General features: G+C 49.5%; 7 protein-coding genes across 7 annotated transcripts in view; all 7 read left to right on the forward strand.

Moving 5' to 3' along the window:
- The first annotated feature begins 2,517 nt into the window (after positions 1–2,517).
- On the forward strand, positions 2,518–4,200 carry LOC129526373 (proline-rich protein 20E). Its single transcript, XM_055360427.2, has 2 exons — positions 2,518–2,569; positions 3,587–4,200. Exons 1-2 carry the CDS (start codon positions 2,518–2,520, stop codon positions 4,198–4,200), a joined length of 666 nt encoding a protein of 221 aa, XP_055216402.2.
- A 4,851-nt stretch (positions 4,201–9,051) lies between these two features.
- Positions 9,052–10,734, forward strand: LOC129526372 (proline-rich protein 20E). Its single transcript, XM_055360426.2, has 2 exons — positions 9,052–9,103; positions 10,121–10,734. The coding sequence occupies exons 1-2, from the start codon at positions 9,052–9,054 to the stop codon at positions 10,732–10,734; spliced, it is 666 nt and encodes a 221-aa protein (XP_055216401.2).
- Positions 10,735–15,585: 4,851 nt separating this feature from the next.
- Positions 15,586–17,268, forward strand: LOC129526463 (proline-rich protein 20E-like). The gene is made up of 2 exons (XM_055360639.2): positions 15,586–15,637; positions 16,655–17,268. Exons 1-2 carry the CDS (start codon positions 15,586–15,588, stop codon positions 17,266–17,268), a joined length of 666 nt encoding a protein of 221 aa, XP_055216614.2.
- A 24,457-nt stretch (positions 17,269–41,725) lies between these two features.
- On the forward strand, positions 41,726–43,408 carry LOC129526371 (proline-rich protein 20E). The gene is made up of 2 exons (XM_055360425.2): positions 41,726–41,777; positions 42,795–43,408. Exons 1-2 carry the CDS (start codon positions 41,726–41,728, stop codon positions 43,406–43,408), a joined length of 666 nt encoding a protein of 221 aa, XP_055216400.2.
- An 11,387-nt stretch (positions 43,409–54,795) lies between these two features.
- Positions 54,796–56,478, forward strand: LOC134757062 (proline-rich protein 20E-like). The gene is made up of 2 exons (XM_063697655.1): positions 54,796–54,847; positions 55,865–56,478. The coding sequence occupies exons 1-2, from the start codon at positions 54,796–54,798 to the stop codon at positions 56,476–56,478; spliced, it is 666 nt and encodes a 221-aa protein (XP_063553725.1).
- A 4,856-nt stretch (positions 56,479–61,334) lies between these two features.
- Positions 61,335–63,017, forward strand: LOC134757063 (proline-rich protein 20E). Its single transcript, XM_063697656.1, has 2 exons — positions 61,335–61,386; positions 62,404–63,017. Exons 1-2 carry the CDS (start codon positions 61,335–61,337, stop codon positions 63,015–63,017), a joined length of 666 nt encoding a protein of 221 aa, XP_063553726.1.
- Positions 63,018–67,870: 4,853 nt separating this feature from the next.
- The window catches only part of LOC129526462 (proline-rich protein 20E), a 1,683-nt gene continuing 455 nt past the window's right edge, over positions 67,871–69,098 (forward strand). Inside the window, exons 1-2 of the mRNA XM_055360638.2 lie at positions 67,871–67,922; positions 68,940–69,098. The exon at positions 68,940–69,098 is cut by the window's right edge and continues 455 nt beyond it. Of these exons, the coding sequence (XP_055216613.2) occupies positions 67,871–67,922; positions 68,940–69,098 (211 nt within the window). The remainder of the gene's footprint in view (positions 67,923–68,939) is intronic.

Below are 69,098 nucleotides of genomic sequence, written 5' to 3' on the forward strand. Positions count from 1 at the left end.
ACAAAGTAATTAACTAAATAATTACTAATTAAATAGTTAAGTAAAATATTTGACAAAATAATCAGTTCAATTACTGAATAATTCATCCCCTGAAGTATTGGAGTGTAAACCAAAGTATACAATAGGTGTCCATAAGTCCATACTGATATAAATAAGTGATTGAATAAACAAACATGTGGGGAGAATGGGAAAATCCTCCACACAGGAGAACTCCGCAGAGTTTAGGTAGCTATTCCCCTGCAAGGAGATAAAGCATAACTTCCCTTTTATTTAAGTATAGGCTACAGGTAGCGACTTCCAAACAGTACAGCAGAGAAAGAGGTGGGAAAATCACTTTATGGTGGAGAAACGTAATCAACACTGCCCCAGCCAGGTGACCAGGACTAATAGCAGCAGTGATAAGCCGGCTTGATGGTGTGTACTCTAGACAGGATGGGATGGGAGTGGCACTTTCCCGCTGCAATCTTCCTTACAAAAACGTATAATTCCAGTCAGATCATAAGGAATACATCACACGAACTTCAGGAGAGGACATCCCACAATACATCTGATCAGTATGCAAAGTGTCAAGGTCATCAAAAACAAGGCAAGTGTGAGAAACCGTCGCAGCCAAGGGGAACCGTGACGAATTGTACGGTGGTACCCTGGATGGGGTCTTGGGACAGAAAAGGTATGTGAGGCGAAAACACAGCAAAACCTCACTTCAACAAAAAATACAAACCCAAAAAATAATTGGCCCGGCACGGTGGCTTGCGCCTGGGGTCCCAGCTACTCGGGAGGTTGAGCGGGAAGGATGGCTTGAGCTGAGGACTTCCAAACAAGCCTGGGCACATAGCGAAACCTCGCCTCTCCAAAAAATCCCAAAATTATCCCGATGTGGTGGCGCTCACCTGTAGTCCAGCTACTCCGGAGGCTGAGACAGCAGAATCACTTGAACTGATTCTCCTATCTCAGCCCCCCAAGTAGCCGCAGCGAGCCGAGATGGCACCACTGCACTCCAGCCTGGGCTACAGAGCGAGAACCCGTCTCTGTAAAAAAACGAGGATGCAAACCGACCAAATAACCCACTGTGGGATCCCCTCCAGTGTCCTGCTGTGTTTCCTGCTGTCTTCCTCCACCCGTGTGTGCACCCACAGCAATAAAAGCCAGTGGTGTGGGTCTCACACGCATCTCCAGCCCCATCGCCATCGCGCTCAGCTCCACTCTTTTTACAAAAGGCCACTTGACATCCTCCCCTGGCAGTTCAAAAGCTCCTTCAACCAGATGTGCGCAAGCCAAGCTCCGCCACTTCCCACTCAGAGCAGGTTCTCGGTCCACCTCCGCCTGAACGAACGGGCGGGCTACCAAGGCCGCAGTCTCTTCCTCAAGGGCTGTCCACACTGGGTCTCGCTTTCTCTTGGAAATTTCTCTCCCACCAGGGAACTTTCTCCTCCTCTACCTCCCTCGGTCTCAGTCTAACAGCACCCTGCGCCCAACCCCGAGGGCTGCAATAGCCTTCTTGCCTCTCCTGACTTATTCTGCGGACCCTGGGTTGGCGCTCCTTCACAGCCAGGCTGGTCGTTTCTGAAATGTTAACCCACTGCCGGACACCGTTCCACGGTTTTCCGCTGCCTTGGAACAAGACCAGCTCCTGCGCGGACCCTGCCTCCACGTCGCACCACCTCTGCGCCCGGACTTGGCCTCCCGTCCATTCCCAGAATGTGCCGGGCTCCCTTCCAGTCCGGGCCTCAGCACACTTTCTTCACTCCCCTTCCTCTCTCCCTGCCTCTCCCAGCCCGGTGCAGGTTGACTAATTTCAAATTTTATGTTCCAGATTTCAGCCCAGATATCCCCCCTTTGGATGCTTTCCTTGACCATGCTCAGATCTAAGCTAATCACATCTTCCTGTCAGCCGCTTTCAGGGCACCGCACCTCACTGTGCTGACACTCAAAGCTCATTATGCATTTTCTTCCTCAATGATTAGATTAATCAATCCACCATTGACGTCTAGAAATGGCGGCATCTCAGAAGGGCCCCATTTGACTGGCAGGGGACTGGCCCAATGCGCCTCGCAAGCCCAGCCAGGCCCACCCCAGCCGGCCCCCCTCTGACGACGCCTGTCCCTTACGCGACTGCCTTGCTGCCATATAAGAGGGACCGCGCTCGGCCTCCAGCAGTCGGCTTTCTGCTGGGCTCGGAGCCAGAACCTGCTGCGTGCTCCCTCCAGACTCCCTGGCTGCGGCTGGACTACCTCAGAGCTACAGCGGTGAGGTGAACCTGTGGACACCTCCAACTCCTCGGGCCTCTCTTCGTGGAAGAGTCTCTTAATTTTCAGATCTGCGGAGCCAGCTGTAGGAAGATCAGGTGTGTGTCTGGGAGTCCCGGAGGGGTGGATAGATCTTGGGTGGGTGCAGTTGGGGACAGAATCCTCATTCCCCCAGAAAGGCCACGGCCATCCCCCTGCCTTGTCACCTCTGTCTTCCTAAATCCGTTCTTTCTCCCTTGTTTTTCTCCCCAGCCCCTCCCGCAGATTGCTCATGGAGGAGCCAAGGCCTTCGAAGCGACTTCGCTCCACGGCCCCTAATCAAGGTACATCAAACGCCTGCCACTCTCTTTTTAATTTCGCTTGTTCCCCAGTTCTTCCCCAATTGTTTGAATTCAAACTCAATCAAGCATTCTCTGTTTCACCTTCTCATAGCCTGCCTCAACCTGGGCTGCTTGTTGTAAGTCAGCTCCCAGGTTCCACATCATCTGGGAAATTCCTTTCCCTCTTTCCAACTGTAATCCCATTTCCCAAATCTGAGATTTGCTGTTGTTGTCGCTGTTTTGTTCTGTTTAGTTTGTATTACTGTTTCTCCGTAGCAGAGCGAGTCCTCACGCTACATCTTGATCTATAATAAGCCAGTACTTCCACCTTGTTCTTTCCCGGAGGAGTTGGAATTTTACGGCTATTGCCACATTGTTCTCCAAAACATTTCCCTTCATACACTGAGTGTCCTAAATCTTTTAATCTTGTCTAGTTTGACAGACGCATAACAACAAAGCATCCACTGAAAGGAAATTCTTTAACATCTTGCTTGTCTGAAACATCTTCCTTCTACCCTCCCAGATTCTTTAGTGTAACTTTGGTTGGACACGAAATTTTAGGTGGGAAATTCATTTCCCTTGAAATTTCGAAGACATTTTCTCTTACGTTCTAGACTCAACTGCTGCTTTTGAGATGTCTGATTTGTGAGACATGTGGAATCCTAGCCCTTTCCATGTGACTTTTCCTTTCTCTGTCTCCCGCTCTCTAGAATCTTTTAGAATCTTCTCTTTTCCCTCAGCACTCTGAAATTTTATGGTGAAATGTCTCAGTGACAACATACCTCTAATTCTCTTATATCTCATCCTTCTTTCCATCACTTTAGATTTTTGCTTTGTTCTGTGGGAGATCTTCTCAACTTCCTTCTCCAATTTCCATGGAGAGTTTTGTTTCTTCTCTCACAATTTTAACTTCCAAAATCCCTCTTTCCTCTGAGTATTTATTTTTAAAAGTATCCTATAACTGCTTGATGGGTAAAATTCCTTCTATCTCTCTCTGCTCACGCTCTGCTTCTCTTTTAGCCTCAGGTGGGCCTCCTCCAGAGCCAGGCTGCTGTGTTGCGGACCCTGAAGACTCCGTGGAAGCAGATGGGCCCGCACAGCCAGCCCAACCCGCAAAACCCATGGCTTACGTGACACCCTTCGGATGGCAGACCCCGGCTCGCACAGAGTCACCCCGTCCTGCAGAGAGAGGCCGGCGCCGGGGAGGAAGCCGGCGGCCAGGGCGAGGCCGTGGCAGAAGGGCTGGGCCCCGCGGGGACGCTGGCCAGAGACAGGGGGCAGAACGCTTGACGGGACCGGACGTGCACATCCAACTGGACCACCATGGAGAGCCAGGCCACCAGGGGGAACCGGAAATCACGGAGACCGCAGCCTTCTCTCTTTCTGAAACTGGTCCTCTGCCTGGAACTGTGCAGGGAGGCCCTGGCCCCGACGTGGCGCAACCTGAGCTGGGGTTTCAGGAGCCGCCCACTGCTCCTGGGCCTCAGGCTGTTGCCTGGCAACCCGTGTTGACCCTCTATCCCTGCATCGGGTTTAGGGCTCTGGGTGACTCAGCTGTTTTACAAGTCATTCAAACCCCCCACGGCACCTATGTGCAAGGGGTCCCAGTGTTCCTCACCCACATTGCATATTGATCACTGTCTGCCACCCACGTTGTTCCCAGCCTCCCTTTCTTCCACCTGGACGTTCCCCCCAGCCCCAGTTCTGCTCCACTCCTCCCCCGACTGGACCTGAAGCCTGAGCTTCCCCTGAACTTAGAGTACACAACTTACAATATGCAAGCTGCTAAACCCCCTTTCTGTACAAGGCGATTGGAATGGAACTGTCATGTACAGTGAAAGTACACGTCACGTTTTTCAGCCAAGAAAAACCCAACCCAGACAACCTGGAAGAAGTGGGATGCAGCAACGATCAGGAAGCATGGAAATTAGGAAACTGTATTCTTAAGTCCAGAGAAGTACGATTCTGGAAAAAGGATTGATGACCTAGAATGAAAATTCCAGAAGACACTCATATAGACATGTGCGGCATGCGAAAATTCAGAAGGAGCTAGAAGTTACTAAAGTTCTTGTCTAGTGCCTGGAGACGATAGAGTGGCTGAATATAAGAGCAATAAAACTCTAGACTGACACATTTTTAAGTCTCAATGTAGGTACCCTTTGGGAACCACTAAGTGAATTGGAATAGAAGGTAAAATTTCAAACCGATTGAGGACAAAGGGGATCAAAGGACATTTGATGAATCAGGCAAAAGGTGTTGGGGTGGGGGGGGTTAACGGAAACAAGGAGAGTGCGTGACTCACTGGAACCGCTAAATGAGGAATCAGTAATTTGACGGCAGTGTCCTTGGCTTCCTCCTGGCTTCAATGGGAATATTTTAAATGTTTCACCATTAACCAAGTCGTTTGCTGTAACTTTCTCATAGATGTTTAAGTTGAGTTAGTTCCCATCTTTTCAGAGTTTGATAAATGTTGCGTTACGAACTGTTGTATTTTGTATTATATTAAGTGGGCTCTTATTGGCTGGTTTTCACTCCTTTGTAAACGTCCAAATAAAATACAGACAACTTTTTACATCAAAGATTTTTCTCTCGTGTTTTCAATCCTTCTAAATAAACCTTTCTCTTCAGACTTATTTTATAGAACAGCTCTTTTACTAAAATTTCACAAATCGCAAATATAAAATGTGTTTACTAAAAGCAGAAAGGAAGGTAGAGAAAGGTCTCCAGTCTCTGTTCTCCATTCACATCGCATCTTTCCCCATAGTCACACAAGTCTACACCAACAAACGCATACATTAAGAGCATCGTTTGTGGCTCGCTTTCACAAACACCTGGCGTGCCATGTGCCGGGGTCCCGCTGAAGTGACTATATAAGGTCCAGGCAGGCAACACAGGTGTGGTCAGGACCAGAGCCTCTGTGGGGTCCGTGCGTCTCCAAACTAGGAACAGGTGACTTCGTATTGAAGCATGGCATGGATCACAATGAGCACTGTGCAGTGGGAGCTGCTTCTTGGCTTGCCATTGGGGTCTGTCGTCCATAAGCCAGAAAGCCCCCTTGCAGTCATCCTACACACATGTGCCACTATCTCCTTGCTGTACATCTGTCTGGAAAGATGCACAGGTTTTACATTACGTGGGGGAGGGTCTGCTGATACGCTACTTCCAGGATATTTCTACCACCAGAATGCTTCATTAAACGTTTGTACGTGGAGTAAGACAGGGTCTCATTCAGTCATCCAGGCTGGAGTGCAGTGGTGCAATCACAGCTCACTGCAGCCTGCACCTCCTCAGCTCAGGTGACCCTCCAACATCAGGTTGCCAAGTAGCTCAGACTGCAGGCAGGCACCGAGACCCCTTGGTAATTCCTCCTGGTTTGTTGATTCATTCATTTACTTATTCATTTTGAAACAGAGTCTCACTCTTTCACCCAGGCTGGAGCGCGGTGGCTTCGGCTCACTGAGAACTCCATTCTCGGGAGTGAAGCGATTCTCATGTCTCGCCCTAATAAAAAGGGAAAAATTAGCCAGGCATGGTGGTGGGCCGCTGTAGTCCCAGCTGCTCAGGAGGCTGAGGCGGGAGAATCCTTTGAACCCAGGAGGCGGAGGTTGCAGTGAGCCCAGATTGAGCCATTGCAGTGATCCGAGATCATGCTATTGCCCTCCAGCCTGGGTGACAAGAGCAAAACTTTGTCTCATAATGGAAAAAAGAGAGAGAAAAGTCATCCCAGTAAGAAAGATCAAAGTTTGGAAGAGAAACTTCACAGAAGAATCTATGGGTTTGGTCAGTGAGCACACGCAATCCCAATAAGGATGAGAATACGCAAATAAGCGTGGAGCATCCTGTGGTGCCAGGGAGAAAGGAGCCGCCCAAAACCAAACAAAACCAAAAGCCACAGCGATGGGAGGTTGACAAAGGGACATGGAAGCCAACTAAAGGAGCTCCCGGTGGCCAAAGCTGGAAACATTGTGTAACAAAGTAATTAACTAAATAATTACTAATTAAATAGTTAAGTAAAATATTTGACAAAATAATCAGTTCAATTACTGAATAATTCATCCCCTGAAGTATTGGAGTGTAAACCAAAGTATACAATAGGTGTCCATAAGTCCATACTGATATAAATAAGTGATTGAATAAACAAACATGTGGGGAGAATGGGAAAATCCTCCACACAGGAGAACTCCGCAGAGTTTAGGTAGCTATTCCCCTGCAAGGAGATAAAGCATAACTTCCCTTTTATTTAAGTATAGGCTACAGGTAGCGACTTCCAAACAGTACAGCAGAGAAAGAGGTGGGAAAATCACTTTATGGTGGAGAAACGTAATCAACACTGCCCCAGCCAGGTGACCAGGACTAATAGCAGCAGTGATAAGCCGGCTTGATGGTGTGTACTCTAGACAGGATGGGATGGGAGTGGCACTTTCCCGCTGCAATCTTCCTTACAAAAACGTATAATTCCAGTCAGATCATAAGGAATACATCACACGAACTTCAGGAGAGGACATCCCACAATACATCTGATCAGTATGCAAAGTGTCAAGGTCATCAAAAACAAGGCAAGTGTGAGAAACCGTCGCAGCCAAGGGGAACCGTGACGAATTGTACGGTGGTACCCTGGATGGGGTCTTGGGACAGAAAAGGTATGTGAGGCGAAAACACAGCAAAACCTCACTTCAACAAAAAATACAAACCCAAAAAATAATTGGCCCGGCACGGTGGCTTGCGCCTGGGGTCCCAGCTACTCGGGAGGTTGAGCGGGAAGGATGGCTTGAGCTGAGGACTTCCAAACAAGCCTGGGCACATAGCGAAACCTCGCCTCTCCAAAAAATCCCAAAATTATCCCGATGTGGTGGCGCTCACCTGTAGTCCAGCTACTCCGGAGGCTGAGACAGCAGAATCACTTGAACTGATTCTCCTATCTCAGCCCCCCAAGTAGCCGCAGCGAGCCGAGATGGCACCACTGCACTCCAGCCTGGGCTACAGAGCGAGAACCCGTCTCTGTAAAAAAACGAGGATGCAAACCGACCAAATAACCCACTGTGGGATCCCCTCCAGTGTCCTGCTGTGTTTCCTGCTGTCTTCCTCCACCCGTGTGTGCACCCACAGCAATAAAAGCCAGTGGTGTGGGTCTCACACGCATCTCCAGCCCCATCGCCATCGCGCTCAGCTCCACTCTTTTTACAAAAGGCCACTTGACATCCTCCCCTGGCAGTTCAAAAGCTCCTTCAACCAGATGTGCGCAAGCCAAGCTCCGCCACTTCCCACTCAGAGCAGGTTCTCGGTCCACCTCCGCCTGAACGAACGGGCGGGCTACCAAGGCCGCAGTCTCTTCCTCAAGGGCTGTCCACACTGGGTCTCGCTTTCTCTTGGAAATTTCTCTCCCACCAGGGAACTTTCTCCTCCTCTACCTCCCTCGGTCTCAGTCTAACAGCACCCTGCGCCCAACCCCGAGGGCTGCAATAGCCTTCTTGCCTCTCCTGACTTATTCTGCGGACCCTGGGTTGGCGCTCCTTCACAGCCAGGCTGGTCGTTTCTGAAATGTTAACCCACTGCCGGACACCGTTCCACGGTTTTCCGCTGCCTTGGAACAAGACCAGCTCCTGCGCGGACCCTGCCTCCACGTCGCACCACCTCTGCGCCCGGACTTGGCCTCCCGTCCATTCCCAGAATGTGCCGGGCTCCCTTCCAGTCCGGGCCTCAGCACACTTTCTTCACTCCCCTTCCTCTCTCCCTGCCTCTCCCAGCCCGGTGCAGGTTGACTAATTTCAAATTTTATGTTCCAGATTTCAGCCCAGATATCCCCCCTTTGGATGCTTTCCTTGACCATGCTCAGATCTAAGCTAATCACATCTTCCTGTCAGCCGCTTTCAGGGCACCGCACCTCACTGTGCTGACACTCAAAGCTCATTATGCATTTTCTTCCTCAATGATTAGATTAATCAATCCACCATTGACGTCTAGAAATGGCGGCATCTCAGAAGGGCCCCATTTGACTGGCAGGGGACTGGCCCAATGCGCCTCGCAAGCCCAGCCAGGCCCACCCCAGCCGGCCCCCCTCTGACGACGCCTGTCCCTTACGCGACTGCCTTGCTGCCATATAAGAGGGACCGCGCTCGGCCTCCAGCAGTCGGCTTTCTGCTGGGCTCGGAGCCAGAACCTGCTGCGTGCTCCCTCCAGACTCCCTGGCTGCGACTGGACTACCTCAGAGCTACAGCGGTGAGGTGAACCTGTGGACACCTCCAACTCCTCGGGCCTCTCTTCGTCGAAGAGTCTTAATTTTCAGATCTGCGGAGCCAGCTGTAGGAAGATCAGGTGTGTGTCTGGGAGTCCCGGAGGGGTGGATAGATCTTGGGTGGGTGCAGTTGGGGACAGAATCCTCATTCCCCCAGAAAGGCCACGGCCATCCCCCTGCCTTGTCACCTCTGTCTTCCTAAATCCGTTCTTTCTCCCTTGTTTTTCTCCCCAGCCCCTCCCGCAGATTGCTCATGGAGGAGCCAAGGCCTTCGAAGCGACTTCGCTCCACGGCCCCTAATCAAGGTACATCAAACGCCTGCCACTCTCTTTTTAATTTCGCTTGTTCCCCAATTCTTCCCCAATTGTTTGAATTCAAACTCAATCAAGCATTCTCTGTTTCACCTTCTCATAGCCTGCCTCAACCTGGGCTGCTTGTTGTAAGTCAGCTCCCAGGTTCCACATCATCTGGGAAATTCCTTTCCCTCTTTCCAACTGTAATCCCATTTCCCAAATCTGAGATTTGCTGTTGTTGTCGCTGTTTTGTTCTGTTTAGTTTGTATTACTGTTTCTCCGTAGCAGAGCGAGTCCTCACGCTACATCTCGATCTATAATAAGCCAGTACTTCCACCTTGTTCTTTCCCGGAGGAGTTGGAATTTTACGGCTATTGCCACATTGTTCTCCAAAACATTTCCCTCCATACACTGAGTGTCCTAAATCTTTTAATCTTGTCTAGTTTGACAGACGCATAACAACAAAGCATCCACTGAAAGGAAATTCTTTAACATCTTGCTTGTCTGAAACATCTTCCTTCTACCCTCCCAGATTCTTTAGTGTAACTTTGGTTGGACACGAAATTTTAGGTGGGAAATTCATTTCCCTTGAAATTTCGAAGACATTTTCTCTTACGTTCTAGACTCAACTGCTGCTTTTGAGATGTCTGATTTGTGAGACATGTGGAATCCTAGCCCTTTCCATGTGACTTTTCCTTTCTCTGTCTCCCGCTCTCTAGAATCTTTTAGAATCTTCTCTTTTCCCTCAGCACTCTGAAATTTTATGGTGAAATGTCTCAGTGACAACATACCTCTAATTCTCTTATATCTCATCCTTCTTTCCATCACTTTAGATTTTTGCTTTGTTCTGTGGGAGATCTTCTCAACTTCCTTCTCCAATTTCCATGGAGAGTTTTGTTTCTTCTCTCACAATTTTAACTTCCAAAATCCCTCTTTCCTCTGAGTATTTATTTTTAAAAGTATCCTATAACTGCTTGATGGGTAAAATTCCTTCTATCTCTCTCTGCTCACGCTCTGCTTCTCTTTTAGCCTCAGGTGGGCCTCCTCCAGAGCCAGGCTGCTGTGTTGCGGACCCTGAAGACTCCGTGGAAGCAGATGGGCCCGCACAGCCAGCCCAACCCGCAAAACCCATGGCTTACGTGACACCCTTCGGATGGCAGACCCCGGCTCGCACAGAGTCACCCCGTCCTGCAGAGAGAGGCCGGCGCCGGGGAGGAAGCCGGCGGCCAGGGCGAGGCCGTGGCAGAAGGGCTGGGCCCCGCGGGGACGCTGGCCAGAGACAGGGGGCAGAACGCTTGACGGGACCGGACGTGCACATCCAACTGGACCACCATGGAGAGCCAGGCCACCAGGGGGAACCGGAAATCACGGAGACCGCAGCCTTCTCTCTTTCTGAAACTGGTCCTCTGCCTGGAACTGTGCAGGGAGGCCCTGGCCCCGACGTGGCGCAACCTGAGCTGGGGTTTCAGGAGCCGCCCACTGCTCCTGGGCCTCAGGCTGTTGCCTGGCAACCCGTGTTGACCCTCTATCCCTGCATCGGGTTTAGGGCTCTGGGTGACTCAGCTGTTTTACAAGTCATTCAAACCCCCCACGGCACCTATGTGCAAGGGGTCCCAGTGTTCCTCACCCACATTGCATATTGACCACTGTCTGCCACCCACGTTGTTCCCAGCCTCCCTTTCTTCCACCTGGACGTTCCCCCCAGCCCCAGTTCTGCTCCACTCCTCCCCCGACTGGACCTGAAGCCTGAGCTTCCCCTGAACTTAGAGTACACAACTTACAATATGCAAGCTGCTAAACCCCCTTTCTGTACAAGGCGATTGGAATGGAACTGTCATGTACAGTGAAAGTACACGTCACGTTTTTCAGCCAAGAAAAACCCAACCCAGACAACCTGGAAGAAGTGGGATGCAGCAACGATCAGGAAGCATGGAAATTAGGAAACTGTATTCTTAAGTCCAGAGAAGTACGATTCTGGAAAAAGGATTGATGACCTAGAATGAAAATTCCAGAAGACACTCATATAGACATGTGCGGCATGCGAAAATTCAGAAGGAGCTAGAAGTTACTAAAGTTCTTGTCTAGTGCCTGGAGACGATAGAGTGGCTGAATATAAGAGCAATAAAACTCTAGACTGACACATTTTTAAGTCTCAATGTAGGTACCCTTTGGGAACCACTAAGTGAATTGGAATAGAAGGTAAAATTTCAAACCGATTGAGGACAAAGGGGATCAAAGGACATTTGATGAATCAGGCAAAAGGTGTTGGGGTGGGGGGGGTTAACGGAAACAAGGAGAGTGCGTGACTCACTGGAACCGCTAAATGAGGAATCAGTAATTTGACGGCAGTGTCCTTGGCTTCCTCCTGGCTTCAATGGGAATATTTTAAATGTTTCACCATTAACCAAGTCGTTTGCTGTAACTTTCTCATAGATGTTTAAGTTGAGTTAGTTCCCATCTTTTCAGAGTTTGATAAATGTTGCGTTACGAACTGTTGTATTTTGTATTATATTAAGTGGGCTCTTATTGGCTGGTTTTCACTCCTTTGTAAACGTCCAAATAAAATACAGACAACTTTTTACATCAAAGATTTTTCTCTCGTGTTTTCAATCCTTCTAAATAAACCTTTCTCTTCAGACTTATTTTATAGAACAGCTCTTTTACTAAAATTTCACAAATCGCAAATATAAAATGTGTTTACTAAAAGCAGAAAGGAAGGTAGAGAAAGGTCTCCAGTCTCTGTTCTCCATTCACATCGCATCTTTCCCCATAGTCACACAAGTCTACACCAACAAACGCATACATTAAGAGCATCGTTTGTGGCTCGCTTTCACAAACACCTGGCGTGCCATGTGCCGGGGTCCCGCTGAAGTGACTATATAAGGTCCAGGCAGGCAACACAGGTGTGGTCAGGACCAGAGCCTCTGTGGGGTCCGTGCGTCTCCAAACTAGGAACAGGTGACTTCGTATTGAAGCATGGCATGGATCACAATGAGCACTGTGCAGTGGGAGCTGCTTCTTGGCTTGCCATTGGGGTCTGTCGTCCATAAGCCAGAAAGCCCCCTTGCAGTCATCCTACACACATGTGCCACTATCTCCTTGCTGTACATCTGTCTGGAAAGATGCACAGGTTTTACATTACGTGGGGGAGGGTCTGCTGATACGCTACTTCCAGGATATTTCTACCACCAGAATGCTTCATTAAACGTTTGTACGTGGAGTAAGACAGGGTCTCATTCAGTCATCCAGGCTGGAGTGCAGTGGTGCAATCACAGCTCACTGCAGCCTGCACCTCCTCAGCTCAGGTGACCCTCCAACATCAGGTTGCCAAGTAGCTCAGACTGCAGGCAGGCACCGAGACCCCTTGGTAATTCCTCCTGGTTTGTTGATTCATTCATTTACTTATTCATTTTGAAACAGAGTCTCACTCTTTCACCCAGGCTGGAGCGCGGTGGCTTCGGCTCACTGAGAACTCCATTCTCGGGAGTGAAGCGATTCTCATGTCTCGCCCTAATAAAAAGGGAAAAATTAGCCAGGCATGGTGGTGGGCCGCTGTAGTCCCAGCTGCTCAGGAGGCTGAGGCGGGAGAATCCTTTGAACCCAGGAGGCGGAGGTTGCAGTGAGCCCAGATTGAGCCATTGCAGTGATCCGAGATCATGCTATTGCCCTCCAGCCTGGGTGACAAGAGCAAAACTTTGTCTCATAATGGAAAAAAGAGAGAGAAAAGTCATCCCAGTAAGAAAGATCAAAGTTTGGAAGAGAAACTTCACAGAAGAATCTATGGGTTTGGTCAGTGAGCACACGCAATCCCAATAAGGATGAGAATACGCAAATAAGCGTGGAGCATCCTGTGGTGCCAGGGAGAAAGGAGCCGCCCAAAACCAAACAAAACCAAAAGCCACAGCGATGGGAGGTTGACAAAGGGACATGGAAGCCAACTAAAGGAGCTCCCGGTGGCCAAAGCTGGAAACATTGTGTAACAAAGTAATTAACTAAATAATTACTAATTAAATAGTTAAGTAAAATATTTGACAAAATAATCAGTTCAATTACTGAATAATTCATCCCCTGAAGTATTGGAGTGTAAACCAAAGTATACAATAGGTGTCCATAAGTCCATACTGATATAAATAAGTGATTGAATAAACAAACATGTGGGGAGAATGGGAAAATCCTCCACACAGGAGAACTCCGCAGAGTTTAGGTAGCTATTCCCCTGCAAGGAGATAAAGCATAACTTCCCTTTTATTTAAGTATAGGCTACAGGTAGCGACTTCCAAACAGTACAGCAGAGAAAGAGGTGGGAAAATCACTTTATGGTGGAGAAACGTAATCAACACTGCCCCAGCCAGGTGACCAGGACTAATAGCAGCAGTGATAAGCCGGCTTGATGGTGTGTACTCTAGACAGGATGGGATGGGAGTGGCACTTTCCCGCTGCAATCTTCCTTACAAAAACGTATAATTCCAGTCAGATCATAAGGAATACATCACACGAACTTCAGGAGAGGACATCCCACAATACATCTGATCAGTATGCAAAGTGTCAAGGTCATCAAAAACAAGGCAAGTGTGAGAAACCGTCGCAGCCAAGGGGAACCGTGACGAATTGTACGGTGGTACCCTGGATGGGGTCTTGGGACAGAAAAGGTATGTGAGGCGAAAACACAGCAAAACCTCACTTCAACAAAAAATACAAACCCAAAAAATAATTGGCCCGGCACGGTGGCTTGCGCCTGGGGTCCCAGCTACTCGGGAGGTTGAGCGGGAAGGATGGCTTGAGCTGAGGACTTCCAAACAAGCCTGGGCACATAGCGAAACCTCGCCTCTCCAAAAAATCCCAAAATTATCCCGATGTGGTGGCGCTCACCTGTAGTCCAGCTACTCCGGAGGCTGAGACAGCAGAATCACTTGAACTGATTCTCCTATCTCAGCCCCCCAAGTAGCCGCAGCGAGCCGAGATGGCACCACTGCACTCCAGCCTGGGCTACAGAGCGAGAACCCGTCTCTGTAAAAAAACGAGGATGCAAACCGACCAAATAACCCACTGTGGGATCCCCTCCAGTGTCCTGCTGTGTTTCCTGCTGTCTTCCTCCACCCGTGTGTGCACCCACAGCAATAAAAGCCAGTGGTGTGGGTCTCACACGCATCTCCAGCCCCATCGCCATCGCGCTCAGCTCCACTCTTTTTACAAAAGGCCACTTGACATCCTCCCCTGGCAGTTCAAAAGCTCCTTCAACCAGATGTGCGCAAGCCAAGCTCCGCCACTTCCCACTCAGAGCAGGTTCTCGGTCCACCTCCGCCTGAACGAACGGGCGGGCTACCAAGGCCGCAGTCTCTTCCTCAAGGGCTGTCCACACTGGGTCTCGCTTTCTCTTGGAAATTTCTCTCCCACCAGGGAACTTTCTCCTCCTCTACCTCCCTCGGTCTCAGTCTAACAGCACCCTGCGCCCAACCCCGAGGGCTGCAATAGCCTTCTTGCCTCTCCTGACTTATTCTGCGGACCCTGGGTTGGCGCTCCTTCACAGCCAGGCTGGTCGTTTCTGAAATGTTAACCCACTGCCGGACACCGTTCCACGGTTTTCCGCTGCCTTGGAACAAGACCAGCTCCTGCGCGGACCCTGCCTCCACGTCGCACCACCTCTGCGCCCGGACTTGGCCTCCCGTCCATTCCCAGAATGTGCCGGGCTCCCTTCCAGTCCGGGCCTCAGCACACTTTCTTCACTCCCCTTCCTCTCTCCCTGCCTCTCCCAGCCCGGTGCAGGTTGACTAATTTCAAATTTTATGTTCCAGATTTCAGCCCAGATATCCCCCCTTTGGATGCTTTCCTTGACCATGCTCAGATCTAAGCTAATCACATCTTCCTGTCAGCCGCTTTCAGGGCACCGCACCTCACTGTGCTGACACTCAAAGCTCATTATGCATTTTCTTCCTCAATGATTAGATTAATCAATCCACCATTGACGTCTAGAAATGGCGGCATCTCAGAAGGGCCCCATTTGACTGGCAGGGGACTGGCCCAATGCGCCTCGCAAGCCCAGCCAGGCCCACCCCAGCCGGCCCCCCTCTGACGACGCCTGTCCCTTACGCGACTGCCTTGCTGCCATATAAGAGGGACCGCGCTCGGCCTCCAGCAGTCGGCTTTCTGCTGGGCTCGGAGCCAGAACCTGCTGCGTGCTCCCTCCAGACTCCCTGGCTGCGACTGGACTACCTCAGAGCTACAGCGGTGAGGTGAACCTGTGGACACCTCCAACTCCTCGGGCCTCTCTTCGTCGAAGAGTCTTAATTTTCAGATCTGCGGAGCCAGCTGTAGGAAGATCAGGTGTGTGTCTGGGAGTCCCGGAGGGGTGGATAGATCTTGGGTGGGTGCAGTTGGGGACAGAATCCTCATTCCCCCAGAAAGGCCACGGCCATCCCCCTGCCTTGTCACCTCTGTCTTCCTAAATCCGTTCTTTCTCCCTTGTTTTTCTCCCCAGCCCCTCCCGCAGATTGCTCATGGAGGAGCCAAGGCCTTCGAAGCGACTTCGCTCCACGGCCCCTAATCAAGGTACATCAAACGCCTGCCACTCTCTTTTTAATTTCGCTTGTTCCCCAATTCTTCCCCAATTGTTTGAATTCAAACTCAATCAAGCATTCTCTGTTTCACCTTCTCATAGCCTGCCTCAACCTGGGCTGCTTGTTGTAAGTCAGCTCCCAGGTTCCACATCATCTGGGAAATTCCTTTCCCTCTTTCCAACTGTAATCCCATTTCCCAAATCTGAGATTTGCTGTTGTTGTCGCTGTTTTGTTCTGTTTAGTTTGTATTACTGTTTCTCCGTAGCAGAGCGAGTCCTCACGCTACATCTCGATCTATAATAAGCCAGTACTTCCACCTTGTTCTTTCCCGGAGGAGTTGGAATTTTACGGCTATTGCCACATTGTTCTCCAAAACATTTCCCTCCATACACTGAGTGTCCTAAATCTTTTAATCTTGTCTAGTTTGACAGACGCATAACAACAAAGCATCCACTGAAAGGAAATTCTTTAACATCTTGCTTGTCTGAAACATCTTCCTTCTACCCTCCCAGATTCTTTAGTGTAACTTTGGTTGGACACGAAATTTTAGGTGGGAAATTCATTTCCCTTGAAATTTCGAAGACATTTTCTCTTACGTTCTAGACTCAACTGCTGCTTTTGAGATGTCTGATTTGTGAGACATGTGGAATCCTAGCCCTTTCCATGTGACTTTTCCTTTCTCTGTCTCCCGCTCTCTAGAATCTTTTAGAATCTTCTCTTTTCCCTCAGCACTCTGAAATTTTATGGTGAAATGTCTCAGTGACAACATACCTCTAATTCTCTTATATCTCATCCTTCTTTCCATCACTTTAGATTTTTGCTTTGTTCTGTGGGAGATCTTCTCAACTTCCTTCTCCAATTTCCATGGAGAGTTTTGTTTCTTCTCTCACAATTTTAACTTCCAAAATCCCTCTTTCCTCTGAGTATTTATTTTTAAAAGTATCCTATAACTGCTTGATGGGTAAAATTCCTTCTATCTCTCTCTGCTCACGCTCTGCTTCTCTTTTAGCCTCAGGTGGGCCTCCTCCAGAGCCAGGCTGCTGTGTTGCGGACCCTGAAGACTCCGTGGAAGCAGATGGGCCCGCACAGCCAGCCCAACCCGCAAAACCCATGGCTTACGTGACACCCTTCGGATGGCAGACCCCGGCTCGCACAGAGTCACCCCGTCCTGCAGAGAGAGGCCGGCGCCGGGGAGGAAGCCGGCGGCCAGGGCGAGGCCGTGGCAGAAGGGCTGGGCCCCGCGGGGACGCTGGCCAGAGACAGGGGGCAGAACGCTTGACGGGACCGGACGTGCACATCCAACTGGACCACCATGGAGAGCCAGGCCACCAGGGGGAACCGGAAATCACGGAGACCGCAGCCTTCTCTCTTTCTGAAACTGGTCCTCTGCCTGGAACTGTGCAGGGAGGCCCTGGCCCCGACGTGGCGCAACCTGAGCTGGGGTTTCAGGAGCCGCCCACTGCTCCTGGGCCTCAGGCTGTTGCCTGGCAACCCGTGTTGACCCTCTATCCCTGCATCGGGTTTAGGGCTCTGGGTGACTCAGCTGTTTTACAAGTCATTCAAACCCCCCACGGCACCTATGTGCAAGGGGTCCCAGTGTTCCTCACCCACATTGCATATTGACCACTGTCTGCCACCCACGTTGTTCCCAGCCTCCCTTTCTTCCACCTGGACGTTCCCCCCAGCCCCAGTTCTGCTCCACTCCTCCCCCGACTGGACCTGAAGCCTGAGCTTCCCCTGAACTTAGAGTACACAACTTACAATATGCAAGCTGCTAAACCCCCTTTCTGTACAAGGCGATTGGAATGGAACTGTCATGTACAGTGAAAGTACACGTCACGTTTTTCAGCCAAGAAAAACCCAACCCAGACAACCTGGAAGAAGTGGGATGCAGCAACGATCAGGAAGCATGGAAATTAGGAAACTGTATTCTTAAGTCCAGAGAAGTACGATTCTGGAAAAAGGATTGATGACCTAGAATGAAAATTCCAGAAGACACTCATATAGACATGTGCGGCATGCGAAAATTCAGAAGGAGCTAGAAGTTACTAAAGTTCTTGTCTAGTGCCTGGAGACGATAGAGTGGCTGAATATAAGAGCAATAAAACTCTAGACTGACACATTTTTAAGTCTCAATGTAGGTACCCTTTGGGAACCACTAAGTGAATTGGAATAGAAGGTAAAATTTCAAACCGATTGAGGACAAAGGGGATCAAAGGACATTTGATGAATCAGGCAAAAGGTGTTGGGGTGGGGGGGGTTAACGGAAACAAGGAGAGTGCGTGACTCACTGGAACCGCTAAATGAGGAATCAGTAATTTGACGGCAGTGTCCTTGGCTTCCTCCTGGCTTCAATGGGAATATTTTAAATGTTTCACCATTAACCAAGTCGTTTGCTGTAACTTTCTCATAGATGTTTAAGTTGAGTTAGTTCCCATCTTTTCAGAGTTTGATAAATGTTGCGTTACGAACTGTTGTATTTTGTATTATATTAAGTGGGCTCTTATTGGCTGGTTTTCACTCCTTTGTAAACGTCCAAATAAAATACAGACAACTTTTTACATCAAAGATTTTTCTCTCGTGTTTTCAATCCTTCTAAATAAACCTTTCTCTTCAGACTTATTTTATAGAACAGCTCTTTTACTAAAATTTCACAAATCGCAAATATAAAATGTGTTTACTAAAAGCAGAAAGGAAGGTAGAGAAAGGTCTCCAGTCTCTGTTCTCCATTCACATCGCATCTTTCCCCATAGTCACACAAGTCTACACCAACAAACGCATACATTAAGAGCATCATTTGTGGCTCGCTTTCACAAACACCTGGCGTGCCATGTGCCGGGGTCCCGCTGAAGTGACTATATAAGGTCCAGGCAGGCAACACAGGTGTGGTCAGGACCAGAGCCTCTGTGGGGTCCGTGCGTCTCCAAACTAGGAACAGGTGACTTCGTATTGAAGCATGGCATGGATCACAATGAGCACTGTGCAGTGGGAGCTGCTTCTTGGCTTGCCATTGGGGTCTGTCGTCCATAAGCCAGAAAGCCCCCTTGCAGTCATCCTACACACATGTGCCACTATCTCCTTGCTGTACATCTGTCTGGAAAGATGCACAGGTTTTACATTACGTGGGGGAGGGTCTGCTGATACGCTACTTCCAGGATATTTCTACCACCAGAATGCTTCATTAAACGTTTGTACGTGGAGTAAGACAGGGTCTCATTCAGTCATCCAGGCTGGAGTGCAGTGGTGCAATCACAGCTCACTGCAGCCTGCACCTCCTCAGCTCAGGTGACCCTCCAACATCAGGTTGCCAAGTAGCTCAGACTGCAGGCAGGCACCGAGACCCCTTGGTAATTCCTCCTGGTTTGTTGATTCATTCATTTACTTATTCATTTTGAAACAGAGTCTCACTCTTTCACCCAGGCTGGAGCGCGGTGGCTTCGGCTCACTGAGAACTCCATTCTCGGGAGTGAAGCGATTCTCATGTCTCGCCCTAATAAAAAGGGAAAAATTAGCCAGGCATGGTGGTGGGCCGCTGTAGTCCCAGCTGCTCAGGAGGCTGAGGCGGGAGAATCCTTTGAACCCAGGAGGCGGAGGTTGCAGTGAGCCCAGATTGAGCCATTGCAGTGATCCGAGATCATGCTATTGCCCTCCAGCCTGGGTGACAAGAGCAAAACTTTGTCTCATAATGGAAAAAAGAGAGAGAAAAGTCATCCCAGTAAGAAAGATCAAAGTTTGGAAGAGAAACTTCACAGAAGAATCTATGGGTTTGGTCAGTGAGCACACGCAATCCCAATAAGGATGAGAATACGCAAATAAGCGTGGAGCATCCTGTGGTGCCAGGGAGAAAGGAGCCGCCCAAAACCAAACAAAACCAAAAGCCACAGCGATGGGAGGTTGACAAAGGGACATGGAAGCCAACTAAAGGAGCTCCCGGTGGCCAAAGCTGGAAACATTGTGTAACAAAGTAATTAACTAAATAATTACTAATTAAATAGTTAAGTAAAATATTTGACAAAATAATCAGTTCAATTATTGAATAATTCATCCCCTGAAGTATTGGAGTGTAAACCAAAGTATACAATAGGTGTCCATAAGTCCATACTGATATAAATAAGTGATTAAATAAACAAACATGTGGGGAGAATGGGAAAATCCTCCACACAGGAGAACTCCGCAGAGTTTAGGTAGCTATTCCCCTGCAAGGAGATAAAGCATAACTTCCCTTTTATTTAAGTATAGGCTACAGGTAGCGACTTCCAAACAGTACAGTAGAGAAAGAGGTGGGAAAATCACTTTATGGTGGAGAAACGTAATCAACACTGCCCCAGCCAGGTGACCAGGACTAATAGCAGCAGTGATAAGCCGGCTTGATGGTGTGTACTCTAGACAGGATGGGATGGGAGTGGCACTTTCCCGCTGCAATCTTCCTTACAAAAACGTATAATTCCAGTCAGATCATAAGGAATACATCACACGAACTTCAGGAGAGGACATCCCACAATACATCTGATCAGTATGCAAAGTGTCAAGGTCATCAAAAACAAGGCAAGTGTGAGAAACCGTCGCAGCCAAGGGGAACCGTGACGAATTGTACGGTGGTACCCTGGATGGGGTCTTGGGACAGAAAAGGTATGTGAGGCGAAAACACAGCAAAACCTCACTTCAACAAAAAATACAAACCCAAAAAATAATTGGCCCGGCACGGTGGCTTGCGCCTGGGGTCCCAGCTACTCGGGAGGTTGAGCGGGAAGGATGGCTTGAGCTGAGGACTTCCAAACAAGCCTGGGCACATAGCGAAACCTCGCCTCTCCAAAAAATCCCAAAATTATCCCGATGTGGTGGCGCTCACCTGTAGTCCAGCTACTCCGGAGGCTGAGACAGCAGAATCACTTGAACTGATTCTCCTATCTCAGCCCCCCAAGTAGCCGCAGCGAGCCGAGATGGCACCACTGCACTCCAGCCTGGGCTACAGAGCGAGAACCCGTCTCTGTAAAAAAACGAGGATGCAAACCGACCAAATAACCCACTGTGGGATCCCCTCCAGTGTCCTGCTGTGTTTCCTGCTGTCTTCCTCCACCCGTGTGTGCACCCACAGCAATAAAAGCCAGTGGTGTGGGTCTCACACGCATCTCCAGCCCCATCGCCATCGCGCTCAGCTCCACTCTTTTTACAAAAGGCCACTTGACATCCTCCCCTGGCAGTTCAAAAGCTCCTTCAACCAGATGTGCGCAAGCCAAGCTCCGCCACTTCCCACTCAGAGCAGGTTCTCGGTCCACCTCCGCCTGAACGAACGGGCGGGCTACCAAGGCCGCAGTCTCTTCCTCAAGGGCTGTCCACACTGGGTCTCGCTTTCTCTTGGAAATTTCTCTCCCACCAGGGAACTTTCTCCTCCTCTACCTCCCTCGGTCTCAGTCTAACAGCACCCTGCGCCCAACCCCGAGGGCTGCAATAGCCTTCTTGCCTCTCCTGACTTATTCTGCGGACCCTGGGTTGGCGCTCCTTCACAGCCAGGCTGGTCGTTTCTGAAATGTTAACCCACTGCCGGACACCGTTCCACGGTTTTCCGCTGCCTTGGAACAAGACCAGCTCCTGCGCGGACCCTGCCTCCACGTCGCACCACCTCTGCGCCCGGACTTGGCCTCCCGTCCATTCCCAGAATGTGCCGGGCTCCCTTCCAGTCCGGGCCTCAGCACACTTTCTTCACTCCCCTTCCTCTCTCCCTGCCTCTCCCAGCCCGGTGCAGGTTGACTAATTTCAAATTTTATGTTCCAGATTTCAGCCCAGATATCCCCCCTTTGGATGCTTTCCTTGACCATGCTCAGATCTAAGCTAATCACATCTTCCTGTCAGCCGCTTTCAGGGCACCGCACCTCACTGTGCTGACACTCAAAGCTCATTATGCATTTTCTTCCTCAATGATTAGATTAATCAATCCACCACTGACGTCTAGAAATGGCGGCATCTCAGAAGGGCCCCATTTGACTGGCAGGGGACTGGCCCAATGCGCCTCGCAAGCCCAGCCAGGCCCACCCCAGCCGGCCCCCCTCTGACGACGCCTGTCCCTTACGCGACTGCCTTGCTGCCATATAAGAGGGACCGCGCTCGGCCTCCAGCAGTCGGCTTTCTGCTGGGCTCGGAGCCAGAACCTGCTGCGTGCTCCCTCCAGACTCCCTGGCTGCGGCTGGACTACCTCAGAGCTACAGCGGTGAGGTGAACCTGTGGACACCTCCAACTCCTCGGGCCTCTCTTCGTCGAAGAGTCTCTTAATTTTCAGATCTCCGGAGCCAGCTGTAGGAAGATCAGGTGTGTGTCTGGGAGTCCCGGAGGGGTGGATAGATCTTGGGTGGGTGCAGTTGGGGACAGAATCCTCATTCCCCCAGAAAGGCCACGGCCATCCCCCTGCCTTGTCACCTCTGTCTTCCTAAATCCGTTCTTTCTCCCTTGTTTTTCTCCCCAGCCCCTCCCGCAGATTGCTCATGGAGGAGCCAAGGCCTTCGAAGCGACTTCGCTCCACGGCCCCTAATCAAGGTACATCAAACGCCTGCCACTCTCTTTTTAATTTCGCTTGTTCCCCAATTCTTCCCCAATTGTTTGAATTCAAACTCAATCAAGCATTCTCTGTTTCACCTTCTCATAGCCTGCCTCAACCTGGGCTGCTTGTTGTAAGTCAGCTCCCAGGTTCCACATCATCTGGGAAATTCCTTTCCCTCTTTCCAACTGTAATCCCATTTCCCAAATCTGAGATTTGCTGTTGTTGTCGCTGTTTTGTTCTGTTTAGTTTGTATTACTGTTTCTCCGTAGCAGAGCGAGTCCTCACGCTACATCTTGATCTATAATAAGCCAGTACTTCCACCTTGTTCTTTCCCGGAGGAGTTGGAATTTTACGGCTATTGCCACATTGTTCTCCAAAACATTTCCCTTCATACACTGAGTGTCCTAAATCTTTTAATCTTGTCTAGTTTGACAGACGCATAACAACAAAGCATCCACTGAAAGGAAATTCTTTAACATCTTGCTTGTCTGAAACATCTTCCTTCTACCCTCCCAGATTCTTTAGTGTAACTTTGGTTGGACACGAAATTTTAGGTGGGAAATTCATTTCCCTTGAAATTTCGAAGACATTTTCTCTTACGTTCTAGACTCAACTGCTGCTTTTGAGATGTCTGATTTGTGAGACATGTGGAATCCTAGCCCTTTCCATGTGACTTTTCCTTTCTCTGTCTCCCGCTCTCTAGAATCTTTTAGAATCTTCTCTTTTCCCTCAGCACTCTGAAATTTTATGGTGAAATGTCTCAGTGACAACATACCTCTAATTCTCTTATATCTCATCCTTCTTTCCATCACTTTAGATTTTTGCTTTGTTCTGTGGGAGATCTTCTCAACTTCCTTCTCCAATTTCCATGGAGAGTTTTGTTTCTTCTCTCACAATTTTAACTTCCAAAATCCCTCTTTCCTCTGAGTATTTATTTTTAAAAGTATCCTATAACTGCTTGATGGGTAAAATTCCTTCTATCTCTCTCTGCTCACGCTCTGCTTCTCTTTTAGCCTCAGGTGGGCCTCCTCCAGAGCCAGGCTGCTGTGTTGCGGACCCTGAAGACTCCGTGGAAGCAGATGGGCCCGCACAGCCAGCCCAACCCGCAAAACCCATGGCTTACGTGACACCCTTCGGATGGCAGACCCCGGCTCGCACAGAGTCACCCCGTCCTGCAGAGAGAGGCCGGCGCCGGGGAGGAAGCCGGCGGCCAGGGCGAGGCCGTGGCAGAAGGGCTGGGCCCCGCGGGGACGCTGGCCAGAGACAGGGGGCAGAACGCTTGACGGGACCGGACGTGCACATCCAACTGGACCACCATGGAGAGCCAGGCCACCAGGGGGAACCGGAAATCACGGAGACCGCAGCCTTCTCTCTTTCTGAAACTGGTCCTCTGCCTGGAACTGTGCAGGGAGGCCCTGGCCCCGACGTGGCGCAACCTGAGCTGGGGTTTCAGGAGCCGCCCACTGCTCCTGGGCCTCAGGCTGTTGCCTGGCAACCCGTGTTGACCCTCTATCCCTGCATCGGGTTTAGGGCTCTGGGTGACTCAGCTGTTTTACAAGTCATTCAAACCCCCCACGGCACCTATGTGCAAGGGGTCCCAGTGTTCCTCACCCACATTGCATATTGATCACTGTCTGCCACCCACGTTGTTCCCAGCCTCCCTTTCTTCCACCTGGACGTTCCCCCCAGCCCCAGTTCTGCTCCACTCCTCCCCCGACTGGACCTGAAGCCTGAGCTTCCCCTGAACTTAGAGTACACAACTTACAATATGCAAGCTGCTAAACCCCCTTTCTGTACAAGGCGATTGGAATGGAACTGTCATGTACAGTGAAAGTACACGTCACGTTTTTCAGCCAAGAAAAACCCAACCCAGACAACCTGGAAGAAGTGGGATGCAGCAACGATCAGGAAGCATGGAAATTAGGAAACTGTATTCTTAAGTCCAGAGAAGTACGATTCTGGAAAAAGGATTGATGACCTAGAATGAAAATTCCAGAAGACACTCATATAGACATGTGCGGCATGCGAAAATTCAGAAGGAGCTAGAAGTTACTAAAGTTCTTGTCTAGTGCCTGGAGACGATAGAGTGGCTGAATATAAGAGCAATAAAACTCTAGACTGACACATTTTTAAGTCTCAATGTAGGTACCCTTTGGGAACCACTAAGTGAATTGGAATAGAAGGTAAAATTTCAAACCGATTGAGGACAAAGGGGATCAAAGGACATTTGATGAATCAGGCAAAAGGTGTTGGGGTGGGGGGGGTTAACGGAAACAAGGAGAGTGCGTGACTCACTGGAACCGCTAAATGAGGAATCAGTAATTTGACGGCAGTGTCCTTGGCTTCCTCCTGGCTTCAATGGGAATATTTTAAATGTTTCACCATTAACCAAGTCGTTTGCTGTAACTTTCTCATAGATGTTTAAGTTGAGTTAGTTCCCATCTTTTCAGAGTTTGATAAATGTTGCGTTACGAACTGTTGTATTTTGTATTATATTAAGTGGGCTCTTATTGGCTGGTTTTCACTCCTTTGTAAACGTCCAAATAAAATACAGACAACTTTTTACATCAAAGATTTTTCTCTCGTGTTTTCAATCCTTCTAAATAAACCTTTCTCTTCAGACTTATTTTATAGAACAGCTCTTTTACTAAAATTTCACAAATCGCAAATATAAAATGTGTTTACTAAAAGCAGAAAGGAAGGTAGAGAAAGGTCTCCAGTCTCTGTTCTCCATTCACATCGCATCTTTCCCCATAGTCACACAAGTCTACACCAACAAACGCATACATTAAGAGCATCGTTTGTGGCTCGCTTTCACAAACACCTGGCGTGCCATGTGCCGGGGTCCCGCTGAAGTGACTATATAAGGTCCAGGCAGGCAACACAGGTGTGGTCAGGACCAGAGCCTCTGTGGGGTCCGTGCGTCTCCAAACTAGGAACAGGTGACTTCGTATTGAAGCATGGCATGGATCACAATGAGCACTGTGCAGTGGGAGCTGCTTCTTGGCTTGCCATTGGGGTCTGTCGTCCATAAGCCAGAAAGCCCCCTTGCAGTCATCCTACACACATGTGCCACTATCTCCTTGCTGTACATCTGTCTGGAAAGATGCACAGGTTTTACATTACGTGGGGGAGGGTCTGCTGATACGCTACTTCCAGGATATTTCTACCACCAGAATGCTTCATTAAACGTTTGTACGTGGAGTAAGACAGGGTCTCATTCAGTCATCCAGGCTGGAGTGCAGTGGTGCAATCACAGCTCACTGCAGCCTGCACCTCCTCAGCTCAGGTGACCCTCCAACATCAGGTTGCCAAGTAGCTCAGACTGCAGGCAGGCACCGAGACCCCTTGGTAATTCCTCCTGGTTTGTTGATTCATTCATTTACTTATTCATTTTGAAACAGAGTCTCACTCTTTCACCCAGGCTGGAGCGCGGTGGCTTCGGCTCACTGAGAACTCCATTCTCGGGAGTGAAGCGATTCTCATGTCTCGCCCTAATAAAAAGGGAAAAATTAGCCAGGCATGGTGGTGGGCCGCTGTAGTCCCAGCTGCTCAGGAGGCTGAGGCGGGAGAATCCTTTGAACCCAGGAGGCGGAGGTTGCAGTGAGCCCAGATTGAGCCATTGCAGTGATCCGAGATCATGCTATTGCCCTCCAGCCTGGGTGACAAGAGCAAAACTTTGTCTCATAATGGAAAAAAGAGAGAGAAAAGTCATCCCAGTAAGAAAGATCAAAGTTTGGAAGAGAAACTTCACAGAAGAATCTATGGGTTTGGTCAGTGAGCACACGCAATCCCAATAAGGATGAGAATACGCAAATAAGCGTGGAGCATCCTGTGGTGCCAGGGAGAAAGGAGCCGCCCAAAACCAAACAAAACCAAAAGCCACAGCGATGGGAGGTTGACAAAGGGACATGGAAGCCAACTAAAGGAGCTCCCGGTGGCCAAAGCTGGAAACATTGTGTAACAAAGTAATTAACTAAATAATTACTAATTAAATAGTTAAGTAAAATATTTGACAAAATAATCAGTTCAATTACTGAATAATTCATCCCCTGAAGTATTGGAGTGTAAACCAAAGTATACAATAGGTGTCCATAAGTCCATACTGATATAAATAAGTGATTGAATAAACAAACATGTGGGGAGAATGGGAAAATCCTCCACACAGGAGAACTCCGCAGAGTTTAGGTAGCTATTCCCCTGCAAGGAGATAAAGCATAACTTCCCTTTTATTTAAGTATAGGCTACAGGTAGCGACTTCCAAACAGTACAGCAGAGAAAGAGGTGGGAAAATCACTTTATGGTGGAGAAACGTAATCAACACTGCCCCAGCCAGGTGACCAGGACTAATAGCAGCAGTGATAAGCCGGCTTGATGGTGTGTACTCTAGACAGGATGGGATGGGAGTGGCACTTTCCCGCTGCAATCTTCCTTACAAAAACGTATAATTCCAGTCAGATCATAAGGAATACATCACACGAACTTCAGGAGAGGACATCCCACAATACATCTGATCAGTATGCAAAGTGTCAAGGTCATCAAAAACAAGGCAAGTGTGAGAAACCGTCGCAGCCAAGGGGAACCGTGACGAATTGTACGGTGGTACCCTGGATGGGGTCTTGGGACAGAAAAGGTATGTGAGGCGAAAACACAGCAAAACCTCACTTCAACAAAAAATACAAACCCAAAAAATAATTGGCCCGGCACGGTGGCTTGCGCCTGGGGTCCCAGCTACTCGGGAGGTTGAGCGGGAAGGATGGCTTGAGCTGAGGACTTCCAAACAAGCCTGGGCACATAGCGAAACCTCGCCTCTCCAAAAAATCCCAAAATTATCCCGATGTGGTGGCGCTCACCTGTAGTCCAGCTACTCCGGAGGCTGAGACAGCAGAATCACTTGAACTGATTCTCCTATCTCAGCCCCCCAAGTAGCCGCAGCGAGCCGAGATGGCACCACTGCACTCCAGCCTGGGCTACAGAGCGAGAACCCGTCTCTGTAAAAAAACGAGGATGCAAACCGACCAAATAACCCACTGTGGGATCCCCTCCAGTGTCCTGCTGTGTTTCCTGCTGTCTTCCTCCACCCGTGTGTGCACCCACAGCAATAAAAGCCAGTGGTGTGGGTCTCACACGCATCTCCAGCCCCATCGCCATCGCGCTCAGCTCCACTCTTTTTACAAAAGGCCACTTGACATCCTCCCCTGGCAGTTCAAAAGCTCCTTCAACCAGATGTGCGCAAGCCAAGCTCCGCCACTTCCCACTCAGAGCAGGTTCTCGGTCCACCTCCGCCTGAACGAACGGGCGGGCTACCAAGGCCGCAGTCTCTTCCTCAAGGGCTGTCCACACTGGGTCTCGCTTTCTCTTGGAAATTTCTCTCCCACCAGGGAACTTTCTCCTCCTCTACCTCCCTCGGTCTCAGTCTAACAGCACCCTGCGCCCAACCCCGAGGGCTGCAATAGCCTTCTTGCCTCTCCTGACTTATTCTGCGGACCCTGGGTTGGCGCTCCTTCACAGCCAGGCTGGTCGTTTCTGAAATGTTAACCCACTGCCGGACACCGTTCCACGGTTTTCCGCTGCCTTGGAACAAGACCAGCTCCTGCGCGGACCCTGCCTCCACGTCGCACCACCTCTGCGCCCGGACTTGGCCTCCCGTCCATTCCCAGAATGTGCCGGGCTCCCTTCCAGTCCGGGCCTCAGCACACTTTCTTCACTCCCCTTCCTCTCTCCCTGCCTCTCCCAGCCCGGTGCAGGTTGACTAATTTCAAATTTTATGTTCCAGATTTCAGCCCAGATATCCCCCCTTTGGATGCTTTCCTTGACCATGCTCAGATCTAAGCTAATCACATCTTCCTGTCAGCCGCTTTCAGGGCACCGCACCTCACTGTGCTGACACTCAAAGCTCATTATGCATTTTCTTCCTCAATGATTAGATTAATCAATCCACCATTGACGTCTAGAAATGGCGGCATCTCAGAAGGGCCCCATTTGACTGGCAGGGGACTGGCCCAATGCGCCTCGCAAGCCCAGCCAGGCCCACCCCAGCCGGCCCCCCTCTGACGACGCCTGTCCCTTACGCGACTGCCTTGCTGCCATATAAGAGGGACCGCGCTCGGCCTCCAGCAGTCGGCTTTCTGCTGGGCTCGGAGCCAGAACCTGCTGCGTGCTCCCTCCAGACTCCCTGGCTGCGACTGGACTACCTCAGAGCTACAGCGGTGAGGTGAACCTGTGGACACCTCCAACTCCTCGGGCCTCTCTTCGTCGAAGAGTCTTAATTTTCAGATCTGCGGAGCCAGCTGTAGGAAGATCAGGTGTGTGTCTGGGAGTCCCGGAGGGGTGGATAGATCTTGGGTGGGTGCAGTTGGGGACAGAATCCTCATTCCCCCAGAAAGGCCACGGCCATCCCCCTGCCTTGTCACCTCTGTCTTCCTAAATCCGTTCTTTCTCCCTTGTTTTTCTCCCCAGCCCCTCCCGCAGATTGCTCATGGAGGAGCCAAGGCCTTCGAAGCGACTTCGCTCCACGGCCCCTAATCAAGGTACATCAAACGCCTGCCACTCTCTTTTTAATTTCGCTTGTTCCCCAATTCTTCCCCAATTGTTTGAATTCAAACTCAATCAAGCATTCTCTGTTTCACCTTCTCATAGCCTGCCTCAACCTGGGCTGCTTGTTGTAAGTCAGCTCCCAGGTTCCACATCATCTGGGAAATTCCTTTCCCTCTTTCCAACTGTAATCCCATTTCCCAAATCTGAGATTTGCTGTTGTTGTCGCTGTTTTGTTCTGTTTAGTTTGTATTACTGTTTCTCCGTAGCAGAGCGAGTCCTCACGCTACATCTCGATCTATAATAAGCCAGTACTTCCACCTTGTTCTTTCCCGGAGGAGTTGGAATTTTACGGCTATTGCCACATTGTTCTCCAAAACATTTCCCTCCATACACTGAGTGTCCTAAATCTTTTAATCTTGTCTAGTTTGACAGACGCATAACAACAAAGCATCCACTGAAAGGAAATTCTTTAACATCTTGCTTGTCTGAAACATCTTCCTTCTACCCTCCCAGATTCTTTAGTGTAACTTTGGTTGGACACGAAATTTTAGGTGGGAAATTCATTTCCCTTGAAATTTCGAAGACATTTTCTCTTACGTTCTAGACTCAACTGCTGCTTTTGAGATGTCTGATTTGTGAGACATGTGGAATCCTAGCCCTTTCCATGTGACTTTTCCTTTCTCTGTCTCCCGCTCTCTAGAATCTTTTAGAATCTTCTCTTTTCCCTCAGCACTCTGAAATTTTATGGTGAAATGTCTCAGTGACAACATACCTCTAATTCTCTTATATCTCATCCTTCTTTCCATCACTTTAGATTTTTGCTTTGTTCTGTGGGAGATCTTCTCAACTTCCTTCTCCAATTTCCATGGAGAGTTTTGTTTCTTCTCTCACAATTTTAACTTCCAAAATCCCTCTTTCCTCTGAGTATTTATTTTTAAAAGTATCCTATAACTGCTTGATGGGTAAAATTCCTTCTATCTCTCTCTGCTCACGCTCTGCTTCTCTTTTAGCCTCAGGTGGGCCTCCTCCAGAGCCAGGCTGCTGTGTTGCGGACCCTGAAGACTCCGTGGAAGCAGATGGGCCCGCACAGCCAGCCCAACCCGCAAAACCCATGGCTTACGTGACACCCTTCGGATGGCAGACCCCGGCTCGCACAGAGTCACCCCGTCCTGCAGAGAGAGGCCGGCGCCGGGGAGGAAGCCGGCGGCCAGGGCGAGGCCGTGGCAGAAGGGCTGGGCCCCGCGGGGACGCTGGCCAGAGACAGGGGGCAGAACGCTTGACGGGACCGGACGTGCACATCCAACTGGACCACCATGGAGAGCCAGGCCACCAGGGGGAACCGGAAATCACGGAGACCGCAGCCTTCTCTCTTTCTGAAACTGGTCCTCTGCCTGGAACTGTGCAGGGAGGCCCTGGCCCCGACGTGGCGCAACCTGAGCTGGGGTTTCAGGAGCCGCCCACTGCTCCTGGGCCTCAGGCTGTTGCCTGGCAACCCGTGTTGACCCTCTATCCCTGCATCGGGTTTAGGGCTCTGGGTGACTCAGCTGTTTTACAAGTCATTCAAACCCCCCACGGCACCTATGTGCAAGGGGTCCCAGTGTTCCTCACCCACATTGCATATTGACCACTGTCTGCCACCCACGTTGTTCCCAGCCTCCCTTTCTTCCACCTGGACGTTCCCCCCAGCCCCAGTTCTGCTCCACTCCTCCCCCGACTGGACCTGAAGCCTGAGCTTCCCCTGAACTTAGAGTACACAACTTACAATATGCAAGCTGCTAAACCCCCTTTCTGTACAAGGCGATTGGAATGGAACTGTCATGTACAGTGAAAGTACACGTCACGTTTTTCAGCCAAGAAAAACCCAACCCAGACAACCTGGAAGAAGTGGGATGCAGCAACGATCAGGAAGCATGGAAATTAGGAAACTGTATTCTTAAGTCCAGAGAAGTACGATTCTGGAAAAAGGATTGATGACCTAGAATGAAAATTCCAGAAGACACTCATATAGACATGTGCGGCATGCGAAAATTCAGAAGGAGCTAGAAGTTACTAAAGTTCTTGTCTAGTGCCTGGAGACGATAGAGTGGCTGAATATAAGAGCAATAAAACTCTAGACTGACACATTTTTAAGTCTCAATGTAGGTACCCTTTGGGAACCACTAAGTGAATTGGAATAGAAGGTAAAATTTCAAACCGATTGAGGACAAAGGGGATCAAAGGACATTTGATGAATCAGGCAAAAGGTGTTGGGGTGGGGGGGGTTAACGGAAACAAGGAGAGTGCGTGACTCACTGGAACCGCTAAATGAGGAATCAGTAATTTGACGGCAGTGTCCTTGGCTTCCTCCTGGCTTCAATGGGAATATTTTAAATGTTTCACCATTAACCAAGTCGTTTGCTGTAACTTTCTCATAGATGTTTAAGTTGAGTTAGTTCCCATCTTTTCAGAGTTTGATAAATGTTGCGTTACGAACTGTTGTATTTTGTATTATATTAAGTGGGCTCTTATTGGCTGGTTTTCACTCCTTTGTAAACGTCCAAATAAAATACAGACAACTTTTTACATCAAAGATTTTTCTCTCGTGTTTTCAATCCTTCTAAATAAACCTTTCTCTTCAGACTTATTTTATAGAACAGCTCTTTTACTAAAATTTCACAAATCGCAAATATAAAATGTGTTTACTAAAAGCAGAAAGGAAGGTAGAGAAAGGTCTCCAGTCTCTGTTCTCCATTCACATCGCATCTTTCCCCATAGTCACACAAGTCTACACCAACAAACGCATACATTAAGAGCATCGTTTGTGGCTCGCTTTCACAAACACCTGGCGTGCCATGTGCCGGGGTCCCGCTGAAGTGACTATATAAGGTCCAGGCAGGCAACACAGGTGTGGTCAGGACCAGAGCCTCTGTGGGGTCCGTGCGTCTCCAAACTAGGAACAGGTGACTTCGTATTGAAGCATGGCATGGATCACAATGAGCACTGTGCAGTGGGAGCTGCTTCTTGGCTTGCCATTGGGGTCTGTCGTCCATAAGCCAGAAAGCCCCCTTGCAGTCATCCTACACACATGTGCCACTATCTCCTTGCTGTACATCTGTCTGGAAAGATGCACAGGTTTTACATTACGTGGGGGAGGGTCTGCTGATACGCTACTTCCAGGATATTTCTACCACCAGAATGCTTCATTAAACGTTTGTACGTGGAGTAAGACAGGGTCTCATTCAGTCATCCAGGCTGGAGTGCAGTGGTGCAATCACAGCTCACTGCAGCCTGCACCTCCTCAGCTCAGGTGACCCTCCAACATCAGGTTGCCAAGTAGCTCAGACTGCAGGCAGGCACCGAGACCCCTTGGTAATTCCTCCTGGTTTGTTGATTCATTCATTTACTTATTCATTTTGAAACAGAGTCTCACTCTTTCACCCAGGCTGGAGCGCGGTGGCTTCGGCTCACTGAGAACTCCATTCTCGGGAGTGAAGCGATTCTCATGTCTCGCCCTAATAAAAAGGGAAAAATTAGCCAGGCATGGTGGTGGGCCGCTGTAGTCCCAGCTGCTCAGGAGGCTGAGGCGGGAGAATCCTTTGAACCCAGGAGGCGGAGGTTGCAGTGAGCCCAGATTGAGCCATTGCAGTGATCCGAGATCATGCTATTGCCCTCCAGCCTGGGTGACAAGAGCAAAACTTTGTCTCATAATGGAAAAAAGAGAGAGAAAAGTCATCCCAGTAAGAAAGATCAAAGTTTGGAAGAGAAACTTCACAGAAGAATCTATGGGTTTGGTCAGTGAGCACACGCAATCCCAATAAGGATGAGAATACGCAAATAAGCGTGGAGCATCCTGTGGTGCCAGGGAGAAAGGAGCCGCCCAAAACCAAACAAAACCAAAAGCCACAGCGATGGGAGGTTGACAAAGGGACATGGAAGCCAACTAAAGGAGCTCCCGGTGGCCAAAGCTGGAAACATTGTGTAACAAAGTAATTAACTAAATAATTACTAATTAAATAGTTAAGTAAAATATTTGACAAAATAATCAGTTCAATTACTGAATAATTCATCCCCTGAAGTATTGGAGTGTAAACCAAAGTATACAATAGGTGTCCATAAGTCCATACTGATATAAATAAGTGATTGAATAAACAAACATGTGGGGAGAATGGGAAAATCCTCCACACAGGAGAACTCCGCAGAGTTTAGGTAGCTATTCCCCTGCAAGGAGATAAAGCATAACTTCCCTTTTATTTAAGTATAGGCTACAGGTAGCGACTTCCAAACAGTACAGCAGAGAAAGAGGTGGGAAAATCACTTTATGGTGGAGAAACGTAATCAACACTGCCCCAGCCAGGTGACCAGGACTAATAGCAGCAGTGATAAGCCGGCTTGATGGTGTGTACTCTAGACAGGATGGGATGGGAGTGGCACTTTCCCGCTGCAATCTTCCTTACAAAAACGTATAATTCCAGTCAGATCATAAGGAATACATCACACGAACTTCAGGAGAGGACATCCCACAATACATCTGATCAGTATGCAAAGTGTCAAGGTCATCAAAAACAAGGCAAGTGTGAGAAACCGTCGCAGCCAAGGGGAACCGTGACGAATTGTACGGTGGTACCCTGGATGGGGTCTTGGGACAGAAAAGGTATGTGAGGCGAAAACACAGCAAAACCTCACTTCAACAAAAAATACAAACCCAAAAAATAATTGGCCCGGCACGGTGGCTTGCGCCTGGGGTCCCAGCTACTCGGGAGGTTGAGCGGGAAGGATGGCTTGAGCTGAGGACTTCCAAACAAGCCTGGGCACATAGCGAAACCTCGCCTCTCCAAAAAATCCCAAAATTATCCCGATGTGGTGGCGCTCACCTGTAGTCCAGCTACTCCGGAGGCTGAGACAGCAGAATCACTTGAACTGATTCTCCTATCTCAGCCCCCCAAGTAGCCGCAGCGAGCCGAGATGGCACCACTGCACTCCAGCCTGGGCTACAGAGCGAGAACCCGTCTCTGTAAAAAAACGAGGATGCAAACCGACCAAATAACCCACTGTGGGATCCCCTCCAGTGTCCTGCTGTGTTTCCTGCTGTCTTCCTCCACCCGTGTGTGCACCCACAGCAATAAAAGCCAGTGGTGTGGGTCTCACACGCATCTCCAGCCCCATCGCCATCGCGCTCAGCTCCACTCTTTTTACAAAAGGCCACTTGACATCCTCCCCTGGCAGTTCAAAAGCTCCTTCAACCAGATGTGCGCAAGCCAAGCTCCGCCACTTCCCACTCAGAGCAGGTTCTCGGTCCACCTCCGCCTGAACGAACGGGCGGGCTACCAAGGCCGCAGTCTCTTCCTCAAGGGCTGTCCACACTGGGTCTCGCTTTCTCTTGGAAATTTCTCTCCCACCAGGGAACTTTCTCCTCCTCTACCTCCCTCGGTCTCAGTCTAACAGCACCCTGCGCCCAACCCCGAGGGCTGCAATAGCCTTCTTGCCTCTCCTGACTTATTCTGCGGACCCTGGGTTGGCGCTCCTTCACAGCCAGGCTGGTCGTTTCTGAAATGTTAACCCACTGCCGGACACCGTTCCACGGTTTTCCGCTGCCTTGGAACAAGACCAGCTCCTGCGCGGACCCTGCCTCCACGTCGCACCACCTCTGCGCCCGGACTTGGCCTCCCGTCCATTCCCAGAATGTGCCGGGCTCCCTTCCAGTCCGGGCCTCAGCACACTTTCTTCACTCCCCTTCCTCTCTCCCTGCCTCTCCCAGCCCGGTGCAGGTTGACTAATTTCAAATTTTATGTTCCAGATTTCAGCCCAGATATCCCCCCTTTGGATGCTTTCCTTGACCATGCTCAGATCTAAGCTAATCACATCTTCCTGTCAGCCGCTTTCAGGGCACCGCACCTCACTGTGCTGACACTCAAAGCTCATTATGCATTTTCTTCCTCAATGATTAGATTAATCAATCCACCATTGACGTCTAGAAATGGCGGCATCTCAGAAGGGCCCCATTTGACTGGCAGGGGACTGGCCCAATGCGCCTCGCAAGCCCAGCCAGGCCCACCCCAGCCGGCCCCCCTCTGACGACGCCTGTCCCTTACGCGACTGCCTTGCTGCCATATAAGAGGGACCGCGCTCGGCCTCCAGCAGTCGGCTTTCTGCTGGGCTCGGAGCCAGAACCTGCTGCGTGCTCCCTCCAGACTCCCTGGCTGCGACTGGACTACCTCAGAGCTACAGCGGTGAGGTGAACCTGTGGACACCTCCAACTCCTCGGGCCTCTCTTCGTCGAAGAGTCTTAATTTTCAGATCTGCGGAGCCAGCTGTAGGAAGATCAGGTGTGTGTCTGGGAGTCCCGGAGGGGTGGATAGATCTTGGGTGGGTGCAGTTGGGGACAGAATCCTCATTCCCCCAGAAAGGCCACGGCCATCCCCCTGCCTTGTCACCTCTGTCTTCCTAAATCCGTTCTTTCTCCCTTGTTTTTCTCCCCAGCCCCTCCCGCAGATTGCTCATGGAGGAGCCAAGGCCTTCGAAGCGACTTCGCTCCACGGCCCCTAATCAAGGTACATCAAACGCCTGCCACTCTCTTTTTAATTTCGCTTGTTCCCCAATTCTTCCCCAATTGTTTGAATTCAAACTCAATCAAGCATTCTCTGTTTCACCTTCTCATAGCCTGCCTCAACCTGGGCTGCTTGTTGTAAGTCAGCTCCCAGGTTCCACATCATCTGGGAAATTCCTTTCCCTCTTTCCAACTGTAATCCCATTTCCCAAATCTGAGATTTGCTGTTGTTGTCGCTGTTTTGTTCTGTTTAGTTTGTATTACTGTTTCTCCGTAGCAGAGCGAGTCCTCACGCTACATCTCGATCTATAATAAGCCAGTACTTCCACCTTGTTCTTTCCCGGAGGAGTTGGAATTTTACGGCTATTGCCACATTGTTCTCCAAAACATTTCCCTCCATACACTGAGTGTCCTAAATCTTTTAATCTTGTCTAGTTTGACAGACGCATAACAACAAAGCATCCACTGAAAGGAAATTCTTTAACATCTTGCTTGTCTGAAACATCTTCCTTCTACCCTCCCAGATTCTTTAGTGTAACTTTGGTTGGACACGAAATTTTAGGTGGGAAATTCATTTCCCTTGAAATTTCGAAGACATTTTCTCTTACGTTCTAGACTCAACTGCTGCTTTTGAGATGTCTGATTTGTGAGACATGTGGAATCCTAGCCCTTTCCATGTGACTTTTCCTTTCTCTGTCTCCCGCTCTCTAGAATCTTTTAGAATCTTCTCTTTTCCCTCAGCACTCTGAAATTTTATGGTGAAATGTCTCAGTGACAACATACCTCTAATTCTCTTATATCTCATCCTTCTTTCCATCACTTTAGATTTTTGCTTTGTTCTGTGGGAGATCTTCTCAACTTCCTTCTCCAATTTCCATGGAGAGTTTTGTTTCTTCTCTCACAATTTTAACTTCCAAAATCCCTCTTTCCTCTGAGTATTTATTTTTAAAAGTATCCTATAACTGCTTGATGGGTAAAATTCCTTCTATCTCTCTCTGCTCACGCTCTGCTTCTCTTTTAGCCTCAGGTGGGCCTCCTCCAGAGCCAGGCTGCTGTGTTGCGGACCCTGAAGACTCCGTGGAAGCAGATGGGCCCGCACAGCCAGCCCAACCCGCAAAACCCATGGCTTACGTGACACCCTTCGGATGGCAGACCCCGGCTCGCACAGAGTCACCCCGTCCTGCAGAGAGAGGCCGGCGCCGGGGAGGAAGCCGGCGGCCAGGGCGAGGCCGTGGCAGAAGGGCTGGGCCCCGCGGGGACGCTGGCCAGAGACAGGGGGCAGAACGCTTGACGGGACCGGACGTGCACATCCAACTGGACCACCATGGAGAGCCAGGCCACCAGGGGGAACCGGAAATCACGGAGACCGCAGCCTTCTCTCTTTCTGAAACTGGTCCTCTGCCTGGAACTGTGCAGGGAGGCCCTGGCCCCGACGTGGCGCAACCTGAGCTGGGGTTTCAGGAGCCGCCCACTGCTCCTGGGCCTCAGGCTGTTGCCTGGCAACCCGTGTTGACCCTCTATCCCTGCATCGGGTTTAGGGCTCTGGGTGACTCAGCTGTTTTACAAGTCATTCAAACCCCCCACGGCACCTATGTGCAAGGGGTCCCAGTGTTCCTCACCCACATTGCATATTGACCACTGTCTGCCACCCACGTTGTTCCCAGCCTCCCTTTCTTCCACCTGGACGTTCCCCCCAGCCCCAGTTCTGCTCCACTCCTCCCCCGACTGGACCTGAAGCCTGAGCTTCCCCTGAACTTAGAGTACACAACTTACAATATGCAAGCTGCTAAACCCCCTTTCTGTACAAGGCGATTGGAATGGAACTGTCATGTACAGTGAAAGTACACGTCACGTTTTTCAGCCAAGAAAAACCCAACCCAGACAACCTGGAAGAAGTGGGATGCAGCAACGATCAGGAAGCATGGAAATTAGGAAACTGTATTCTTAAGTCCAGAGAAGTACGATTCTGGAAAAAGGATTGATGACCTAGAATGAAAATTCCAGAAGACACTCATATAGACATGTGCGGCATGCGAAAATTCAGAAGGAGCTAGAAGTTACTAAAGTTCTTGTCTAGTGCCTGGAGACGATAGAGTGGCTGAATATAAGAGCAATAAAACTCTAGACTGACACATTTTTAAGTCTCAATGTAGGTACCCTTTGGGAACCACTAAGTGAATTGGAATAGAAGGTAAAATTTCAAACCGATTGAGGACAAAGGGGATCAAAGGACATTTGATGAATCAGGCAAAAGGTGTTGGGGTGGGGGGGGTTAACGGAAACAAGGAGAGTGCGTGACTCACTGGAACCGCTAAATGAGGAATCAGTAATTTGACGGCAGTGTCCTTGGCTTCCTCCTGGCTTCAATGGGAATATTTTAAATGTTTCACCATTAACCAAGTCGTTTGCTGTAACTTTCTCATAGATGTTTAAGTTGAGTTAGTTCCCATCTTTTCAGAGTTTGATAAATGTTGCGTTACGAACTGTTGTATTTTGTATTATATTAAGTGGGCTCTTATTGGCTGGTTTTCACTCCTTTGTAAACGTCCAAATAAAATACAGACAACTTTTTACATCAAAGATTTTTCTCTCGTGTTTTCAATCCTTCTAAATAAACCTTTCTCTTCAGACTTATTTTATAGAACAGCTCTTTTACTAAAATTTCACAAATCGCAAATATAAAATGTGTTTACTAAAAGCAGAAAGGAAGGTAGAGAAAGGTCTCCAGTCTCTGTTCTCCATTCACATCGCATCTTTCCCCATAGTCACACAAGTCTACACCAACAAACGCATACATTAAGAGCATCATTTGTGGCTCGCTTTCACAAACACCTGGCGTGCCATGTGCCGGGGTCCCGCTGAAGTGACTATATAAGGTCCAGGCAGGCAACACAGGTGTGGTCAGGACCAGAGCCTCTGTGGGGTCCGTGCGTCTCCAAACTAGGAACAGGTGACTTCGTATTGAAGCATGGCATGGATCACAATGAGCACTGTGCAGTGGGAGCTGCTTCTTGGCTTGCCATTGGGGTCTGTCGTCCATAAGCCAGAAAGCCCCCTTGCAGTCATCCTACACACATGTGCCACTATCTCCTTGCTGTACATCTGTCTGGAAAGATGCACAGGTTTTACATTACGTGGGGGAGGGTCTGCTGATACGCTACTTCCAGGATATTTCTACCACCAGAATGCTTCATTAAACGTTTGTACGTGGAGTAAGACAGGGTCTCATTCAGTCATCCAGGCTGGAGTGCAGTGGTGCAATCACAGCTCACTGCAGCCTGCACCTCCTCAGCTCAGGTGACCCTCCAACATCAGGTTGCCAAGTAGCTCAGACTGCAGGCAGGCACCGAGACCCCTTGGTAATTCCTCCTGGTTTGTTGATTCATTCATTTACTTATTCATTTTGAAACAGAGTCTCACTCTTTCACCCAGGCTGGAGCGCGGTGGCTTCGGCTCACTGAGAACTCCATTCTCGGGAGTGAAGCGATTCTCATGTCTCGCCCTAATAAAAAGGGAAAAATTAGCCAGGCATGGTGGTGGGCCGCTGTAGTCCCAGCTGCTCAGGAGGCTGAGGCGGGAGAATCCTTTGAACCCAGGAGGCGGAGGTTGCAGTGAGCCCAGATTGAGCCATTGCAGTGATCCGAGATCATGCTATTGCCCTCCAGCCTGGGTGACAAGAGCAAAACTTTGTCTCATAATGGAAAAAAGAGAGAGAAAAGTCATCCCAGTAAGAAAGATCAAAGTTTGGAAGAGAAACTTCACAGAAGAATCTATGGGTTTGGTCAGTGAGCACACGCAATCCCAATAAGGATGAGAATACGCAAATAAGCGTGGAGCATCCTGTGGTGCCAGGGAGAAAGGAGCCGCCCAAAACCAAACAAAACCAAAAGCCACAGCGATGGGAGGTTGACAAAGGGACATGGAAGCCAACTAAAGGAGCTCCCGGTGGCCAAAGCTGGAAACATTGTGTAACAAAGTAATTAACTAAATAATTACTAATTAAATAGTTAAGTAAAATATTTGACAAAATAATCAGTTCAATTATTGAATAATTCATCCCCTGAAGTATTGGAGTGTAAACCAAAGTATACAATAGGTGTCCATAAGTCCATACTGATATAAATAAGTGATTGAATAAACAAACATGTGGGGAGAATGGGAAAATCCTCCACACAGGAGAACTCCGCAGAGTTTAGGTAGCTATTCCCCTGCAAGGAGATAAAGCATAACTTCCCTTTTATTTAAGTATAGGCTACAGGTAGCGACTTCCAAACAGTACAGTAGAGAAAGAGGTGGGAAAATCACTTTATGGTGGAGAAACGTAATCAACACTGCCCCAGCCAGGTGACCAGGACTAATAGCAGCAGTGATAAGCCGGCTTGATGGTGTGTACTCTAGACAGGATGGGATGGGAGTGGCACTTTCCCGCTGCAATCTTCCTTACAAAAACGTATAATTCCAGTCAGATCATAAGGAATACATCACACGAACTTCAGGAGAGGACATCCCACAATACATCTGATCAGTATGCAAAGTGTCAAGGTCATCAAAAACAAGGCAAGTGTGAGAAACCGTCGCAGCCAAGGGGAACCGTGACGAATTGTACGGTGGTACCCTGGATGGGGTCTTGGGACAGAAAAGGTATGTGAGGCGAAAACACAGCAAAACCTCACTTCAACAAAAAATACAAACCCAAAAAATAATTGGCCCGGCACGGTGGCTTGCGCCTGGGGTCCCAGCTACTCGGGAGGTTGAGCGGGAAGGATGGCTTGAGCTGAGGACTTCCAAACAAGCCTGGGCACATAGCGAAACCTCGCCTCTCCAAAAAATCCCAAAATTATCCCGATGTGGTGGCGCTCACCTGTAGTCCAGCTACTCCGGAGGCTGAGACAGCAGAATCACTTGAACTGATTCTCCTATCTCAGCCCCCCAAGTAGCCGCAGCGAGCCGAGATGGCACCACTGCACTCCAGCCTGGGCTACAGAGCGAGAACCCGTCTCTGTAAAAAAACGAGGATGCAAACCGACCAAATAACCCACTGTGGGATCCCCTCCAGTGTCCTGCTGTGTTTCCTGCTGTCTTCCTCCACCCGTGTGTGCACCCACAGCAATAAAAGCCAGTGGTGTGGGTCTCACACGCATCTCCAGCCCCATCGCCATCGCGCTCAGCTCCACTCTTTTTACAAAAGGCCACTTGACATCCTCCCCTGGCAGTTCAAAAGCTCCTTCAACCAGATGTGCGCAAGCCAAGCTCCGCCACTTCCCACTCAGAGCAGGTTCTCGGTCCACCTCCGCCTGAACGAACGGGCGGGCTACCAAGGCCGCAGTCTCTTCCTCAAGGGCTGTCCACACTGGGTCTCGCTTTCTCTTGGAAATTTCTCTCCCACCAGGGAACTTTCTCCTCCTCTACCTCCCTCGGTCTCAGTCTAACAGCACCCTGCGCCCAACCCCGAGGGCTGCAATAGCCTTCTTGCCTCTCCTGACTTATTCTGCGGACCCTGGGTTGGCGCTCCTTCACAGCCAGGCTGGTCGTTTCTGAAATGTTAACCCACTGCCGGACACCGTTCCACGGTTTTCCGCTGCCTTGGAACAAGACCAGCTCCTGCGCGGACCCTGCCTCCACGTCGCACCACCTCTGCGCCCGGACTTGGCCTCCCGTCCATTCCCAGAATGTGCCGGGCTCCCTTCCAGTCCGGGCCTCAGCACACTTTCTTCACTCCCCTTCCTCTCTCCCTGCCTCTCCCAGCCCGGTGCAGGTTGACTAATTTCAAATTTTATGTTCCAGATTTCAGCCCAGATATCCCCCCTTTGGATGCTTTCCTTGACCATGCTCAGATCTAAGCTAATCACATCTTCCTGTCAGCCGCTTTCAGGGCACCGCACCTCACTGTGCTGACACTCAAAGCTCATTATGCATTTTCTTCCTCAATGATTAGATTAATCAATCCACCACTGACGTCTAGAAATGGCGGCATCTCAGAAGGGCCCCATTTGACTGGCAGGGGACTGGCCCAATGCGCCTCGCAAGCCCAGCCAGGCCCACCCCAGCCGGCCCCCCTCTGACGACGCCTGTCCCTTACGCGACTGCCTTGCTGCCATATAAGAGGGACCGCGCTCGGCCTCCAGCAGTCGGCTTTCTGCTGGGCTCGGAGCCAGAACCTGCTGCGTGCTCCCTCCAGACTCCCTGGCTGCGGCTGGACTACCTCAGAGCTACAGCGGTGAGGTGAACCTGTGGACACCTCCAACTCCTCGGGCCTCTCTTCGTCGAAGAGTCTCTTAATTTTCAGATCTCCGGAGCCAGCTGTAGGAAGATCAGGTGTGTGTCTGGGAGTCCCGGAGGGGTGGATAGATCTTGGGTGGGTGCAGTTGGGGACAGAATCCTCATTCCCCCAGAAAGGCCACGGCCATCCCCCTGCCTTGTCACCTCTGTCTTCCTAAATCCGTTCTTTCTCCCTTGTTTTTCTCCCCAGCCCCTCCCGCAGATTGCTCATGGAGGAGCCAAGGCCTTCGAAGCGACTTCGCTCCACGGCCCCTAATCAAGGTACATCAAACGCCTGCCACTCTCTTTTTAATTTCGCTTGTTCCCCAATTCTTCCCCAATTGTTTGAATTCAAACTCAATCAAGCATTCTCTGTTTCACCTTCTCATAGCCTGCCTCAACCTGGGCTGCTTGTTGTAAGTCAGCTCCCAGGTTCCACATCATCTGGGAAATTCCTTTCCCTCTTTCCAACTGTAATCCCATTTCCCAAATCTGAGATTTGCTGTTGTTGTCGCTGTTTTGTTCTGTTTAGTTTGTATTACTGTTTCTCCGTAGCAGAGCGAGTCCTCACGCTACATCTTGATCTATAATAAGCCAGTACTTCCACCTTGTTCTTTCCCGGAGGAGTTGGAATTTTACGGCTATTGCCACATTGTTCTCCAAAACATTTCCCTTCATACACTGAGTGTCCTAAATCTTTTAATCTTGTCTAGTTTGACAGACGCATAACAACAAAGCATCCACTGAAAGGAAATTCTTTAACATCTTGCTTGTCTGAAACATCTTCCTTCTACCCTCCCAGATTCTTTAGTGTAACTTTGGTTGGACACGAAATTTTAGGTGGGAAATTCATTTCCCTTGAAATTTCGAAGACATTTTCTCTTACGTTCTAGACTCAACTGCTGCTTTTGAGATGTCTGATTTGTGAGACATGTGGAATCCTAGCCCTTTCCATGTGACTTTTCCTTTCTCTGTCTCCCGCTCTCTAGAATCTTTTAGAATCTTCTCTTTTCCCTCAGCACTCTGAAATTTTATGGTGAAATGTCTCAGTGACAACATACCTCTAATTCTCTTATATCTCATCCTTCTTTCCATCACTTTAGATTTTTGCTTTGTTCTGTGGGAGATCTTCTCAACTTCCTTCTCCAATTTCCATGGAGAGTTTTGTTTCTTCTCTCACAATTTTAACTTCCAAAATCCCTCTTTTCTCTGAGTATTTATTTTTAAAAGTATCCTATAACTGCTTGATGGGTAAAATTCCTTCTATCTCTCTCTGCTCACGCTCTGCTTCTCTTTTAGCCTCAGGTGGGCCTCCTCCAGAGCCAGGCTGCTGTGTTGCGGACCCTGAAGACTCCGTGGAAGCAGATGGGCCCGCACAGCCAGCCCAACCCGCAAAACCCATCGCTTACGTGACACCCTTCGGATGGCAGACCCCGGCTCGCACAGAGTCACCCCATCCTGCAGAGAGAGGCCGGCGCCGGGGAGGAAGCCGGCGGCCAGGGCGAGGCCGTGGCAGAAGGGCTGGGCCCCGCGGGGACGCTGGCCAGAGACAGGGGGCAGAACGCTTGACGGGACCGGACGTACACATCCAACTGGACCACCATGGAGAGCCAGGCCACCAGGGGGAACCGGAAATCACGGAGACCGCAGCCTTCTCTCTTTCTGAAACTGGTCCTCTGCCTGGAACTGTGCAGGGAGGCCCTGGCCCCGACGTGGCGCAACCTGAGCTGGGGTTTCAGGAGCCGCCCACTGCTCCTGGGCCTCAGGCTGTTGCCTGGCAACCCGTGTTGACCCTCTATCCCTGCATCGGGTTTAGGGCTCTGGGTGACTCAGCTGTTTTACAAGTCATTCAAACCCCCCACGGCACCTATGTGCAAGGGGTCCCAGTGTTCCTCACCCACATTGCATATTGACCACTGTCTGCCACCCACGTTGTTCCCAGCCTCCCTTTCTTCCACCTGGACGTTCCCCCCAGCCCCAGTTCTGCTCCACTCCTCCCCTGACTGGACCTGAAGCCTGAGCTTACCCTGAACTTAGAGTACACAACTTACAATATGCAAGCTGCTAAACCCCCTTTCTGTACAAGGCGATTGGAATGGAACTGTCATGTACAGTGAAAGTACACGTCACGTTTTTCAGCCAAGAAAAACCCAACCCAGACAACCTGGAAGAAGTGGGATGCAGCAACGATCAGGAAGCATGGAAATTAGGAAACTGTATTCTTAAGTCCAGAGAAGTACGATTCTGGAAAAAGGATTGATGACCTAGAATGAAAATTCCAGAAGACACTCATATAGACATGTGCGGCATGCGAAAATTCAGAAGGAGCTAGAAGTTACTAAAGTTCTTGTCTAGTGCCTGGAGACGATAGAGTGGCTGAATATAAGAGCAATAAAACTCTAGACTGACACATTTTTAAGTCTCAATGTAGGTACCCTTTGGGAACCACTAAGTGAATTGGAATAGAAGGTAAAATTTCAAACCGATTGAGGACAAAGGGGATCAAAGGACATTTGATGAATCAGGCAAAAGGTGTTGGGGTGGGGGGGGTTAACGGAAACAAGGAGAGTGCGTGACTCACTGGAACCGCTAAATGAGGAATCAGTAATTTGACGGCAGTGTCCTTGGCTTCCTCCTGGCTTCAATGGGAATATTTTAAATGTTTCACCATTAACCAAGTCGTTTGCTGTAACTTTCTCATAGATGTTTAAGTTGAGTTAGTTCCCATCTTTTCAGAGTTTGATAAATGTTGCGTTACGAACTGTTGTATTTTGTATTATATTAAGTGGGCTCTTATTGGCTGGTTTTCACTCCTTTGTAAACGTCCAAATAAAATACAGACAACTTTTTACATCAAAGATTTTTCTCTCGTGTTTTCAATCCTTCTAAATAAACCTTTCTCTTCAGACTTATTTTATAGAACAGCTCTTTTACTAAAATTTCACAAATCGCAAATATAAAATGTGTTTACTAAAAGCAGAAAGGAAGGTAGAGAAAGGTCTCCAGTCTCTGTTCTCCATTCACATCGCATCTTTCCCCATAGTCACACAAGTCTACACCAACAAACGCATACATTAAGAGCATCATTTGTGGCTCGCTTTCACAAACACCTGGCGTGCCATGTGCCGGGGTCCCGCTGAAGTGACTATATAAGGTCCAGGCAGGCAACACAGGTGTGGTCAGGACCAGAGCCTCTGTGGGGTCCGTGCGTCTCCAAACTAGGAACAGGTGACTTCGTATTGAAGCATGGCATGGATCACAATGAGCACTGTGCAGTGGGAGCTGCTTCTTGGCTTGCCATTGGGGTCTGTCGTCCATAAGCCAGAAAGCCCCCTTGCAGTCATCCTACACACATGTGCCACTATCTCCTTGCTGTACATCTGTCTGGAAAGATGCACAGGTTTTACATTACGTGGGGGAGGGTCTGCTGATACGCTACTTCCAGGATATTTCTACCACCAGAATGCTTCATTAAACGTTTGTACGTGGAGTAAGACAGGGTCTCATTCAGTCATCCAGGCTGGAGTGCAGTGGTGCAATCACAGCTCACTGCAGCCTGCACCTCCTCAGCTCAGGTGACCCTCCAACATCAGGTTGCCAAGTAGCTCAGACTGCAGGCAGGCACCGAGACCCCTTGGTAATTCCTCCTGGTTTGTTGATTCATTCATTTACTTATTCATTTTGAAACAGAGTCTCACTCTTTCACCCAGGCTGGAGCGCGGTGGCTTCGGCTCACTGAGAACTCCATTCTCGGGAGTGAAGCGATTCTCATGTCTCGCCCTAATAAAAAGGGAAAAATTAGCCAGGCATGGTGGTGGGCCGCTGTAGTCCCAGCTGCTCAGGAGGCTGAGGCGGGAGAATCCTTTGAACCCAGGAGGCGGAGGTTGCAGTGAGCCCAGATTGAGCCATTGCAGTGATCCGAGATCATGCTATTGCCCTCCAGCCTGGGTGACAAGAGCAAAACTTTGTCTCATAATGGAAAAAAGAGAGAGAAAAGTCATCCCAGTAAGAAAGATCAAAGTTTGGAAGAGAAACTTCACAGAAGAATCTATGGGTTTGGTCAGTGAGCACACGCAATCCCAATAAGGATGAGAATACGCAAATAAGCGTGGAGCATCCTGTGGTGCCAGGGAGAAAGGAGCCGCCCAAAACCAAACAAAACCAAAAGCCACAGCGATGGGAGGTTGACAAAGGGACATGGAAGCCAACTAAAGGAGCTCCCGGTGGCCAAAGCTGGAAACATTGTGTAACAAAGTAATTAACTAAATAATTACTAATTAAATAGTTAAGTAAAATATTTGACAAAATAATCAGTTCAATTATTGAATAATTCATCCCCTGAAGTATTGGAGTGTAAACCAAAGTATACAATAGGTGTCCATAAGTCCATACTGATATAAATAAGTGATTAAATAAACAAACATGTGGGGAGAATGGGAAAATCCTCCACACAGGAGAACTCCGCAGAGTTTAGGTAGCTATTCCCCTGCAAGGAGATAAAGCATAACTTCCCTTTTATTTAAGTATAGGCTACAGGTAGCGACTTCCAAACAGTACAGTAGAGAAAGAGGTGGGAAAATCACTTTATGGTGGAGAAACGTAATCAACACTGCCCCAGCCAGGTGACCAGGACTAATAGCAGCAGTGATAAGCCGGCTTGATGGTGTGTACTCTAGACAGGATGGGATGGGAGTGGCACTTTCCCGCTGCAATCTTCCTTACAAAAACGTATAATTCCAGTCAGATCATAAGGAATACATCACACGAACTTCAGGAGAGGACATCCCACAATACATCTGATCAGTATGCAAAGTGTCAAGGTCATCAAAAACAAGGCAAGTGTGAGAAACCGTCGCAGCCAAGGGGAACCGTGACGAATTGTACGGTGGTACCCTGGATGGGGTCTTGGGACAGAAAAGGTATGTGAGGCGAAAACACAGCAAAACCTCACTTCAACAAAAAATACAAACCCAAAAAATAATTGGCCCGGCACGGTGGCTTGCGCCTGGGGTCCCAGCTACTCGGGAGGTTGAGCGGGAAGGATGGCTTGAGCTGAGGACTTCCAAACAAGCCTGGGCACATAGCGAAACCTCGCCTCTCCAAAAAATCCCAAAATTATCCCGATGTGGTGGCGCTCACCTGTAGTCCAGCTACTCCGGAGGCTGAGACAGCAGAATCACTTGAACTGATTCTCCTATCTCAGCCCCCCAAGTAGCCGCAGCGAGCCGAGATGGCACCACTGCACTCCAGCCTGGGCTACAGAGCGAGAACCCGTCTCTGTAAAAAAACGAGGATGCAAACCGACCAAATAACCCACTGTGGGATCCCCTCCAGTGTCCTGCTGTGTTTCCTGCTGTCTTCCTCCACCCGTGTGTGCACCCACAGCAATAAAAGCCAGTGGTGTGGGTCTCACACGCATCTCCAGCCCCATCGCCATCGCGCTCAGCTCCACTCTTTTTACAAAAGGCCACTTGACATCCTCCCCTGGCAGTTCAAAAGCTCCTTCAACCAGATGTGCGCAAGCCAAGCTCCGCCACTTCCCACTCAGAGCAGGTTCTCGGTCCACCTCCGCCTGAACGAACGGGCGGGCTACCAAGGCCGCAGTCTCTTCCTCAAGGGCTGTCCACACTGGGTCTCGCTTTCTCTTGGAAATTTCTCTCCCACCAGGGAACTTTCTCCTCCTCTACCTCCCTCGGTCTCAGTCTAACAGCACCCTGCGCCCAACCCCGAGGGCTGCAATAGCCTTCTTGCCTCTCCTGACTTATTCTGCGGACCCTGGGTTGGCGCTCCTTCACAGCCAGGCTGGTCGTTTCTGAAATGTTAACCCACTGCCGGACACCGTTCCACGGTTTTCCGCTGCCTTGGAACAAGACCAGCTCCTGCGCGGACCCTGCCTCCACGTCGCACCACCTCTGCGCCCGGACTTGGCCTCCCGTCCATTCCCAGAATGTGCCGGGCTCCCTTCCAGTCCGGGCCTCAGCACACTTTCTTCACTCCCCTTCCTCTCTCCCTGCCTCTCCCAGCCCGGTGCAGGTTGACTAATTTCAAATTTTATGTTCCAGATTTCAGCCCAGATATCCCCCCTTTGGATGCTTTCCTTGACCATGCTCAGATCTAAGCTAATCACATCTTCCTGTCAGCCGCTTTCAGGGCACCGCACCTCACTGTGCTGACACTCAAAGCTCATTATGCATTTTCTTCCTCAATGATTAGATTAATCAATCCACCACTGACGTCTAGAAATGGCGGCATCTCAGAAGGGCCCCATTTGACTGGCAGGGGACTGGCCCAATGCGCCTCGCAAGCCCAGCCAGGCCCACCCCAGCCGGCCCCCCTCTGACGACGCCTGTCCCTTACGCGACTGCCTTGCTGCCATATAAGAGGGACCGCGCTCGGCCTCCAGCAGTCGGCTTTCTGCTGGGCTCGGAGCCAGAACCTGCTGCGTGCTCCCTCCAGACTCCCTGGCTGCGGCTGGACTACCTCAGAGCTACAGCGGTGAGGTGAACCTGTGGACACCTCCAACTCCTCGGGCCTCTCTTCGTCGAAGAGTCTCTTAATTTTCAGATCTCCGGAGCCAGCTGTAGGAAGATCAGGTGTGTGTCTGGGAGTCCCGGAGGGGTGGATAGATCTTGGGTGGGTGCAGTTGGGGACAGAATCCTCATTCCCCCAGAAAGGCCACGGCCATCCCCCTGCCTTGTCACCTCTGTCTTCCTAAATCCGTTCTTTCTCCCTTGTTTTTCTCCCCAGCCCCTCCCGCAGATTGCTCATGGAGGAGCCAAGGCCTTCGAAGCGACTTCGCTCCACGGCCCCTAATCAAGGTACATCAAACGCCTGCCACTCTCTTTTTAATTTCGCTTGTTCCCCAATTCTTCCCCAATTGTTTGAATTCAAACTCAATCAAGCATTCTCTGTTTCACCTTCTCATAGCCTGCCTCAACCTGGGCTGCTTGTTGTAAGTCAGCTCCCAGGTTCCACATCATCTGGGAAATTCCTTTCCCTCTTTCCAACTGTAATCCCATTTCCCAAATCTGAGATTTGCTGTTGTTGTCGCTGTTTTGTTCTGTTTAGTTTGTATTACTGTTTCTCCGTAGCAGAGCGAGTCCTCACGCTACATCTTGATCTATAATAAGCCAGTACTTCCACCTTGTTCTTTCCCGGAGGAGTTGGAATTTTACGGCTATTGCCACATTGTTCTCCAAAACATTTCCCTTCATACACTGAGTGTCCTAAATCTTTTAATCTTGTCTAGTTTGACAGACGCATAACAACAAAGCATCCACTGAAAGGAAATTCTTTAACATCTTGCTTGTCTGAAACATCTTCCTTCTACCCTCCCAGATTCTTTAGTGTAACTTTGGTTGGACACGAAATTTTAGGTGGGAAATTCATTTCCCTTGAAATTTCGAAGACATTTTCTCTTACGTTCTAGACTCAACTGCTGCTTTTGAGATGTCTGATTTGTGAGACATGTGGAATCCTAGCCCTTTCCATGTGACTTTTCCTTTCTCTGTCTCCCGCTCTCTAGAATCTTTTAGAATCTTCTCTTTTCCCTCAGCACTCTGAAATTTTATGGTGAAATGTCTCAGTGACAACATACCTCTAATTCTCTTATATCTCATCCTTCTTTCCATCACTTTAGATTTTTGCTTTGTTCTGTGGGAGATCTTCTCAACTTCCTTCTCCAATTTCCATGGAGAGTTTTGTTTCTTCTCTCACAATTTTAACTTCCAAAATCCCTCTTTTCTCTGAGTATTTATTTTTAAAAGTATCCTATAACTGCTTGATGGGTAAAATTCCTTCTATCTCTCTCTGCTCACGCTCTGCTTCTCTTTTAGCCTCAGGTGGGCCTCCTCCAGAGCCAGGCTGCTGTGTTGCGGACCCTGAAGACTCCGTGGAAGCAGATGGGCCCGCACAGCCAGCCCAACCCGCAAAACCCATCGCTTACGTGACACCCTTCGGATGGCAGACCCCGGCTCGCAGAGTCACCCCGTCCTGCAGAGAGAGGCCGGCGCCGGGGAGGAAGCCGGCGGCCAGGGCGAGGCCGTGGCAGAAGGGCTGGGCCCCGCGGGGACGCTGGCCAGAGACAGGGGGCAGAACGCTTGACGGGACCGGACGTGCACATCCAACTGGACCACCATGGAGAGCCAGGCCACCAGGGGGAACCGGAAATCACGGAGACCGCAGCCTTCTCTCTTTCTGAAACTGGTCCTCTGCCTGGAACTGTGCAGGGAGGCCCTGGCCCCGACGTGGCGCAACCTGAGCTGGGGTTTCAGGAGCCGCCCACTGCTCCTGGGCCTCAGGCTGTTGCCTGGCAACCCGTGTTGACCCTCTATCCCTGCATCGGGTTTAGGGCTCTGGGTGACTCAGCTGTTTTACAAGTCATTCAAACCCCCCACGGCACCTATGTGCAAGGGGTCCCAGTGTTCCTCACCCACATTGCATATTGACCACTGTCTGCCACCCACGTTGTTCCCAGCCTCCCTTTCTTCCACCTGGACGTTCCCCCCAGCCCCAGTTCTGCTCCACTCCTCCCCTGACTGGACCTGAAGCCTGAGCTTCCCCTGAACTTAGAGTACACAACTTACAATATGCAAGCTGCTAAACCCCCTTTCTGTACAAGGCGATTGGAATGGAACTGTCATGTACAGTGAAAGTACACGTCACGTTTTTCAGCCAAGAAAAACCCAACCCAGACAACCTGGAAGAAGTGGGATGCAGCAACGATCAGGAAGCATGGAAATTAGGAAACTGTATTCTTAAGTCCAGAGAAGTACGATTCTGGAAAAAGGATTGATGACCTAGAATGAAAATTCCAGAAGACACTCATATAGACATGTGCGGCATGCGAAAATTCAGAAGGAGCTAGAAGTTACTAAAGTTCTTGTCTAGTGCCTGGAGACGATAGAGTGGCTGAATATAAGAGCAATAAAACTCTAGACTGACACATTTTTAAGTCTCAATGTAGGTACCCTTTGGGAACCACTAAGTGAATTGGAATAGAAGGTAAAATTTCAAACCGATTGAGGACAAAGGGGATCAAAGGACATTTGATGAATCAGGCAAAAGGTGTTGGGGTGGGGGGGGTTAACGGAAACAAGGAGAGTGCGTGACTCACTGGAACCGCTAAATGAGGAATCAGTAATTTGACGGCAGTGTCCTTGGCTTCCTCCTGGCTTCAATGGGAATATTTTAAATGTTTCACCATTAACCAAGTCGTTTGCTGTAACTTTCTCATAGATGTTTAAGTTGAGTTAGTTCCCATCTTTTCAGAGTTTGATAAATGTTGCGTTACGAACTGTTGTATTTTGTATTATATTAAGTGGGCTCTTATTGGCTGGTTTTCACTCCTTTGTAAACGTCCAAATAAAATACAGACAACTTTTTACATCAAAGATTTTTCTCTCGTGTTTTCAATCCTTCTAAATAAACCTTTCTCTTCAGACTTATTTTATAGAACAGCTCTTTTACTAAAATTTCACAAATCGCAAATATAAAATGTGTTTACTAAAAGCAGAAAGGAAGGTAGAGAAAGGTCTCCAGTCTCTGTTCTCCATTCACATCGCATCTTTCCCCATAGTCACACAAGTCTACACCAACAAACGCATACATTAAGAGCATCGTTTGTGGCTCGCTTTCACAAACACCTGGCGTGCCATGTGCCGGGGTCCCGCTGAAGTGACTATATAAGGTCCAGGCAGGCAACACAGGTGTGGTCAGGACCAGAGCCTCTGTGGGGTCCGTGCGTCTCCAAACTAGGAACAGGTGACTTCGTATTGAAGCATGGCATGGATCACAATGAGCACTGTGCAGTGGGAGCTGCTTCTTGGCTTGCCATTGGGGTCTGTCGTCCATAAGCCAGAAAGCCCCCTTGCAGTCATCCTACACACATGTGCCACTATCTCCTTGCTGTACATCTGTCTGGAAAGATGCACAGGTTTTACATTACGTGGGGGAGGGTCTGCTGATATGCTACTTCCAGGATATTTCTACCACCAGAATGCTTCATTAAACGTTTGTACGTGGAGTAAGACAGGGTCTCATTCAGTCATCCAGGCTGGAGTGCAGTGGTGCAATCACAGCTCACTGCAGCCTGCACCTCCTCAGCTCAGGTGACCCTCCAACATCAGGTTGCCAAGTAGCTCAGACTGCAGGCAGGCACCGAGACCCCTTGGTAATTCCTCCTGGTTTGTTGATTCATTCATTTACTTATTCATTTTGAAACAGAGTCTCACTCTTTCACCCAGGCTGGAGCGCGGTGGCTTCGGCTCACTGAGAACTCCATTCTCGGGAGTGAAGCGATTCTCATGTCTCGCCCTAATAAAAAGGGAAAAATTAGCCAGGCATGGTGGTGGGCCGCTGTAGTCCCAGCTGCTCAGGAGGCTGAGGCGGGAGAATCCTTTGAACCCAGGAGGCGGAGGTTGCAGTGAGCCCAGATTGAGCCATTGCAGTGATCCGAGATCATGCTATTGCCCTCCAGCCTGGGTGACAAGAGCAAAACTTTGTCTCATAATGGAAAAAAGAGAGAGAAAAGTCATCCCAGTAAGAAAGATCAAAGTTTGGAAGAGAAACTTCACAGAAGAATCTATGGGTTTGGTCAGTGAGCACACGCAATCCCAATAAGGATGAGAATACGCAAATAAGCATGGAGCATCCTGTGGTGCCAGGGAGAAAGGAGCCGCCCAAAACCAAACAAAACCAAAAGCCACAGCGATGGGAGGTTGACAAAGGGACATGGAAGCCAACTAAAGGAGCTCCCGGTGGCCAAAGCTGGAAACATTGTGTAACAAAGTAATTAACTAAATAATTACTAATTAAATAGTTAAGTAAAATATTTGACAAAATAATCAGTTCAATTATTGAATAATTCATCCCCTGAAGTATTGGAGTGTAAACCAAAGTATACAATAGGTGTCCATAAGTCCATACTGATATAAATAAGTGATTGAATAAACAAACATGTGGGGAGAATGGGAAAATCCTCCACACAGGAGAACTCCGCAGAGTTTAGGTAGCTATTCCCCTGCAAGGAGATAAAGCATAACTTCCCTTTTATTTAAGTATAGGCTACAGGTAGCGACTTCCAAACAGTACAGTAGAGAAAGAGGTGGGAAAATCACTTTATGGTGGAGAAACGTAATCAACACTGCCCCAGCCAGGTGACCAGGACTAATAGCAGCAGTGATAAGCCGGCTTGATGGTGTGTACTCTAGACAGGATGGGATGGGAGTGGCACTTTCCCGCTGCAATCTTCCTTACAAAAACGTATAATTCCAGTCAGATCATAAGGAATACATCACACGAACTTCAGGAGAGGACATCCCACAATACATCTGATCAGTATGCAAAGTGTCAAGGTCATCAAAAACAAGGCAAGTGTGAGAAACCGTCGCAGCCAAGGGGAACCGTGACGAATTGTACGGTGGTACCCTGGATGGGGTCTTGGGACAGAAAAGGTATGTGAGGCGAAAACACAGCAAAACCTCACTTCAACAAAAAATACAAACCCAAAAAATAATTGGCCCGGCACGGTGGCTTGCGCCTGGGGTCCCAGCTACTCGGGAGGTTGAGCGGGAAGGATGGCTTGAGCTGAGGACTTCCAAACAAGCCTGGGCACATAGCGAAACCTCGCCTCTCCAAAAAATCCCAAAATTATCCCGATGTGGTGGCGCTCACCTGTAGTCCAGCTACTCCGGAGGCTGAGACAGCAGAATCACTTGAACTGATTCTCCTATCTCAGCCCCCCAAGTAGCCGCAGCGAGCCGAGATGGCACCACTGCACTCCAGCCTGGGCTACAGAGCGAGAACCCGTCTCTGTAAAAAAACGAGGATGCAAACCGACCAAATAACCCACTGTGGGATCCCCTCCAGTGTCCTGCTGTGTTTCCTGCTGTCTTCCTCCACCCGTGTGTGCACCCACAGCAATAAAAGCCAGTGGTGTGGGTCTCACACGCATCTCCAGCCCCATCGCCATCGCGCTCAGCTCCACTCTTTTTACAAAAGGCCACTTGACATCCTCCCCTGGCAGTTCAAAAGCTCCTTCAACCAGATGTGCGCAAGCCAAGCTCCGCCACTTCCCACTCAGAGCAGGTTCTCGGTCCACCTCCGCCTGAACGAACGGGCGGGCTACCAAGGCCGCAGTCTCTTCCTCAAGGGCTGTCCACACTGGGTCTCGCTTTCTCTTGGAAATTTCTCTCCCACCAGGGAACTTTCTCCTCCTCTACCTCCCTCGGTCTCAGTCTAACAGCACCCTGCGCCCAACCCCGAGGGCTGCAATAGCCTTCTTGCCTCTCCTGACTTATTCTGCGGACCCTGGGTTGGCGCTCCTTCACAGCCAGGCTGGTCGTTTCTGAAATGTTAACCCACTGCCGGACACCGTTCCACGGTTTTCCGCTGCCTTGGAACAAGACCAGCTCCTGCGCGGACCCTGCCTCCACGTCGCACCACCTCTGCGCCCGGACTTGGCCTCCCGTCCATTCCCAGAATGTGCCGGGCTCCCTTCCAGTCCGGGCCTCAGCACACTTTCTTCACTCCCCTTCCTCTCTCCCTGCCTCTCCCAGCCCGGTGCAGGTTGACTAATTTCAAATTTTATGTTCCAGATTTCAGCCCAGATATCCCCCCTTTGGATGCTTTCCTTGACCATGCTCAGATCTAAGCTAATCACATCTTCCTGTCAGCCGCTTTCAGGGCACCGCACCTCACTGTGCTGACACTCAAAGCTCATTATGCATTTTCTTCCTCAATGATTAGATTAATCAATCCACCATTGACGTCTAGAAATGGCGGCATCTCAGAAGGGCCCCATTTGACTGGCAGGGGACTGGCCCAATGCGCCTCGCAAGCCCAGCCAGGCCCACCCCAGCCGGCCCCCCTCTGACGACGCCTGTCCCTTACGCGACTGCCTTGCTGCCATATAAGAGGGACCGCGCTCGGCCTCCAGCAGTCGGCTTTCTGCTGGGCTCGGAGCCAGAACCTGCTGCGTGCTCCCTCCAGACTCCCTGGCTGCGGCTGGACTACCTCAGAGCTACAGCGGTGAGGTGAACCTGTGGACACCTCCAACTCCTCGGGCCTCTCTTCGTGGAAGAGTCTCTTAATTTTCAGATCTGCGGAGCCAGCTGTAGGAAGATCAGGTGTGTGTCTGGGAGTCCCGGAGGGGTGGATAGATCTTGGGTGGGTGCAGTTGGGGACAGAATCCTCATTCCCCCAGAAAGGCCACGGCCATCCCCCTGCCTTGTCACCTCTGTCTTCCTAAATCCGTTCTTTCTCCCTTGTTTTTCTCCCCAGCCCCTCCCGCAGATTGCTCATGGAGGAGCCAAGGCCTTCGAAGCGACTTCGCTCCACGGCCCCTAATCAAGGTACATCAAACGCCTGCCACTCTCTTTTTAATTTCGCTTGTTCCCCAGTTCTTCCCCAATTGTTTGAATTCAAACTCAATCAAGCATTCTCTGTTTCACCTTCTCATAGCCTGCCTCAACCTGGGCTGCTTGTTGTAAGTCAGCTCCCAGGTTCCACATCATCTGGGAAATTCCTTTCCCTCTTTCCAACTGTAATCCCATTTCCCAAATCTGAGATTTGCTGTTGTTGTCGCTGTTTTGTTCTGTTTAGTTTGTATTACTGTTTCTCCGTAGCAGAGCGAGTCCTCACGCTACATCTTGATCTATAATAAGCCAGTACTTCCACCTTGTTCTTTCCCGGAGGAGTTGGAATTTTACGGCTATTGCCACATTGTTCTCCAAAACATTTCCCTTCATACACTGAGTGTCCTAAATCTTTTAATCTTGTCTAGTTTGACAGACGCATAACAACAAAGCATCCACTGAAAGGAAATTCTTTAACATCTTGCTTGTCTGAAACATCTTCCTTCTACCCTCCCAGATTCTTTAGTGTAACTTTGGTTGGACACGAAATTTTAGGTGGGAAATTCATTTCCCTTGAAATTTCGAAGACATTTTCTCTTACGTTCTAGACTCAACTGCTGCTTTTGAGATGTCTGATTTGTGAGACATGTGGAATCCTAGCCCTTTCCATGTGACTTTTCCTTTCTCTGTCTCCCGCTCTCTAGAATCTTTTAGAATCTTCTCTTTTCCCTCAGCACTCTGAAATTTTATGGTGAAATGTCTCAGTGACAACATACCTCTAATTCTCTTATATCTCATCCTTCTTTCCATCACTTTAGATTTTTGCTTTGTTCTGTGGGAGATCTTCTCAACTTCCTTCTCCAATTTCCATGGAGAGTTTTGTTTCTTCTCTCACAATTTTAACTTCCAAAATCCCTCTTTTCTCTGAGTATTTATTTTTAAAAGTATCCTATAACTGCTTGATGGGTAAAATTCCTTCTATCTCTCTCTGCTCACGCTCTGCTTCTCTTTTAGCCTCAGGTGGGCCTCCTCCAGAGCCAGGCTGCTGTGTTGCGGACCCTGAAGACTCCGTGGAAGCAGATGGGCCCGCACAGCCAGCCCAACCCGCAAAACCCATCGCTTACGTGACACCCTTCAGATGGCAGACCCCGGCTCGCACAGAGTCACCCCGTCCTGCAGAGAGAGGCCGGCGCCGGGGAGGAAGCCGGCGGCCAGGGCGAGGCCGTGGCAGAAGGGCTGGGCCCCGCGGGGACGCTGGCCAGAGACAGGGGGCAGAACGCTTGACGGGACCGGACGTGCACATCCAACTGGACCACCATGGAGAGCCAGGCCACCAGGGGGAACCGGAAATCACGGAGACCGCAGCCTTCTCTCTTTCTGAAACTGGTCCTCTGCCTGGAACTGTGCAGGGAGGCCCTGGCCCCGACGTGGCGCAACCTGAGCTGGGGTTTCAGGAGCCGCCCACTGCTCCTGGGCCTCAGGCTGTTGCCTGGCAACCCGTGTTGACCCTCTATCCCTGCATCGGGTTTAGGGCTCTGGGTGACTCAGCTGTTTTACAAGTCATTCAAACCCCCCACGGCACCTATGTGCAAGGGGTCCCAGTGTTCCTCACCCACATTGCATATTGACCACTGTCTGCCACCCACGTTGTTCCCAGCCTCCCTTTCTTCCACCTGGACGTTCCCCCCAGCCCCAGTTCTGCTCCACTCCTCCCCCGACTGGACCTGAAGCCTGAGCTTCCCCTGAACTTAGAGTACACAACTTACAATATGCAAGCTGCTAAACCCCCTTTCTGTACAAGGCGATTGGAATGGAACTGTCATGTACAGTGAAAGTACACGTCACGTTTTTCAGCCAAGAAAAACCCAACCCAGACAACCTGGAAGAAGTGGGATGCAGCAACGATCAGGAAGCATGGAAATTAGGAAACTGTATTCTTAAGTCCAGAGAAGTACGATTCTGGAAAAAGGATTGATGACCTAGAATGAAAATTCCAGAAGACACTCATATAGACATGTGCGGCATGCGAAAATTCAGAAGGAGCTAGAAGTTACTAAAGTTCTTGTCTAGTGCCTGGAGACGATAGAGTGGCTGAATATAAGAGCAATAAAACTCTAGACTGACACATTTTTAAGTCTCAATGTAGGTACCCTTTGGGAACCACTAAGTGAATTGGAATAGAAGGTAAAATTTCAAACCGATTGAGGACAAAGGGGATCAAAGGACATTTGATGAATCAGGCAAAAGGTGTTGGGGTGGGTGGGGGGGTTAACGGAAACAAGGAGAGTGCGTGACTCACTGGAACCGCTAAATGAGGAATCAGTAATTTGACGGCAGTGTCCTTGGCTTCCTCCTGGCTTCAATGGGAATATTTTAAATGTTTCACCATTAACCAAGTCGTTTGCTGTAACTTTCTCATAGATGTTTAAGTTGAGTTAGTTCCCATCTTTTCAGAGTTTGATAAATGTTGCGTTACGAACTGTTGTATTTTGTATTATATTAAGTGGGCTCTTATTGGCTGGTTTTCACTCCTTTGTAAACGTCCAAATAAAATACAGACAACTTTTTACATCAAAGATTTTTCTCTCGTGTTTTCAATCCTTCTAAATAAACCTTTCTCTTCAGACTTATTTTATAGAACAGCTCTTTTACTAAAATTTCACAAATCGCAAATATAAAATGTGTTTACTAAAAGCAGAAAGGAAGGTAGAGAAAGGTCTCCAGTCTCTGTTCTCCATTCACATCGCATCTTTCCCCATAGTCACACAAGTCTACACCAACAAACGCATACATTAAGAGCATCGTTTGTGGCTCGCTTTCACAAACACCTGGCGTGCCATGTGCCGGGGTCCCGCTGAAGTGACTATATAAGGTCCAGGCAGGCAACACAGGTGTGGTCAGGACCAGAGCCTCTGTGGGGTCCGTGCGTCTCCAAACTAGGAACAGGTGACTTCGTATTGAAGCATGGCATGGATCACAATGAGCACTGTGCAGTGGGAGCTGCTTCTTGGCTTGCCATTGGGGTCTGTCGTCCATAAGCCAGAAAGCCCCCTTGCAGTCATCCTACACACATGTGCCACTATCTCCTTGCTGTACATCTGTCTGGAAAGATGCACAGGTTTTACATTACGTGGGGGAGGGTCTGCTGATATGCTACTTCCAGGATATTTCTACCACCAGAATGCTTCATTAAACGTTTGTACGTGGAGTAAGACAGGGTCTCATTCAGTCATCCAGGCTGGAGTGCAGTGGTGCAATCACAGCTCACTGCAGCCTGCACCTCCTCAGCTCAGGTGACCCTCCAACATCAGGTTGCCAAGTAGCTCAGACTGCAGGCAGGCACCGAGACCCCTTGGTAATTCCTCCTGGTTTGTTGATTCATTCATTTACTTATTCATTTTGAAACAGAGTCTCACTCTTTCACCCAGGCTGGAGCGCGGTGGCTTCGGCTCACTGAGAACTCCATTCTCGGGAGTGAAGCGATTCTCATGTCTCGCCCTAATAAAAAGGGAAAAATTAGCCAGGCATGGTGGTGGGCCGCTGTAGTCCCAGCTGCTCAGGAGGCTGAGGCGGGAGAATCCTTTGAACCCAGGAGGCGGAGGTTGCAGTGAGCCCAGATTGAGCCATTGCAGTGATCCGAGATCATGCTATTGCCCTCCAGCCTGGGTGACAAGAGCAAAACTTTGTCTCATAATGGAAAAAAGAGAGAGAAAAGTCATCCCAGTAAGAAAGATCAAAGTTTGGAAGAGAAACTTCACAGAAGAATCTATGGGTTTGGTCAGTGAGCACACGCAATCCCAATAAGGATGAGAATACGCAAATAAGCATGGAGCATCCTGTGGTGCCAGGGAGAAAGGAGCCGCCCAAAACCAAACAAAACCAAAAGCCACAGCGATGGGAGGTTGACAAAGGGACATGGAAGCCAACTAAAGGAGCTCCCGGTGGCCAAAGCTGGAAACATTGTGTAACAAAGTAATTAACTAAATAATTACTAATTAAATAGTTAAGTAAAATATTTGACAAAATAATCAGTTCAATTATTGAATAATTCATCCCCTGAAGTATTGGAGTGTAAACCAAAGTATACAATAGGTGTCCATAAGTCCATACTGATATAAATAAGTGATTAAATAAACAAACATGTGGGGAGAATGGGAAAATCCTCCACACAGGAGAACTCCGCAGAGTTTAGGTAGCTATTCCCCTGCAAGGAGATAAAGCATAACTTCCCTTTTATTTAAGTATAGGCTACAGGTAGCGACTTCCAAACAGTACAGTAGAGAAAGAGGTGGGAAAATCACTTTATGGTGGAGAAACGTAATCAACACTGCCCCAGCCAGGTGACCAGGACTAATAGCAGCAGTGATAAGCCGGCTTGATGGTGTGTACTCTAGACAGGATGGGATGGGAGTGGCACTTTCCCGCTGCAATCTTCCTTACAAAAACGTATAATTCCAGTCAGATCATAAGGAATACATCACACGAACTTCAGGAGAGGACATCCCACAATACATCTGATCAGTATGCAAAGTGTCAAGGTCATCAAAAACAAGGCAAGTGTGAGAAACCGTCGCAGCCAAGGGGAACCGTGACGAATTGTACGGTGGTACCCTGGATGGGGTCTTGGGACAGAAAAGGTATGTGAGGCGAAAACACAGCAAAACCTCACTTCAACAAAAAATACAAACCCAAAAAATAATTGGCCCGGCACGGTGGCTTGCGCCTGGGGTCCCAGCTACTCGGGAGGTTGAGCGGGAAGGATGGCTTGAGCTGAGGACTTCCAAACAAGCCTGGGCACATAGCGAAACCTCGCCTCTCCAAAAAATCCCAAAATTATCCCGATGTGGTGGCGCTCACCTGTAGTCCAGCTACTCCGGAGGCTGAGACAGCAGAATCACTTGAACTGATTCTCCTATCTCAGCCCCCCAAGTAGCCGCAGCGAGCCGAGATGGCACCACTGCACTCCAGCCTGGGCTACAGAGCGAGAACCCGTCTCTGTAAAAAAACGAGGATGCAAACCGACCAAATAACCCACTGTGGGATCCCCTCCAGTGTCCTGCTGTGTTTCCTGCTGTCTTCCTCCACCCGTGTGTGCACCCACAGCAATAAAAGCCAGTGGTGTGGGTCTCACACGCATCTCCAGCCCCATCGCCATCGCGCTCAGCTCCACTCTTTTTACAAAAGGCCACTTGACATCCTCCCCTGGCAGTTCAAAAGCTCCTTCAACCAGATGTGCGCAAGCCAAGCTCCGCCACTTCCCACTCAGAGCAGGTTCTCGGTCCACCTCCGCCTGAACGAACGGGCGGGCTACCAAGGCCGCAGTCTCTTCCTCAAGGGCTGTCCACACTGGGTCTCGCTTTCTCTTGGAAATTTCTCTCCCACCAGGGAACTTTCTCCTCCTCTACCTCCCTCGGTCTCAGTCTAACAGCACCCTGCGCCCAACCCCGAGGGCTGCAATAGCCTTCTTGCCTCTCCTGACTTATTCTGCGGACCCTGGGTTGGCGCTCCTTCACAGCCAGGCTGGTCGTTTCTGAAATGTTAACCCACTGCCGGACACCGTTCCACGGTTTTCCGCTGCCTTGGAACAAGACCAGCTCCTGCGCGGACCCTGCCTCCACGTCGCACCACCTCTGCGCCCGGACTTGGCCTCCCGTCCATTCCCAGAATGTGCCGGGCTCCCTTCCAGTCCGGGCCTCAGCACACTTTCTTCACTCCCCTTCCTCTCTCCCTGCCTCTCCCAGCCCGGTGCAGGTTGACTAATTTCAAATTTTATGTTCCAGATTTCAGCCCAGATATCCCCCCTTTGGATGCTTTCCTTGACCATGCTCAGATCTAAGCTAATCACATCTTCCTGTCAGCCGCTTTCAGGGCACCGCACCTCACTGTGCTGACACTCAAAGCTCATTATGCATTTTCTTCCTCAATGATTAGATTAATCAATCCACCATTGACGTCTAGAAATGGCGGCATCTCAGAAGGGCCCCATTTGACTGGCAGGGGACTGGCCCAATGCGCCTCGCAAGCCCAGCCAGGCCCACCCCAGCCGGCCCCCCTCTGACGACGCCTGTCCCTTACGCGACTGCCTTGCTGCCATATAAGAGGGACCGCGCTCGGCCTCCAGCAGTCGGCTTTCTGCTGGGCTCGGAGCCAGAACCTGCTGCGTGCTCCCTCCAGACTCCCTGGCTGCGGCTGGACTACCTCAGAGCTACAGCGGTGAGGTGAACCTGTGGACACCTCCAACTCCTCGGGCCTCTCTTCGTCGAAGAGTCTCTTAATTTTCAGATCTCCGGAGCCAGCTGTAGGAAGATCAGGTGTGTGTCTGGGAGTCCCGGAGGGGTGGATAGATCTTGGGTGGGTGCAGTTGGGGACAGAATCCTCATTCCCCCAGAAAGGCCACGGCCATCCCCCTGCCTTGTCACCTCTGTCTTCCTAAATCCGTTCTTTCTCCCTTGTTTTTCTCCCCAGCCCCTCCCGCAGATTGCTCATGGAGGAGCCAAGGCCTTCGAAGCGACTTCGCTCCACGGCCCCTAATCAAGGTACATCAAACGCCTGCCACTCTCTTTTTAATTTCGCTTGTTCCCCAATTCTTCCCCAATTGTTTGAATTCAAACTCAATCAAGCATTCTCTGTTTCACCTTCTCATAGCCTGCCTCAACCTGGGCTGCTTGTTGTAAGTCAGCTCCCAGGTTCCACATCATCTGGGAAATTCCTTTCCCTCTTTCCAACTGTAATCCCATTTCCCAAATCTGAGATTTGCTGTTGTTGTCGCTGTTTTGTTCTGTTTAGTTTGTATTACTGTTTCTCCGTAGCAGAGCGAGTCCTCACGCTACATCTTGATCTATAATAAGCCAGTACTTCCACCTTGTTCTTTCCCGGAGGAGTTGGAATTTTACGGCTATTGCCACATTGTTCTCCAAAACATTTCCCTTCATACACTGAGTGTCCTAAATCTTTTAATCTTGTCTAGTTTGACAGACGCATAACAACAAAGCATCCACTGAAAGGAAATTCTTTAACATCTTGCTTGTCTGAAACATCTTCCTTCTACCCTCCCAGATTCTTTAGTGTAACTTTGGTTGGACACGAAATTTTAGGTGGGAAATTCATTTCCCTTGAAATTTCGAAGACATTTTCTCTTACGTTCTAGACTCAACTGCTGCTTTTGAGATGTCTGATTTGTGAGACATGTGGAATCCTAGCCCTTTCCATGTGACTTTTCCTTTCTCTGTCTCCCGCTCTCTAGAATCTTTTAGAATCTTCTCTTTTCCCTCAGCACTCTGAAATTTTATGGTGAAATGTCTCAGTGACAACATACCTCTAATTCTCTTATATCTCATCCTTCTTTCCATCACTTTAGATTTTTGCTTTGTTCTGTGGGAGATCTTCTCAACTTCCTTCTCCAATTTCCATGGAGAGTTTTGTTTCTTCTCTCACAATTTTAACTTCCAAAATCCCTCTTTCCTCTGAGTATTTATTTTTAAAAGTATCCTATAACTGCTTGATGGGTAAAATTCCTTCTATCTCTCTCTGCTCACGCTCTGCTTCTCTTTTAGCCTCAGGTGGGCCTCCTCCAGAGCCAGGCTGCTGTGTTGCGGACCCTGAAGACTCCGTGGAAGCAGATGGGCCCGCACAGCCAGCCCAACCCGCAAAACCCATCGCTTACGTGACACCCTTCAGATGGCAGACCCCGGCTCGCACAGAGTCACCCCGTCCTGCAGAGAGAGGCCGGCGCCGGGGAGGAAGCCGGCGGCCAGGGCGAGGCCGTGGCAGAAGGGCTGGGCCCCGCGGGGACGCTGGCCAGAGACAGGGGGCAGAACGCTTGACGGGACCGGACGTGCACATCCAACTGGACCACCATGGAGAGCCAGGCCACCAGGGGGAACCGGAAATCACGGAGACCGCAGCCTTCTCTCTTTCTGAAACTGGTCCTCTGCCTGGAACTGTGCAGGGAGGCCCTGGCCCCGACGTGGCGCAACCTGAGCTGGGGTTTCAGGAGCCGCCCACTGCTCCTGGGCCTCAGGCTGTTGCCTGGCAACCCGTGTTGACCCTCTATCCCTGCATCGGGTTTAGGGCTCTGGGTGACTCAGCTGTTTTACAAGTCATTCAAACCCCCCACGGCACCTATGTGCAAGGGGTCCCAGTGTTCCTCACCGACATTGCATATTGACCACTGTCTGCCACCCACGTTGTTCCCAGCCTCCCTTTCTTCCACCTGGACGTTCCCCCCAGCCCCAGTTCTGCTCCACTCCTCCCCCGACTGGACCTGAAGCCTGAGCTTCCCCTGAACTTAGAGTACACAACTTACAATATGCAAGCTGCTAAACCCCCTTTCTGTACAAGGCGATTGGAATGGAACTGTCATGTACAGTGAAAGTACACGTCACGTTTTTCAGCCAAGAAAAACCCAACCCAGACAACCTGGAAGAAGTGGGATGCAGCAACGATCAGGAAGCATGGAAATTAGGAAACTGTATTCTTAAGTCCAGAGAAGTACGATTCTGGAAAAAGGATTGATGACCTAGAATGAAAATTCCAGAAGACACTCATATAGACATGTGCGGCATGCGAAAATTCAGAAGGAGCTAGAAGTTACTAAAGTTCTTGTCTAGTGCCTGGAGACGATAGAGTGGCTGAATATAAGAGCAATAAAACTCTAGACTGACACATTTTTAAGTCTCAATGTAGGTACCCTTTGGGAACCACTAAGTGAATTGGAATAGAAGGTAAAATTTCAAACCGATTGAGGACAAAGGGGATCAAAGGACATTTGATGAATCAGGCAAAAGGTGTTGGGGTGGGGGGGGTTAACGGAAACAAGGAGAGTGCGTGACTCACTGGAACCGCTAAATGAGGAATCAGTAATTTGACGGCAGTGTCCTTGGCTTCCTCCTGGCTTCAATGGGAATATTTTAAATGTTTCACCATTAACCAAGTCGTTTGCTGTAACTTTCTCATAGATGTTTAAGTTGAGTTAGTTCCCATCTTTTCAGAGTTTGATAAATGTTGCGTTACGAACTGTTGTATTTTGTATTATATTAAGTGGGCTCTTATTGGCTGGTTTTCACTCCTTTGTAAACGTCCAAATAAAATACAGACAACTTTTTACATCAAAGATTTTTCTCTCGTGTTTTCAATCCTTCTAAATAAACCTTTCTCTTCAGACTTATTTTATAGAACAGCTCTTTTACTAAAATTTCACAAATCGCAAATATAAAATGTGTTTACTAAAAGCAGAAAGGAAGGTAGAGAAAGGTCTCCAGTCTCTGTTCTCCATTCACATCGCATCTTTCCCCATAGTCACACAAGTCTACACCAACAAACGCATACATTAAGAGCATCGTTTGTGGCTCGCTTTCACAAACACCTGGCGTGCCATGTGCCGGGGTCCCGCTGAAGTGACTATATAAGGTCCAGGCAGGCAACACAGGTGTGGTCAGGACCAGAGCCTCTGTGGGGTCCGTGCGTCTCCAAACTAGGAACAGGTGACTTCGTATTGAAGCATGGCATGGATCACAATGAGCACTGTGCAGTGGGAGCTGCTTCTTGGCTTGCCATTGGGGTCTGTCGTCCATAAGCCAGAAAGCCCCCTTGCAGTCATCCTACACACATGTGCCACTATCTCCTTGCTGTACATCTGTCTGGAAAGATGCACAGGTTTTACATTACGTGGGGGAGGGTCTGCTGATATGCTACTTCCAGGATATTTCTACCACCAGAATGCTTCATTAAACGTTTGTACGTGGAGTAAGACAGGGTCTCATTCAGTCATCCAGGCTGGAGTGCAGTGGTGCAATCACAGCTCACTGCAGCCTGCACCTCCTCAGCTCAGGTGACCCTCCAACATCAGGTTGCCAAGTAGCTCAGACTGCAGGCAGGCACCGAGACCCCTTGGTAATTCCTCCTGGTTTGTTGATTCATTCATTTACTTATTCATTTTGAAACAGAGTCTCACTCTTTCACCCAGGCTGGAGCGCGGTGGCTTTGGCTCACTGAGAACTCCATTCTCGGGAGTGAAGCGATTCTCATGTCTCGCCCTAATAAAAAGGGAAAAATTAGCCAGGCATGGTGGTGGGCCGCTGTAGTCCCAGCTGCTCAGGAGGCTGAGGCGGGAGAATCCTTTGAACCCAGGAGGCGGAGGTTGCAGTGAGCCCAGATTGAGCCATTGCAGTGATCCGAGATCATGCTATTGCCCTCCAGCCTGGGTGACAAGAGCAAAACTTTGTCTCATAATGGAAAAAAGAGAGAGAAAAGTCATCCCAGTAAGAAAGATCAAAGTTTGGAAGAGAAACTTCACAGAAGAATCTATGGGTTTGGTCAGTGAGCACACGCAATCCCAATAAGGATGAGAATACGCAAATAAGCATGGAGCATCCTGTGGTGCCAGGGAGAAAGGAGCCGCCCAAAACCAAACAAAACCAAAAGCCACAGCGATGGGAGGTTGACAAAGGGACATGGAAGCCAACTAAAGGAGCTCCCGGTGGCCAAAGCTGGAAACATTGTGTAACAAAGTAATTAACTAAATAATTACTAATTAAATAGTTAAGTAAAATATTTGACAAAATAATCAGTTCAATTATTGAATAATTCATCCCCTGAAGTATTGGAGTGTAAACCAAAGTATACAATAGGTGTCCATAAGTCCATACTGATATAAATAAGTGATTAAATAAACAAACATGTGGGGAGAATGGGAAAATCCTCCACACAGGAGAACTCCGCAGAGTTTAGGTAGCTATTCCCCTGCAAGGAGATAAAGCATAACTTCCCTTTTATTTAAGTATAGGCTACAGGTAGCGACTTCCAAACAGTACAGTAGAGAAAGAGGTGGGAAAATCACTTTATGGTGGAGAAACGTAATCAACACTGCCCCAGCCAGGTGACCAGGACTAATAGCAGCAGTGATAAGCCGGCTTGATGGTGTGTACTCTAGACAGGATGGGATGGGAGTGGCACTTTCCCGCTGCAATCTTCCTTACAAAAACGTATAATTCCAGTCAGATCATAAGGAATACATCACACGAACTTCAGGAGAGGACATCCCACAATACATCTGATCAGTATGCAAAGTGTCAAGGTCATCAAAAACAAGGCAAGTGTGAGAAACCGTCGCAGCCAAGGGGAACCGTGACGAATTGTACGGTGGTACCCTGGATGGGGTCTTGGGACAGAAAAGGTATGTGAGGCGAAAACACAGCAAAACCTCACTTCAACAAAAAATACAAACCCAAAAAATAATTGGCCCGGCACGGTGGCTTGCGCCTGGGGTCCCAGCTACTCGGGAGGTTGAGCGGGAAGGATGGCTTGAGCTGAGGACTTCCAAACAAGCCTGGGCACATAGCGAAACCTCGCCTCTCCAAAAAATCCCAAAATTATCCCGATGTGGTGGCGCTCACCTGTAGTCCAGCTACTCCGGAGGCTGAGACAGCAGAATCACTTGAACTGATTCTCCTATCTCAGCCCCCCAAGTAGCCGCAGCGAGCCGAGATGGCACCACTGCACTCCAGCCTGGGCTACAGAGCGAGAACCCGTCTCTGTAAAAAAACGAGGATGCAAACCGACCAAATAACCCACTGTGGGATCCCCTCCAGTGTCCTGCTGTGTTTCCTGCTGTCTTCCTCCACCCGTGTGTGCACCCACAGCAATAAAAGCCAGTGGTGTGGGTCTCACACGCATCTCCAGCCCCATCGCCATCGCGCTCAGCTCCACTCTTTTTACAAAAGGCCACTTGACATCCTCCCCTGGCAGTTCAAAAGCTCCTTCAACCAGATGTGCGCAAGCCAAGCTCCGCCACTTCCCACTCAGAGCAGGTTCTCGGTCCACCTCCGCCTGAACGAACGGGCGGGCTACCAAGGCCGCAGTCTCTTCCTCAAGGGCTGTCCACACTGGGTCTCGCTTTCTCTTGGAAATTTCTCTCCCACCAGGGAACTTTCTCCTCCTCTACCTCCCTCGGTCTCAGTCTAACAGCACCCTGCGCCCAACCCCGAGGGCTGCAATAGCCTTCTTGCCTCTCCTGACTTATTCTGCGGACCCTGGGTTGGCGCTCCTTCACAGCCAGGCTGGTCGTTTCTGAAATGTTAACCCACTGCCGGACACCGTTCCACGGTTTTCCGCTGCCTTGGAACAAGACCAGCTCCTGCGCGGACCCTGCCTCCACGTCGCACCACCTCTGCGCCCGGACTTGGCCTCCCGTCCATTCCCAGAATGTGCCGGGCTCCCTTCCAGTCCGGGCCTCAGCACACTTTCTTCACTCCCCTTCCTCTCTCCCTGCCTCTCCCAGCCCGGTGCAGGTTGACTAATTTCAAATTTTATGTTCCAGATTTCAGCCCAGATATCCCCCCTTTGGATGCTTTCCTTGACCATGCTCAGATCTAAGCTAATCACATCTTCCTGTCAGCCGCTTTCAGGGCACCGCACCTCACTGTGCTGACACTCAAAGCTCATTATGCATTTTCTTCCTCAATGATTAGATTAATCAATCCACCATTGACGTCTAGAAATGGCGGCATCTCAGAAGGGCCCCATTTGACTGGCAGGGGACTGGCCCAATGCGCCTCGCAAGCCCAGCCAGGCCCACCCCAGCCGGCCCCCCTCTGACGACGCCTGTCCCTTACGCGACTGCCTTGCTGCCATATAAGAGGGACCGCGCTCGGCCTCCAGCAGTCGGCTTTCTGCTGGGCTCGGAGCCAGAACCTGCTGCGTGCTCCCTCCAGACTCCCTGGCTGCGGCTGGACTACCTCAGAGCTACAGCGGTGAGGTGAACCTGTGGACACCTCCAACTCCTCGGGCCTCTCTTCGTCGAAGAGTCTCTTAATTTTCAGATCTCCGGAGCCAGCTGTAGGAAGATCAGGTGTGTGTCTGGGAGTCCCGGAGGGGTGGATAGATCTTGGGTGGGTGCAGTTGGGGACAGAATCCTCATTCCCCCAGAAAGGCCACGGCCATCCCCCTGCCTTGTCACCTCTGTCTTCCTAAATCCGTTCTTTCTCCCTTGTTTTTCTCCCCAGCCCCTCCCGCAGATTGCTCATGGAGGAGCCAAGGCCTTCGAAGCGACTTCGCTCCACGGCCCCTAATCAAGGTACATCAAACGCCTGCCACTCTCTTTTTAATTTCGCTTGTTCCCCAATTCTTCCCCAATTGTTTGAATTCAAACTCAATCAAGCATTCTCTGTTTCACCTTCTCATAGCCTGCCTCAACCTGGGCTGCTTGTTGTAAGTCAGCTCCCAGGTTCCACATCATCTGGGAAATTCCTTTCCCTCTTTCCAACTGTAATCCCATTTCCCAAATCTGAGATTTGCTGTTGTTGTCGCTGTTTTGTTCTGTTTAGTTTGTATTACTGTTTCTCCGTAGCAGAGCGAGTCCTCACGCTACATCTTGATCTATAATAAGCCAGTACTTCCACCTTGTTCTTTCCCGGAGGAGTTGGAATTTTACGGCTATTGCCACATTGTTCTCCAAAACATTTCCCTTCATACACTGAGTGTCCTAAATCTTTTAATCTTGTCTAGTTTGACAGATGCATAACAACAAAGCATCCACTGAAAGGAAATTCTTTAACATCTTGCTTGTCTGAAACATCTTCCTTCTACCCTCCCAGATTCTTTAGTGTAACTTTGGTTGGACACGAAATTTTAGGTGGGAAATTCATTTCCCTTGAAATTTCGAAGACATTTTCTCTTACGTTCTAGACTCAACTGCTGCTTTTGAGATGTCTGATTTGTGAGACATGTGGAATCCTAGCCCTTTCCATGTGACTTTTCCTTTCTCTGTCTCCCGCTCTCTAGAATCTTTTAGAATCTTCTCTTTTCCCTCAGCACTCTGAAATTTTATGGTGAAATGTCTCAGTGACAACATACCTCTAATTCTCTTATATCTCATCCTTCTTTCCATCACTTTAGATTTTTGCTTTGTTCTGTGGGAGATCTTCTCAACTTCCTTCTCCAATTTCCATGGAGAGTTTTGTTTCTTCTCTCACAATTTTAACTTCCAAAATCCCTCTTTCCTCTGAGTATTTATTTTTAAAAGTATCCTATAACTGCTTGATGGGTAAAATTCCTTCTATCTCTCTCTGCTCACGCTCTGCTTCTCTTTTAGCCTCAGGTGGGCCTCCTCCAGAGCCAGGCTGCTGTGTTGCGGACCCTGAAGACTCCGTGGAAGCAGATGGGCCCGCACAGCCAGCCCAACCCGCAAAACCCATCGCTTACGTGACACCCTTCAGATGGCAGACCCCGGCTCGCACAGAGTCACCCCGTC

This window comes from Gorilla gorilla, chromosome 14 (assembly GCF_029281585.2).
Source record: "Gorilla gorilla gorilla isolate KB3781 chromosome 14, NHGRI_mGorGor1-v2.1_pri, whole genome shotgun sequence".
Lineage (NCBI taxonomy): Eukaryota > Metazoa > Chordata > Mammalia > Primates > Hominidae > Gorilla > Gorilla gorilla.

Excerpts from the sequence above, each read along its gene's own strand:
- LOC129526373 (XM_055360427.2), top strand. The coding sequence starts at position 2,518 with ATGGAGGAGCCAAGGCCTTCGAAGCGACTTCGCTCCACGGCCCCTAAT. Across the intron at positions 2,570-3,586 it reads CTCCACGGCCCCTAATCAAG|CCTCAGGTGGGCCTCCTCCA; the intron begins GTACATCAAACG and ends CTTCTCTTTTAG.
- LOC129526372 (XM_055360426.2), top strand. The coding sequence starts at position 9,052 with ATGGAGGAGCCAAGGCCTTCGAAGCGACTTCGCTCCACGGCCCCTAAT. Across the intron at positions 9,104-10,120 it reads CTCCACGGCCCCTAATCAAG|CCTCAGGTGGGCCTCCTCCA; the intron begins GTACATCAAACG and ends CTTCTCTTTTAG.
- LOC129526463 (XM_055360639.2), top strand. The coding sequence starts at position 15,586 with ATGGAGGAGCCAAGGCCTTCGAAGCGACTTCGCTCCACGGCCCCTAAT. Across the intron at positions 15,638-16,654 it reads CTCCACGGCCCCTAATCAAG|CCTCAGGTGGGCCTCCTCCA; the intron begins GTACATCAAACG and ends CTTCTCTTTTAG.
- LOC129526371 (XM_055360425.2), top strand. The coding sequence starts at position 41,726 with ATGGAGGAGCCAAGGCCTTCGAAGCGACTTCGCTCCACGGCCCCTAAT. Across the intron at positions 41,778-42,794 it reads CTCCACGGCCCCTAATCAAG|CCTCAGGTGGGCCTCCTCCA; the intron begins GTACATCAAACG and ends CTTCTCTTTTAG.
- LOC134757062 (XM_063697655.1), top strand. The coding sequence starts at position 54,796 with ATGGAGGAGCCAAGGCCTTCGAAGCGACTTCGCTCCACGGCCCCTAAT. Across the intron at positions 54,848-55,864 it reads CTCCACGGCCCCTAATCAAG|CCTCAGGTGGGCCTCCTCCA; the intron begins GTACATCAAACG and ends CTTCTCTTTTAG.
- LOC134757063 (XM_063697656.1), top strand. The coding sequence starts at position 61,335 with ATGGAGGAGCCAAGGCCTTCGAAGCGACTTCGCTCCACGGCCCCTAAT. Across the intron at positions 61,387-62,403 it reads CTCCACGGCCCCTAATCAAG|CCTCAGGTGGGCCTCCTCCA; the intron begins GTACATCAAACG and ends CTTCTCTTTTAG.